This window comes from Acomys russatus, chromosome 1 (assembly GCF_903995435.1).
Source record: "Acomys russatus chromosome 1, mAcoRus1.1, whole genome shotgun sequence".
NCBI lineage: Eukaryota > Metazoa > Chordata > Mammalia > Rodentia > Muridae > Acomys > Acomys russatus.
Genome location: NC_067137.1, coordinates 28766482 through 28837846, shown reverse-complemented (window position 1 = coordinate 28837846; position 71365 = coordinate 28766482). Strand labels below are relative to the sequence as shown.

The following is a 71365-nucleotide window of genomic DNA, read 5'->3' as shown; positions in this document are numbered from 1 at the left end:
AGTCTTCTGAAAGAGTAATAAACCCTCTCAACTGCTGAACCACCACTCTAGCCCCATCCTACCTTGGTTTTTAGCAGGGTCTCTCAATGAACCTAGAGCTCAGAATTTGGCTAGAGTGCCTGGTCAACAAGATCCTTTTGTTCCTGTCTCCCCAGTGCCTGGGGATCACAGGAGTTTCTGGCCTTTCCCACAATTGTTCTGGGGAACGAACCTGAGTCCTCATGCCTACTCTATAAGCATTTACAGGCTGAGCTATGTTTTTGTGTTCTATTTTTGTTTGCTTATTTATTATGTATTTATGTACTTATTTATTTTGAAGCACTGGTTGTTCTTCCAGAGGACCTGAGTTCAGTCCCCACACTTACATGGCATCTCACAGCTGTTTATAACTCCCAGGGGGTTCTAACACCCTCTTCTGTATTCAGCAGGCAACCAGGCATACATGTGGTGCACAGACATACAAACAAAACACCCATATACAAACCAACCAATCAACAAACAAAACAACAACAACAAAAAAATAAATTAACTAAGAAAATAAAGTTTCAGTCTCCTGCAAAACAGACTGACAGTCTCAATATTCCACCTGTTGTTGTTCTTTCCCACTTTTTCTAGTTTGATGTGTCTCATTTGCCATCTCCTTAGAAAACACACATGTGCCAGGCAGTGGTGGCACACGCCCTTTAATCCCAGCACTTGGTAGGCAACTCAAGCAGGTCAGAAACCTGGAGGCAGGAGCTGATGCAGAGGCCATGGAGGGGTGCTGCTTACTGACTTGTTCATCATGACTTGCTCAGCCTGACCACCTGCTCAGGGACGGCCCCACCCACAGTGGGCTGGGCCCTCCCCTATCAGTCTCTAGCTAAGAAAGTACCCTACAGCTGGTTATTATGGAGGCCTTTTCTCAACTGAGGTGCTTTCCTTTCAAATTAACTCTAGTTTCCATGTCAAGTTGACATAAGACTAGCCAGCAGACTCTCTTTTAGCTGGTAAATCCAAATGCACGTTTGCCTTAAGAGGAGGCAGGGAGAAGATGCCTCTTTGGCCTTTGTGCTAGAGAAAGTGACAGCTCTCCTCAGTCATGGACCTGTTTCTATGTCCTGGGCCTATGGAATATCTGTGTATATAATTTCACTTCCTGCTCCAGATTATCTTGGGTGCATGCCTTTAATTTGCTCGGAATTCTTTGTTGTTGTTAAGGCGTGGTCTGGGGGATAGCCAGGGCTGGCCTTAAACTCACAATCCTCCTTCAGCTTTGTGAGTGCTAAGGATTACAATATGAACCACTATGCCTAGCTCATAAGTCTGTATTTGTGCTTCTTTGTTTCACCGGACGTTTTTTAAAATGACGTCAAGTTATCTTTGGAATGAGGTAGAATATAATGAAAGCATGCTTTAAATGCTCCGGCTTGTTTGTAAAAGCAACAGTTCTTGGCTAGGCGCTCAAATCCCTCCAACATTTCATTCAGTAGAATTCTTTTCTTTTTGAGCCAATGATTATTTCAGTGTGAACTTATTTCTCTATGTCAAATATTACTTAAGAAAAACAAAACAAAGCAAAACCAAAAACCTGGCGGCCGGGTGTAATGGCTCATGCCTTTAATCCTAGCACTTGGGAGGCAGACACAGGCACATCACTGTGAGTTTGAGACCAGCCTGGTCTATAAAGTGAGTTTAGGACAGCCAAGGCTATACAGAGAAACCTTGTCTCAAAAAACCAAAACCAACCAACCAAACAAACAAACACCCCCCCAAACAAAAGACAAACAAACAGAAACCCGTGGAAACTTCATGTTTCTAAATGCACAGGCTTGTAAAAAAAGGGGGGGGGGGGATAAATGCATCAAAATTGAAAACATTTTGGACTGAGACTAAGTGACTATTGAGTGCTTACCCCTAAGCGGGACATCATTATCACCCTCTCCAAGGACTCAAGGACCATTGCAAAAGAAAGGCAGGAAGATTTGAATAGCCAAAAGATGGGAAGGAGTGTTGTGGAATGCTGCCTTCCAGATGTGATGTGGGCATCATACTCAGGGACCAAAATGGCTGTAGTTACCTGCGCAAGACTGAGCCATCAGCATTCATCATGGATGGGGAAGGTCATAAGGTCCAGTCTGGTTTTTTGTTTTTTGGTTTTTTTGTTTGTTTGTTTTTAGGAGATACTACGGACAACTAATGGCTGTTTTGGGGTGGAGAGTAACTTTCTTTGGTGCTAAGTTGCCTTTGCTTAAGTAAGAAAGCCCCACACATGCTAGTGCAAGCAAACTTACTTAAATTTAATGAGACACACATAAACACACACGACACACATAAACACAAAGACACACACGAGACTTAAAAATAGGAGTGGCTACCTGTGGGGAAGAGTAATGAGTTCAGCAGGAGTGGCAGAAGGGTGATGGAAGCCAATTCAGGGTGAAAGTGACTAAAATGTGTTATGCACATGTATGAAGTTGTCAAAGAATAGTGAAAAATTGTGTGTGTGTACCCAAAAATAACAAAAGGCTAAGCCTTTTGGTTTTCAAAAGACATCATGAAGAAAGGGAAAGGATAGCCCACAAAAAGAGAACAAATATTTGCAAATCCTGATCAAGGATTTATATCTAAAATACACAGGGAATGCCACAACTCAACAAATCTTAATCCAATTAAATAAAATGGACAAAAGACCTAGGCAGATATTTTCCTAAAGATGGTGCGTAGGTGTCTAATAACGTCCACACGAGAAGACAGTCAACACCATTAGCTCTTAGGGAGATGTCAACCAAAGCCACTCCAATGATGGTGGCTAAGATCAGAAGACAGCACCAGGAGATAGATAGGAACCTTCAGGCTCCTCTGGTGGGAATATAAAATGGTACACTTCAGAAAAACAGTGTGCTAGGTTCTCCAAACATTCAACATGGAGTATCTCAGGCCCCAGCAATCTGTATTCTGGGTACATGAAAAATGAAAGCACAATTTTGAATGCACACACACACACACACACACACACACACACACACACACACACACACACACACACACAATGAATGCATGCAGAGCCATCAACAGCATTATTTATAACACCCAATAGGTGAAGAATAGATGGACAAAAACGTGCAACATCCTTAGGCAGGGATGATATTTGGTCACAGAAAGGGGTAAGGCATTTACAGACACATGCTGCAAAATGAACGAACCTTGACATTGGTATGCTACCTGAAAGAAGTTGAGATTACCTAAAAGTCATGTACAAACACCATTTTGTTTGCAGACAATGTCCAGAGGCGAATAAGAACAGAAAGGGGGAGGGGGAGTATTTGAAGTGCTAAGTAATGTGGAGTCAACTTCTTTCCCTTTTTCCCTCCCTTCATCTCTCCTTTTCTCTTCCTTCTTGAGACAAGTTCTCTGCATGTAGCAGAGGCTGGCCTCTAGTTCATGTGCCTCGTGCCTCGGCTTCCCAAGTATTGGTATTAGAGGTGTATGTTACCACACCTGGGCTTTCTTTCTGCGATGATGGATATTCTAAAATTGATTGTGGTTGTTCTCTGAATGTAATAAAATCCATTGAACTGTACAGTTCACATGGGTGTGCTGTGTGGTATGCAAATTATACTCTAATAAAGCTATTGAAAAGCATCTGGTAGCCAGGTGTGGTGGTGCACACTTTTTTTTTTTTGGTTTTTTCGAGACAGGGTTTCTCTGTGTAGCCTTGGCCATTCTGGACTCACTTTGTAGACCAGGCTGGCCTTGAACTCACAGCGATCCGCCTGGCTCTGCCTCCCGAGTGCTGGGATTAAAGGCGTGCACCACCACTCCCGGCTCGTGGTGCACACTTTTAATCCCAGCACTCGGGAGGCAGGGAAAGGCAGATGGTTGTGAGTTTGAGGCAAGCCTGGTCTACAAAGTGAGTCTAGGATAGCTAAGGCTACACAGAGAAACCCTGTCTCTGGGGGGAGGGAAGAAGAAGAAGAAGAAGAAGAAGAAGAAGAAGAAGAAGAAGAAGAAGAAGAAGAAGAAGAAGAAGAAGAAGAAGAAGAAAAGAAAAGCACCTGGTAGCTGGGTGTGGTGGCAGAGGTAGGCAAATCTGTGAGTTACAGGCCAGACTGGTCTAAAGAGTGAGTACCAGGACAACCAGGGATACACAGAGAAAGATTTTCCCCCGCCAAAAACAAAAAAACAAAAACAACAAAAAAACCCAACAACAACAAAAGAAAGGAAGGAAGGAAGGAAAGGAAAAGAGAAGAGAAGAAAAGAAAAGAAGAGAAAAGAAGCACATGGTAGTCACTCTACTGGACCCACCTAGAAGGCTGGAGGTGCTGATGGAAATTCAGGTGTGATCCTGAGCTGGTCTGAGCTCCAGCTCAGCCGTCTGTCCAAGTTGCACAAGCCTACAGAGCAACATTCTCAGACAATCACTGCATGTCCTTCCTTGGGAGACAGTGATATCTGAGGCTCGATGTGCAGTGGATCTGGAGGTGTGAGCACGCTGTGTGCTAGAGGGGCTTCTAAGGTTTGGGTGTGTCCCCCAATGGGGCTGGGGAGATGGCACAGTTTGTAAAATGCTTCCAAAGTAACCATAGGGTCGGAGTCCAATCCTTAGGACTTCGAGAAGGGCTCTGGGCATGGAGCTGCATCTTATGATCCCACTGCCGGAGAGGTAGAGACTGTGAGTCCCTGGGGTTGGTTGGCCAGTCAGCAAGTTCCAGGATGGTGACAGACACTATCTCACTGTCTCAAAACCCAACCCAAACCAAAACAACATGAATCACACACACACACACACACACACACACACACACACACACACACACACACACACACACACGATGGAAGGAAATCTAAACCCCCAAATTTGTGTTAACGATATTTGGAACTTGAGCCCCTTTGGGAGCTAGTTAAGACTAGGTGAGGTCATGAGGGCGGGGCCACTGTGATAATCTTACTGGCTTTATGAAGAGAGGAAGGAAACTGGACCGGGCATACTTGCTATCTCACCATGTGATGCCCTCTGTCCTCAAGGCCAGATGCCTAGCAGATGACACACCACATGCTCTTTTACTTCCCAGCCTCCAGACCCATTAGCCAAATAAACACCTTTACTTTATAAACTACTCAGTCTCAAGTACTTTGTTATAGCAACAGAAAACTGGTGAGGCCCCTGTCCTCAGAAGGTGTTAACAAATACTCGGGGCATGGAGATTTCCCTTTATAGGAATGAACTAACACTGGTCTTGCTAATGTTTAAATAACAATGTAGGGGCCTGAGAGATGGCTTAGAGCTTGCTGCCAAGCCTAAACTCAGTTCCCAGAAGCCACATGGTAAGAGAGAGCTAATTCCAGCAAGCTGCCCTCTGGCCTTCATACACACCATTGGCACACATACGCCTCCAACCAATGTTTAAAAATCAAGCAGCAATTCACAAAGTTTGTGGGAGTGAGAGCCTCGGGCAGGGAGGCAAGAGCTTCCTGAGAGCTGTGGGAAGCTACTCTGCCCCGTTTCCACAGGAAGTCTGGGGATGATATGAGAGGTGGCAGTCCACACCTCAGGGACCATAAGTGCCTGGGCCTTAGCTAGAGTGGCAGTACGTTTTGAGTCTACACATTTGTGTCCTACTTTTCTTGGGGGGCCCTGAATCAGCAACTGCATATAAAGCTTGATCAGGAACAGCCCTGTGTTTGGAGGCCTTAGTTATAAAATCAGTGAGTCAATGCCAGGCCCCTGGTGGTTGGCGATTAGAAGGCTGAGGACAGGAGGGCAGAGTGCCTGACCGTGATGGTCTCGAGGAGACTCTAGCCAGGGTGGAAAGCATGGCTCTGGCAGGCCTTCTCCTTCTCCCTCATTCCCTCTGCTTTGCTAAAAACCATTCGATTATATTCCTAAAGCTAGCCGCCAAGGTCTATTCCCTTATTTGGCCCCCTGAGGCTGACTACCAAGGTCCAGATATAAAAGTATTAATGTCCAGCAATCAAAAGACCCCCTTGGCTCATCTAATTAACATGCCCAATTAAAATAAAACACATTATCCTAACTCGGGGGTTTCCCTTTTTACCTTTGTAAACCATCATCTTCCTATGGGCCATGTCTGTCTCCTCTCTCTCCAGAGGCAGTCCTTTGTCCTCCTCTCTAGGACAAAGATCCTTTCAGCTTCCCTTGCTCCCTTCCTTTACTCTCTCATCCTTTATCTTCTGTCTTTGTCTTTCCTTTCCTTCCCTTTGTTCCCTCTGGGGCAAATAAATCTCCTTTGTGCTGAGAACTTGGTCTTGGGGGATGTCCTGAGCTGATATTGATTCTCTAAGGTCTCTCTGGGCCACTCCTTTGGAGGCCCTAGGGAGCTTTTCTCAACTCACTCCAGCAGGCTCAACTCTGTTCATGTTTCCGGGGTGTTCTCCCTCAGAATTCCACTGTTCAACTCCCAAGGGAGATGTTTTCCTTTCCTACACAGAGGCTCCACAATGAATGGCATGCTGGGAATCAAACCAGTTTGTCAAAGCCAGAAGTTTACATGCGCCGGTCCCCTGACCTCCCTCCCCCCCATCCCTGACCCCATCCCTCTCACTTCTGTACCCTAGCACTAGCTTCTCTATAACTCAGACTCCCTAAATGTGATCCCTGTAAATCTGAGACCAGGAGCTTCCGTTTAAAGTCCCACGGGAGAACAGGAGAAAGAAGCCACTGCTGTTCCTACTTTCCAGGCCGAGTCTGTCTCTTAGGATGCCTGTTGTTGCCAAGAGGGATGAAGCAGATGTCTTGGCAGTAGCTTCAAACGCTTCCTGCCAAACCAGGGGAGAGAGAGAGCTTGTCTTCAGTCTAGCTGCAGCCAAGACAGACAAGCCCACATTAGTCACAGGAAGTGCGTGCACACTGGAGAGCATCTCAAACCTGGGAGGCCTGAAGCTCCCTGAGGCAGCCTCTCTTCAGCAGGATTTCAACACTGACTGCAGAAGTTGCTTTAAGTGTCCAGCCTCTACCCGCACCCTGACCTTAGACTTCCCAGGTCATCCCTTCTTTCCCATCATGCTTTACTCCGTGGTGTCCTGGCTTGGCGGGGAAAGAGACCTGGTATGAAAGTGCTCCTGAAGCAATCTAGGTTTATGCTTCTTTCGGGGTTTATGAACTGTACATAACATAACATTTATCATTCTAATAATTTCCAAGTGTCCAATTTAGTGATATTTAGTACATTCGCCATAAGGTGCAACCATCACCATCACCCCCTCCCCTAGCTTATAGCTCTCATCTCTCAGACCCTGGGTTTTCCATGCTTTATGTAATTCATATAAATAGTATTCTATAGCATGCGACCTTTCTGAATGGCTTAATTAATTCATCTTAGAGGTCCCAGGGTCCGTTGTACCTTAGCTATACTTCATGTACGTTATGGCTGAATACTATTCTATTTTTTTTTAATACTATTCTATTGTATGGACATACCATACATTGTCTTTATTCACCCATCAGTTGATGGGCATTTGGGTTGTTACTACTTTTAGTTTATTATGGACAGTGTTATGAATTTTTTTGTATGCTTCATTTATTCAAATGCCCTTTTTCAGTTATCTTGCCTAGATAACTTAGTCATGGGATTGCTTGGTCATAGAATTCTATTTAAAAATCCCGATGAATGTTTTAAGAACCACCAAGCTGAGCTAGGTTTAACCTTAGCACTTAGGAGGCAGAGATGAGATCTCTGAGTTCAAGGCTAGCCTAGTCTACAGAGGAGGTTCCAGGGCGCCAGGGCTACACAGAGAAACCCTGTCTCGGAAAAGAAAGAAAAAAAAAATCACCAAACTGTTTCCTTTCTTTTTCTGGGTTGTTTTTCAAATTCATGACAATGGGCATTGATGAAAAAAAAAAGTTTCTTAATTTGATCAAGTTTTTTTCTCCTTTGAGCTAACTGTGCCTATCATGCATGAGGTCCTGGGTTTAACCCCCAGCATGCATAAACCAGGCATGGTGGTTCACACCTCAGCACTTGGAAGCAAGAGAATGAGACATTTAAGGTCATGCTTGGGTACAAAGCAAGTGTAAGGCCAGCCAGGGCGATATGAGGGCCTGCCTCCAAAAGCCAGAAAAAAAGAATCAAGTTCCATAGACATGCAAGCTTGTATCTAAATTCTCAGTTCCATTCCACACACTGCATGTCTAGCCTTGTGCCGACACCAGACTCTTCTCATTAGCCTAACTTCATAGTAGGTTTTGAAGTCAGGCCATATCAGGTCTTTAACTCTGGTCTTTGTCAAGACTGCTTTGGCTGTTCAGAGTCTCTTGAAAACTTCTTTTTTATTTTATTCCTTTGCAACAGGGTTCCACTCTGTAGCCCAGAGTGGCCTGCAACTCATGGACAATCTCATGTGTCTGCTTCTAAATGCTGGGGTTAGGTGTGGGGCATCACGGACCTGTCTCCATATGCATTGTAAGATGAACTTTTCTGTTTCTGTTTCTGTTTTATTTTATTTTATTTTTAAAGGTCACCGGGATTTAGATATGGATGACATTGTCCTTTACATCAAATTGAAGGTTACTGCCTTCTAACAAAATTAAGCCTTAAAAAAATTAGGTTTATTTGTTTGTTTTGTGTGTATAATGCTTAGCCTGAATGTGTGTACGCACACCATCTGCATGCAGTGCCTTCAGAGGCCAAAAGAGGGCACAGGAGTACTTGGGACTAGAGTTAGAAATGGTTTGAGCAGCCGTATGGGTGCTGGGAATTGAGCCTGAGTCCTCTGAGAGAACAACAGTGCTCCTGATGGCTGAGCCGATCCTCTAGCCCCAGTGTTAATTGAGACTTTCAACTCACGACTACGAGTGTCTTTTTATTCCTTTGGGTCTTTAATTTCTTTTAGCAGGGTTCTTCTTTTATGTGCATGTATATGTGTATATGCTGTACATGCATGTGTTATTGTATGTAGTGTGTGTGTGTGTGTGTGTGTGTGTGTGTGTGTGTGATGTGAAAGCCCAAGGTGCTTATGTTGGGACTCTTCCTCAATTGCTATTTTGTTCTTTTAGAAGCAAAGTCTCACAATAAAGCCCAGAGCTCACCAATAAGGTGATTCTTTCTAGCCAGCTGGCCTAGGGATCCCTTGTCTCTGGCCCCCCCCCCCAAGGCTGGAATCATGGTGGGTCACCACACCCACAGAGCATTTGGGTGCCTGGGATCTTAATTCTGGCTTTAGCTGCTGACTCATCACGTTTCTAGTCTTATCAGTGAAGGTTTGTGGTCTTCAGTGGATAAGTCTTTAACTTTCTTGGTTAAATTCACTTCCGAGTATTTTATTTTGTGGATACTCTACGCATGGAATTGCTTTCTTTACCTTTTCACTTTGTGTATAGGTATATGACTGATTTATATGTCCTTGTTAAATCCTTTGGCTCTGCTGAATGCATAAATTATTAGCTATCATAGTTTTCTCTGTCTGAATGAGTATTATTTTATGAGTGTCTGACTACATGTAAAATCATGTCATCTACAAAAAGAACTCTTTTACTGCTTCTTTAGCCATGTGGATGCCTTTGATCTCTTCTTGCCTGATCGCTCTGGCTAGAACTTCTGGTCTTGTTGCTATCCTGAGTGTGTGCTTGGTGTGTGTGTGTGTGTGTGTGTGTGTGTGTGTGTGTGTGTGTGTGTGTGACCAAAAAGCAAATTGGAGAGGTAAGGGCTGACTTGGCTTATACTTTCAGATCACTGGAGGAAGTCAGGACAGGAACTCAAGCAGGGCTGGAACCTAGAGGCCACGGATGGGTGCTGCTTACTAGCTTATTCTCCATGGCTTGCTCAGCCTGCTTTCTTATAGAACCCAGAACCACCAACCCAGGCATGGCACCACCCACAATGGGATGGGCCCTTCACCATCAATCATAAATTAACAAAATGCCTTGCAGCTGGATCTCATGAAGGCATTTTTCAATTAAGGCTCCATTCTTTCAGATAACTCTAATTTGTGTCTAGTTGACACACAAAAACACCCAGTACAGTGTGTGTGTGTGTGTGTGTGTGTGTGTGTGTGTGTGTGTGTGTGTGTGTCTGGGAATTAACCAAATACTCTCCGGCCTCTTGCTGTCATCCCTCTGTGGCCTTCAGGGTGGCTCCCACCCCTACTCACTGTCCTGCCTTTGCCACACATCTAGTCCCATTTCTGTCCATAACTTCCTCAGAAAATACCCATGTTTACAGCCAAGAATGCTTTGAGAGATCTCTGGGCCTTGGTTCCATCCAGTTAGTTGGCACGAGTTCTCCTGGGCCCTTCCCCACCATCGTGAACATGTAGGCACAGGGCGGTGTCATAAGTGCTAGGGAACATTTTGGGAGCCTTTAGACTTTTTTTTTTAGAGGTCAGGTTTGCTGAGAAAAGCTATGTCTTAATCCACTTGGCAAAGGAAAAAGAAATCCCCAAAGCCCTCCAGGCTGATTTGGCAGAAGAACCGATATGGCAGTCTCAGAATTACAGGTGTTCCAGGGCACCTGACCCATGGCAGGTGGCACCTGCTGACAAGCCACGGAAAGAAAAACAAAAACTGAAATAGTGTCTCTTTCAAGTAAAGGAGGCCAGAAGCCAAGCACCCATGTGAGGGCAACGGCTTCAGACCTTATATGCTGGGTTAGAGCAAAAAGCCAGAAGGAGCCTGAGGCTCGGTACTTCCTGCTTCCTGCTGGAGGCACACGGAAGGCACAACACAGACAAATCTTCACAGAGGTCCCCAGCCCTGTCCTGGGAGGAGGCTAAAGTCTGTCCTGGTGATCTTCAGTTAGAACTGGCACAAAAGGACACCCAGAAGCCCTTGACATGGTCACCACAGTGAGATATATTAATATTACCTCTCAGAAACGATGGGCCAAGTGATCCAGAATAAATAAGAATACAGAACCCTGGGAAATATAACCAATAAATTGGAAACCATATATTCTCTCCAAACAGGATACTATTCAATGAAACTAAATATGAATTACAAAGGCAACACGAAGGGGAGAACCTGGGAAACAGATATAAGCACACAAACGTTACCAGCATTTTAAACAGCTTTTAAAAATGTTTTATAAGAAATAAAACTTCAAATTTATACTTGTAGAAAATCAATAAAAATGAGACTGCGAAATTATAAGATGAATAGGAGGTGGGGCAAACTGCTTTGATGGGCAGAAAGCGCGGGATGCTCAGGAGGTGGCTTCATAGGTAAAGCCAAACATACAAATATAAACAAAAGTGAAAAAAATAGCAATGCACACATTTAAAACCCAAACTCTGTGTTATTTAAATTTTCATTTGTTTGTTTGTTTGTTTTGAGACAGGGTCTTGCTATATAGCACTAGCTGTCCTGAAACTCATTAGGTAGACCATTTTATATTTATATATTTTTGTTGTATTTATTATTTCCAAGACAAGGTTTCTCTGCATAACAGCCCTGTCTGTCTTGGAACTCACTCTGTAGACCAGGCTGGCCTTGATCTCACAATCTGCCTGCCTCTGCCTCCCAATTGCTGGGATTAAAGAAGAGATAAGTGAGCAGTAGAAGGGCTGGGGAGGAGGGTCAGTAGGGAAACTTGTTACTGTGCACTACATAAATTTGGGCACGACAGGGTACACCGCTAACCCCAGTGCTGGGTGGGGTAGAGGGTAGGAACTGAAGAACAGCTGGAGCTCATGGGCTAGCCAGCCTCCTCAAACTGACGAGGCTTTGTGAGGGACCCTGACTCAAAAAGCAAGGGTGGACAATGATAGAGGACAGACATGCAGTGTTGACCTCTGACCTCCCACAAGCATGTACACACACATATGCACACACATATATTAACAAGTCCATATACCACATGCATATTGACACACACACACACACACACACATACACACACACACACACATACACACAGGGTCCTATGCCCCTTTACACACATTTTTAAAAAACGGAATTTCATTTATTTTTGTAAAGATGTATTTATTATTATGAATACAGTGTTCTGTCTGCATGTACCCCCGCAGGCCAGAAGTGGGCATCAGATCACATTCTGGATGGCTGTGAGCCACCATATGGCTGCTGAGAATTGAACTCAGGACCTCTGGAGGAGCAGTCAGTGCCCTTGACCTCTGAGCAATCTCTCCAGCCGCCCCTCCCCCCTCCACATTTAAAACAGAAAGAACAGTGGCATTTGTTTCTCATAGATATAAGTGTTAAGCGAAAGACTAAAACAACAACAAAAAAAAACCCTACATTGAAATCTGGATTGAGCCGAGCGTGATAGCACACGCCTTTAATCCCAGCACTCGAGAGGCAGAGGCAGGCGGATCCCTGTGAGTTCAGAACAGCCAAGGGCAGGTGGACCAGCCTGGACAGCTTGGGCAGGGCCCTTGTCATATCTTGGCATTTCTGCAAAGCTCACTCTGCTATCCCTATCCCTACATGAACCTGGCTGGGGACCCTGTCCTTGAATCCAGGCTTTCAGACGAGTTCCTTAAACTTAGGACTCTTGAGAGTTAGGTCTAAGGGGTGTCCTCAAGGCCAGCTCACATGCCAAGGCGGGGGTGGGGAGGTGGGTCAGGGGGTGGGGGAGTGGGGCAGGGGTGAGGTGGGGCTGGAGGTGATTTCATGCAGGGGCGACAGTGGGAGCCTGCTTCTTATTTATTAGCAACAATCGTCTCAGGCTGAAAGTAGAGGACAGGAAATGACTTGCTTAGCTTGTCCCTTGTAACCATGAGACGACGCAAAAACAAAGTGAAGCACCCACTTCTTTTTGGTCACTGTCAGCAGCAGAGTAACTCCCCCTTGGGAAGGGGAGGCCGGGACTCACCAGGCACCCTCTTCTCTCCCCTTCTCCCCCCCCCCCCCACCCTGGCTACTCTCAAAGCAGGTGAGCAGTCCAGGACGATGCAGTTATCATGCCTAAGCGAAGACCCAACACTGTCAGAACCAAAAGGCCTTCCTGGAGACCATCAGCAAGACTTGGAGCTTCACAGCCTGCTCCAGGGGCTGGGGGTGAGGGGTGGGGGTTGGTGGTGGTTGGGGTGAGGGGTGGGAGTGGGGGTTGGTGGTGGGTGGGTTGGATTGAGGATTTCACCCCCCAGGATGGCCTGTCTTCTCAACAGCCATTTGGGCCAGGCTTTAGGGACTTACTGGGGGCTTCAGGGAGAACCTTGCACATATCCCCCCCCCCACTCCCCACCCTTGCCTGTCCAGGATAACACAGGACAACTCAGGGAGTGACAGAAAACTGGAAGTCACACACAGATAAAGCCAGTTAGTGTCCAGGGCTTCCAAATTAGCTAGGGATTTTGTCCCTGTATTTCTCCAGGGGATTCTGGAGACTTCCACAGAAGCTCCCCTGCGCTGTCCTTCCATGTGCTTATCTGCTGGACAAGGACCTTGACCACCACCAGGAAGATGTTTGCTGAGTCTTTCCCTACATCCCAAACGAGGCTTTGAAAAGTCAGGGGAGAACCTTACATGCATGTTATCAAGGTGAAAGAGACGACCTGAAAGACAGAGCTGAGCCATGCCAACTCATCTGCTGAGCCCAGGGGATAGTCAGGATACAGGGAGGCAGGGCCAACATCCAGGAGTGGCAGGTGTCTTCTGAGTTAAGAGATCTCTGCCCGGTGGTTCCTCTCTAAATTTCTGTTCTCAGATTGAGTGTGTGTGTGCTTTATAGGTGTGTATACATACAGGTGTGTGCACACCCGTTGTAAGTACGTATTTGGATGCCAGAGATCGACGTTGGATGCCCTCCTCAGTCACTCTCCACCTTATTTTTTGAGACAGTGCCGTTGCCTCTCACTAAGCCTAGGGCTCATCACTTAGGCTAAGCTTCCTGGCCTGTGAGCTACAGGGACCTGCCCCTCCAGTGCTTGGGACTACAGGCACATACTGGCACCCTTCCCTTATATATGTGTGCAGGGGATCTGAACTTAAGCCCTTTGCCAACTGAATCATTTCCCCAGGCCTTGTTTTTAGATAGATTTTATATTTTAGAGTGGTTTTAGGTTAGAGAAAAGTAACACAGTATAGAATTCCTATATTCTCCTGCCCCCTCAAATGTGCACTCCCTCCCCCCCCCACTGTGGGCACTCTGCTCCAAAAAATAGCCAGTGTCCTGTACGAAAACCTAGTTTTTATTAGGCTCATTTTTGGTGTGTATTCCACATGTTTGGATAAATGTATGCAGGCATCCACTCCTGGGTCAGCCTGTGCGATTTCCCTGCCCTTGGCCCACTCATCCTTCTCTTCCCTTGAACCTTTGGCAACCAGTGATGTTTTCACCGGGCCGGTGCTGTTGCCCTCTCTGTGCTACTGATTCGGCATGGCCAGCTCGTCCTGTCTTTCAGATCGTCTCTTCACTTTGTAACATGCATGTAAGGCTCTCCCCTAAACTCCCAAGGCCTCCTCAGTGCGTCTCTTTACAGTGCTGAATATGTTTGGCCGGCTGGGTATCAGTCACCATTCAGTGAAGGAAAAGCAGTGTGACTGCTTCCATGTCTGAGCAATCAGGAGTAAAGCTGCTGCTGTAAACAGTAGGCTGGTGTGCGGCCCGAAATCTTTCAACTCCTCTGGGTAAATACCAGGGCGCACGATTGCTGCATCCTCTGGGATAAGGTTGGCTCTTCTGTGAACAGCTTTACAGCAACAGGGTTGAAAAGCAGTAGAAGCTCCCCATTTGAAGTGAGCAGCTTGGAGTCTCTGAGGGAAGGTTTGCAGGCGTGCTCACATTGAGACCATTTCCGCACTCTGAAATGTAAATGTTTCCTCATGGCCGCTGGACGATTCTCTCCCCCACCTCTCGGCCCCCCAACCACTACCATCTGCTTTCTGCCCACACTACAGTTTTTCCCTTTCCAGGATTCCACACAAGCAGGATCCTGCAGTGCCTTATGGGTCTGGCTTCTTAGACTTAACGTGTTTTTGAGGTCCACCCTGCTACAGTTACTGGAAGCTCTTCCTCTCCTTGCTGACTGGTGATGCACCATATATGGATATACGGTAGCTTATTCATCCACTAACCCGTGGGGTATTAGGGTTCTTCTTGTGGACAGGAAACTGCTGGGAAAAACACTGCCATGAAGTATCTGCGTGTGGCGTCTGGATAAAGGGGGATGCTAGCCCTGCTACCCAGTGGCAGCAAGGTGTGGAGGAGAAAAGGGAAGGCTTGGATGCAGCTGCCTCAGTCCACAGCCTCCTTCCAGAGGCACCCAGCCCGCCTGTGGCTCTGAACAAAAGGTCATGAGGGCAGAGAGAGAGAGAGAGAGAGAGAGAGAGAGGAAGATGTGTTTATTTCCTCATCTCCATGGTGCCCGGGAAAACTCCCTTGTCTGCTTTGTAGGGTGAGCTGGGATGAGGTTGCCACCCCCACTGCCCTGCAGTCATTAGTCTCATCAGAATGGCTGGCCTCCAGCATGTTCCATTTACCCTTCTTCCTACACACTCCACAGCCCACACCCAAACCGCGTGGCCCTGGCCTCAGTGGGTCAGATGGTTCTGTGCTGCCATTTCCCAAGGTTTCTGAGCCACAGTAAGGCAAGGGAAACCTGCCACTACCCAACCCTGCAGACCAACTCCAGGAAGCTGAGTGACAGGTATAAAATGACACACCAAATGCGATGTGACTCGCCTCTCATTCACACCTGTGTTCCACAGTACCCCATAGCTTCCCTTTCCACCCAATGTCTGGTCCTTCCTTTTAGTCTAGGAGGCCTGGGTTCAAATCCTGGGCCTCCCTGTAAAGTTCACTGGAGTCATATACTAACCTGGAGCAGGAAGTGAGGCACTGTTAGGTGTCTGCTCAGCCTTGGATGCTGGGAAATAAGTGGACAAATAATCTGTCGTCCCACTTTCTAATCTAAAAATCATGGCCCTCTGGGACCCAGAGCACTTGTCAGGGGAAGTCAGCAAAGCGGCCATTAAGCCAAAAACCAAGCCAGAAGCAAACATGGGGAGAGGTTAGGAGCCTGTGCTTTAGAGGCAGGAAACCAGTGTGGCCCAGCCAGTTCTGAGAGATTAGCACACGGCCCTTTGGCTCTGGAAGCCTTAGGCTCTAGCTCCATGGCTTCCTTAGAGCCTTTTCTTACTTTTGCAGAGGTTGAATGAGAGGATGATGCTCAGGAGCCAGCTGCCCGGGAAGGCTGAGCCATGGCTGAGCCACACAAGGACCATGAGCTGGATGGCAGTGAAGACTCCAGAACCGGTCTTCACTGGCCTGTGCTGCCCTGTAGGAAGGAAGGCAGGCATGTCGCTGTCTCCAGCATTAGCAGAGACAGCTTTAAGAATCACCGAAGCCTCATCTGGGCAGGAGGCACAAAGAAAAGATGCTGAACTCCGGGCTCAGAGCACAGGCCGACACAGAACCGGAACCCAGAGTTACAGAACAAGGAGCCAGGCGTGGTGGCACACGTCTTTAATCCCAGCTCTTGGGAGGCAGAGGCAGGTAGATCTCTGTGAGTTCGCGGCCAGCCTGGTCTACAAAGCGAGTCTAGGACAGCCAAGGCTACACAGAGAAACCCTGTCTCAAACCGCCCCCCCAAAAAACAAACAAACCAACAGGACAAGAGGGAAGGAGGTATGTCTGCCTGGGGCCACTTGTGAATGGCAAATGCTCCGGGCAGGAGATGGATGTAATGGGTTGATGAGGGTCTCCCCAAATTTCAAGTCTATCTAGAAGCTGTGAAGATAGCTTTTGGGGGCGGGGTAGAGGTGATAAATGTGATTAAGACAGAATGAAGTGTACTATATACTAGGCAACATCAGCTTCATGGCTAGAGTTCTTCTAAAAGGGAATTAGGGCACAGAGATGGATGTGGGAGAGACTACTGTGTGACGACAGAGACACGCAGGGCACCTGTCATATGAAGCTGGAGGCAGAGTCCAGAGTGACAAAGCTGTAAGCTGGGGCACACCCGGGGCTGCTTAGCAGTCTGCAGGAGCCAGGGAGAGATAGGAAAGTGATTCTTGGAGACTATAAACACCCAAGCATTATGTATCTGACTTCCAGAACTGTTAAGGGAGGATCTCAGACACCCACGCAGGGACCAAAAACCGCAGCCAGGTTGCACACAACAGACTGTATGTACTGGCAAGTGGCAGAGAGAAGGGGACATTTTCGTGGTGTCTGATGTTTGGGGAGGAGCCTAAAGAACGGAACGGAAGCTAGATGGCTTCTGGGAGGACCAACTTTAAGGACTCATTTTCCATCTATGGGTCTATTTCCGTGCCTGGAGCAGGCCGTGCAGAGAGCAGATCAACAGGAGTGTTCGCTAGTCACACTAACTGTTCTTTCGTGTGTCCTCTGAGACCCAGAACTGTACATGGCACACTCGTGACCCCATCTCTGCTGCTCACACTGTATGCTCTGTGTCCCTTGTCTTGTTCCCGATGGCTTATGTTTGCTTTCCCAGCCTATGGCCACCAGCATGGTGTGGCCCTCCCTTTACAGGACTGACCTATTCTATGGACTTCTATTCGGTTTCCCTAGGACAGCTGATGGCCTGTGGTTGATAGGACACAGTTACACACGCACTAGATACCCACTGAGCACTGTCTGGAGATGGGGAATTGGACACAACTGGCCAGCATGGCTATAGGAATCTAGCTAACCCAGCTTCACTGAAAGAAGTAATTGTAGGCTGTGCTATAATGCTGAGCTGGCAGAGAAGCATCGGGCCCCTGGAAGTCATCATCAGAGGGAAAGCCCACCCACCGAGGCATTTGCTGAGCCCATCATCTCTGTGCTAGGGGCCTCAACTTTTTCCTGATGTGTGATTTGAGGATTGCAATCTCCAGCCCCTCACCAGTGGCCAGAGCCATGGAGATAAGAGCCAGGGGTCAGCAAGCAGGGCAAGGAATGGTGTTGGTACGTCATGTTTACTCACTGCATGATACCTAGCATGGATCCCATGGCCAGTGCTGAGTACAGGGTCACTGAAATGAATCCACAGGCCTCTGACCACCCCACCTGGCCACGGCAGCTCAGCCTGGGCAAGAGTCCCTCTATGGCCAGGCAACGGTGGTACACGCCTTTAATCCCAGCACTCGGGAGGCAGAGGCAGGCAGATCACTGTGAGTTCAAGGCCAGCCTGGTCTACAAAGCAAGTCCAGGACAGTCAAGGCTACACAGAGAACCCCTGTCTCAAAAAACGAGGGAAAAAAAAAAAAAAAAAAAAAAAGAGTTCCTCTGTGATCAGCTCCTGAAACTTCTTTAAGCACAGGTGAGACTCAGCTGTAGTACAACACTTTTTTTTGTTTTTGCCTTTTTGGTTTTTTGTCGGGATTTTTGTTTGTTTGTTTGTTTTAGCTTTTCAATACAGGGTTTCTCTGTGGTAGCCTTGACTGTCCTGGACTTGCTTTGTAGACCAGGCTGGCCTCGAACTCACAGGGATCTCTGTGCCTCTGCCTCCCAAGTGCTGGTATCGAAGGTGTGCGCCACCACACCCAGTTGATAGTCAATCTTCTAAAAATATGTTATTGTGGTTATGATACACGTGCATGGGTACAAATAGGTGTGCACAGAGGCAGGAAGAGGGTGTCAGATCCCTTGGACCTGGAGTTACAGGTGATTGCGAGCAACCCAACCGGTTATGGGTTATAGGTCCTGGACTTTGATGCTTTGGAAGAGCAGCAAGCTTCCATGGCCCCAACCTCCCCGTGGTGCTGTGAGTCATATGAGAATTGCTATCTGTTCATGTCATTCCTCTACCAGTCCCTAGCCACACTTCCCCCCAAAGGTCCCTAGGGTACAGAATGGGGTGGCAGTGGCTCAGAAAAACAGTCCACAGTTCATGGGGCATTTAAGACTGTAATTGAGAGCTCAGTTACTCCGAGGTGCTTGTGCATCACACAGCCCTCAGCCTGTGTAGAAACAGCTACGCTAGGAAGTGCCCACAATCTAGGGGCTATATTGATGGCTTTGTGGTCCTTTTTCTCGGGATGTGTACACCCAGGCAGTGAGTGAACTAGAAAAGTAAATGTAGGCTGATGCTGGGAATTAAATCCACAGCGGTTCGTGGACATGAAGCCCAGGTGGCAGAAGGAGACAAAGAGCTCAGGTCCCAAAGAGCAGCATGACTTGGCTGAGGTTAGCCTCCCCAGCCAGGGCTGTAGCTTCAGGGCAGATCCTTGAGCACACCGGGATGAGCAGAGATGCAGAAACAGTCCCTCCACTCAGCCGGTGGGTACTCTCCAGCAGTGGCCAGGATGCCAGCCAGGCCAGGATTAGCCCTAGAACTGGGACTTTCCAGAACTCTGCCAAGCTCACGGTGTTCTAAGAAGAACAATGATGGGAGAAGGGAGCAGCGGATGCAGCCACTGGCAACACTTCCTGCCCACGGAGCCCATAATAGCCTTCAAAACAAACACACACTGCATGGAGACATTTGAGCTGCAGGCTCCTGAGGAGTCAGGCCTCAGCACAGAAGAGTGGGATGGTTCCTCCTCAGGAACATGGACTCCAGTTCAGTCGTGACTAAGGATCAAAACGAAAGTGCAGAGGGAAGAGAGGCCATGGGGTGTCTCCCACTGCTCTGCGCACAGGCCTGAGAATCCCTAGGAAGCTGTTTGCTCTGCAGTGGATGGCAAGTCTGCAGGACTGTATGCTGCAGAATCTGAGACAAAGCAGCACTTTGGGGTGCTGGGGTTCCAGGCCAGGCTTGTGTACATCCATCAGGCAGGGCACGCCCGAAATCGTGACAATTCCAGCCCCGTGTGCTCCTTAAGATGAGGATCTGGAGGGAAGGGTGCTCCTCCTACACAGGGCTTGGCTGAGGGACTACTGGCTGGAGACTCCAGCTGGGCCTGGACTTCTGGGCCCTCTGCCTCATTTTACACAATGGGAAAGACCTTCCTTTCTCCTGGTCCCCAGCTACGAGACAGCTGGAGGGCTGGGGCAGAGTCAGCAGACATAGAATACCTTCCCTGGAATATCCCAGCCTGAGAGAGGGAGAGAGAGAGAGAGAGAGAGAGAGAGAGAGAGAGAGAGAGAGAGAGAGAGAGAGAGAGAGAGAGAGAGAGAGAAAGCAGACATAAACCACTTTCCTTTGTTACAAAGGACAATCTCCTAGAAACACAAACACTCACACACATTCACCACCACTTTCCTCCCATCAGCACAGGCATGGAAAAAAAAAGGACACAAATTCTGGCTTTGTCACACACAGACTTTACTGGATAGCTAGCTGGGAGATACAGACTGGCTGTGTAGGTCACAGACCTGTGGTCAAAACAAAGCATGATTGGCAACCACCCATGCCAGGGTGTCCCAGAAGCTCCACAGCAGACAAGTCCCCACTAGCGGGCAGAACCACAATAGAGAACAGTAGGTTCTCTAGGGACCCCAGCTGGGGACTGGTTAATGGTCATCCCTACACATGCACAGCTCCTACGTCATCTTACGCCCAAAGCAGGTGCAAAGTGTGCACGTGTAAGAGAGGTAGAGAGCTAGTAGCCAAGGCACAGAGGAACGGATGTAGTGGGGGAAAGGTCCAAAGATGCCAGGGACACAGTTGGGTGGCTCTGTACAAGACTAGGCCATGTGGTCTCTCCCCACCTACTGAACCTTCCTTTGCAATCAATGAGGAAGGGGCTTGGTGAGGGGAGTTTCTGGGCACTGGGCTGGGTACCAGGCACCAAGAGATGTGGTGTGTGTGTGTGTGTGTGTGTGTGTGTGTGTGTGTGTGTGTGTGTGTGTGTGTGTGAAGGCCTGCTGGTGAAAGGGAAATAGAGTTGGGAGTTGGGCTATCCAGGCTCTGAGGAGACCCTCAACCTGGCAAGGCAGAGTACTCTGGCCCTCTACCTAGAACCATCTATGCCCTCTCATTCAGCAGATGGCCTCCTCAGAACTAGGCAGCTGACAAGGGACGTGATAAGATGCCAGATAGGTCAGACCTGATCCTCCTGGCCTGATCCTGTAGCTCTTATTACAAGGGAGGAGCTGGGGACCCTAGACACTGAGAGCAGCGAACAACTGAACTGTGCCACTTGGGCACTCCTGGCAGCGGCTCTCAGACCCAAACGGGCCCTTATGACGGCTCGGTCAAGCACAACTGAGACAAGGAGCAAGATGGGTGCATTTTGTTAAAAACTACACGTTTCATTAAAACATAACCAAACACACCTAGCTCCTGACACAAAGAACGTACTCTAACATTCTTTGTTCCATGAAAGGCCGTCAACTGGAAGACACAGGACTGACTGGTGCACAGTTCCTTCTCCCTTGGCTGGTGGAAGGCTAACAGTCAAGTTCAGATCCTGAGGGCAGACGAAGACTTGCAGAAGAACCCTCCGAACCTCATACCTTATGGGCCAAGCTCCGGGAGATGCTAAGATCCACCTTGTTGACAGCTGCCATCAAAGGTGCCATGGGCTGGCCAGGTCCTTCCTTGGAAAGGAAGTGGAAGCCATGGGGGGTTCTGCAAGCCCTCTATGCTCTCAAAAGGTAAGGCTGGGCCTAAGTTTTCCTCTTAGCATTGGAAGCCAAAGTAGACTCAGAAGGGATCTGGGTCACAGCATCCTGGATAACTGGGCTTTCTGCTCAGAATGTACCCTGGGGCCCCAGCAGTCCTGCCAAGTAGAGATTCCAGAGTGGCCTGTCCCAGGTACCCCTTTAGCCCAGCCTAGGCTCAGGGTTAGTACTCCTTCCTGTGCTGAGCTGCCAGAGCCAGTGGGTACAAGTATGCAGAAGGTGTTTCTTCCCTGAGGGACAATGTCCTCTGATTTCACCCTCCCTCTCTTGAGGTCAGGCCCTTGTTGAGCAAGACACACCCATAAGTACCCTCCTTTTCATAGCTAGCTGGGCGGGGATGATGCGGCTTGGTTCCTGTGGTTTTCCCACTGCTCATTCTACAGAGAGACCTTGTCCATCCCGTAGCCCAGGTGAAAAGGAAAGGATATAGTACCGGGACTGGGAGTCCAAGTTTTCATTTTCATTGGTGGTCCTTGCCTTGCAGGCAGAACCAACACATTCACATCCAGGCCTCCTCGCCAGGCCCAGCATAGGTGCGGGGTGGGGGTGGGGCGTCAAAAGAGGCTGGGGGAGGCTTGGGCAAGTGTGTCATGGTCCCGAATGTACTGCAAGATGTCCATTTCATCCATAGCTTGGATCTGTTGCTGCTTCTGTGGTCCAGCCCCAGTTTCCGACAGGCCCACGGGAGGGGGCACAGTCGGTTTCTTGGGCAATGCTGGCTTAGCAGGGACTGGAGGTTTGGGCTTAGTCTGGGGCTTGGGTTTAGGTTCAGATCCCAGGTTCAGAATCTGGTCCAGGTCCTCTTCAACTCTAGGGAACCAAAGAAAGAAGTCCTGGACATAACTATATCCACAAAAGGAGCAAGGGCCTAGAGCATTGTCACTTCCCACGTGGGCATCAAGCTACCTGCTTGCCTCAAGTCCAGGCCTCACTTTCTGTACCACCCAAAGCACTGAAAAGAAGCCCAAAGGCAGGTCTTTCTGACCCTTCATCTCTGACGCAGCCAGGGTAGAGCCAGTCCCTTGGTGGTGATGCCACTTCAAATCTGCTGGTGTCTTTTGGGGACTTCCCTCCCAGCCCTTTAGAAATAACTGCCTGCTGCCCGGTACCAGATTCCGGACCTTTGCAGGAGCACCTTAGAATCAGCATCTTATCTCTCTTTCAAATGCTGACTTGAGGGAAGGACATATATGTGTCTAACTTGGCAGACAGGAAGCTATAGTGCAGGAGGCTGGGTAGCTCTGTGAGAGGGCACTAGGCCATAGTCCTACCCGAATATTTGATCCAAAAGGCACACCGTGAAGCTAAATCAATTCCACTCAGAGTTGCAGTAAACACGGGATTCTGAGCTGCTGTGGGATGGGGTTTGTTGGCCTCCGCATATCTCTTGAGTCACTTGAGTTCTAGTAAAGGCTGCAGTGGACTCAGTCAGTGCTCATCATGATTGGGTCATGTGAGACTGGAACAATGACTCAGCAGCTAAGAGCACTGGCTGGTCTTCCATAGGACCCAGGTTCAATCCTCAACACCCACAGGGAGGTTCGTGACTACCTATGCCTCCAGTACAAGGGAATCCAATCCTTCTTCTGGCCTCTGAGAGCACTGTACACACACATGATGTACAGATACACACACAGGCAAAATATCCATAGACACAAAGTAATAAATTAAAAAAATGTAAAAAATAACTGGGTGATGGTACAGTCCCTGATTGCCCACTGGCTGATGGGATAACGGACTAAGGCCTTAGTACTGATGGGCAAGGAGGAAAGCATGTCTGGGTACTGTCATGTCCTACCGACAGGCCACTGTCCCCCTGCTCTTAGCCTGGGGGAGCCAGTGTTGTGAGTTCCCAGCCAAGGCTATCTCAGAACCAGATGTGCACTACAAGCCTCAGTTTACCCACTCCATCCATCAACCTACTCAGCACCCTGGCGAATACCTCAGGTCATGTGCTTCCATGTTCTTTACTTTGTTTGATGCTCTCAAAACACTGGGAGCAGATATGGACTCTGGTTCACAGAGGTGAAACTGAACTATAGGGAAGCTAAGGGGGTGGGGGTGGTGGTGGGGGGGGGAGGAGCCCTGCCTTGGGTTTCCATGGCTACGGTAAGAACAAAAAGCAACGGACCCATAGGCTGTCATAGGGTGACCACCTTCCTGCGCACCCCTGCATGGAGGCCCCTTCTCCAAGCTTCAGGGACAGGCAGTCTCTAGTGCTGATAGTTATCTCCACAGACAACCTTCAGCCGTGTCAGATCACGTGAGCACAGCACAGCGACGGAAAGCAGCCGTGGGGTGGGGGTGGGGGCAACCTAGCCTCTCAGTGCTCAGTCTCCAGGAAGGGAGGCGGAGCATTAGCGCTGTACAGCAGTTGTGAACAGGGCTGGCTTCTGCTGCTACTTTCTTTGTTTGATTTTTGTTTTTTGTTTTGTTTTGTTTTGTTTTGAGACAGGGGTTTTGTCTGTGTAGCCCTGGCTGTCTTGGACTTTGTAGACACCAGGCTGGCCTCCAACTGACAGCAATCCTTCTGCCTCTGCCTCCTGAGTGCTAGGATGAAAGGCGTACACTACCACGCCTGGCCAGCTTCTACTTCTTAACTAGTAGGTGGCCTCAGGCCACTCAACCACCTCTCTAGCTCCCTCAGTCTCTGCCCATATATACAGGAGGGGTGGCTTTTGCTCCCCTCACCTCACAGAGATCCTTGTAAGGACCAGCTAAAACAACACACGGGAAGTGCTTCACAAATCTAAGGGAATGCTTCACACATCGACTCTGACAGCCAGCCATTAGCTGTTCTAGAGCCATTGCCTCACTCCTCCCACAAGGCACACATGCAACCCAGCTAGTCAGAGAGGATCTGATAATGATAGAGGCCAAGAAGCAGCCACTGATGGCTGGAGAGGGGTGTGGCCAGAGAAGGCTGGACCGGGTTCCTAAGGAAAGGGAGAAGGAAGATGGTCCTGGCATGGATCAGCAAGATCCTGGAATGACAGAGAGCAAAGGGCAGTGAGCACGGAAAGCAAAAGGACTGAGGCTGATGACACGGAGGCTCTCTGCAGTGGGCAGTGTGTTCTTACAGCAGGACCCTGAGTAGCCCAGCAGGACTGCGGTGGGGGAGGGGGGCAGGCGTGGCCAGAGGAGCATTCGGTCTGTACAACGCTCTGGTCATAGAAGGCCTGAAAGAGGCCTGGGTGAGCACAGAGCATCCCCACTGCAGGGTCCCAGAGAACTGCCCACCAGGAACCGGCTGATTGGGAGCTCTGAATTGTCCTGTCTGCTTTCTGGGATGACCAGGCCTTTTAGAGCCTGCTTGAGTGGGTGAGAGAGAAGTGAGCAAAAAGTTTAGAGGGAATGGTGGGCCAGTTTCTAGAAAGATGAGCCCCTGCAGGGAGATGTTGGGAGGTGTCAACATGCATGGGGCGACTGCTCCTGCCAGTCTCAGCTCCAACGTGTCTCAGCTTTCTCCAGGGAGCATTTGTTTTTTGACTCACTGGGTCAGGGGTTGCCTTCCTTGATGTCCTCTGGAGGACATAACGGGTGCCCATGAAACGGTCAAAGGAACAGAACCATCTTCAGAGTTCTTCAGGAAAGTTGAAACAGCAGCTAAAGGCCTGAGACCGATTTCAAGCACAGCCATGACTCCTTGGAAGGAGTCCCAGCCTTATCTGTTGAGGTTGGGAGGGATGCCCTGGGTGGCCAGCCACATCATGGCCAGTATCGCCATGTACAGCATACGTATAGCATAGTACAGCATAGTATAGCATACGGATGGTTACACATGCTCCTCAGTACAGGTCTAACTAACTTAATGTCTAGCTCTTCTCTTCCAGATCCAGGTAGTATGACGTCAAGCATCCAGGGGTTGAAGTGGATCTCCTGAAGTGTTCTGTGCCCTGAGGCCATAGCTCTCTTCTCCTTCCTAAGCCCTCACAGAGGCCAGAGCTCAGCTACAGAAGACTGACTTCAAGGCTCTGGGACAGAGGCTTCTTGAACTCTGCTTGGTTCATTCAATACCTCCGACATGGCTGCCTCAGGAGAACTGAGGCTGAGGTAAGTGGCTAACAGAGTGAGGGAGGAGTGAAAGCCTGTTACCAAGAGAAGTCCAATGGCTGCCTGAACAGGAAGAGGAAGGCACAAAGAATAATAAATTCTGGCTCCTGCTCTCAAGAAGCCAGCTTTCCACTGCCAGATGCCTTGCTAATGGAGGCAGGGATGCAAAGCCCACATTCTTTAAGGCCTGATTCCCACGGGCTTTGCAAGATGGGGAGGCACAGTGAAAAGGGAGGATCCCAGGGACCAATAAAGCCATGAAATGCTGCATGGCAGTGCTTGCTTGTGCATGACAAGCCTGCTTAAAGCTGGTGTCAGCTGGCCAGGGAACGCTGTGAAAATTGCCTCGACACACCCACAGAACAGCGTTCTGTGGAACGTGGGGTGCAAAATAAGGGGTTTATAATATGCAAGGCAGGGGAGGCACCATGTTATCCATCCCAGGGGCATATACCTTCTGTCAGACTTCTCTGTCTGTGCCTCAGTTTCCTCCCCTAAAGGAATAACAATGGCCCTGGCTCCTCCCAGCCAGCAGGATGTCAGGAGTGAGGACACATGATGAGAGAGTGAACAGATGCCAGGGGCCTCTGGGAGATGTAAATACAAGACGCCATCGGGGTGACTCAGGCTTGGCGGGCACTTAGAGGGCTGTGTAATAGCCTGGGGCTGCTAACGAGGGGTGCCGATGACAGCCTCCAAGGACCATGGGCCTCAGTGCTATATAAACTGTTCCTGGAGAGAGGCAGTGCTGCTTCCTGGGTATCACCAAACACGTGCTGCATCCTAGTGGCATGGACAGGGAGGTAGTGACAACACGGTGGAAGCAACTGGAAAGCAGGCTATTGCACAAAAAGTCAGGGAGAACCCACAGCTCGCGGCAGGAAGGCAGGTCTCTTAGCTTCCTCTCCAGGGGCTCAGGGCTTCCATTGGAGCAGAGAGGTGGTGACAGAGGCTGAAAGGAGTGGTGGCCTTGGGCAAGTGATCTTTCCTATACTATTTTCTGTAATTGCAGAGAACAGCACCCATCTTAGAGGCTGTGTGAAGGGTAAACAAGATTATCTGTGGTGAAGCAATCTTGCTGGATGCATAGCAAGCTCTAAGGAAAGAGCCAGCACCCCACCCCCCACCCCCCAGATACACACAACATCTGACTTCAACCTTCATGTAACAGATTAGTCCTGGCTTTCCCTACTCTGATAGGACCCTCTTGGTGGACCGGCCATCGCTCTGTAGCACATTTGTGCTTTGTTCTCTCTAAGCGTGTCGTAGTATAGCAAGGGTCCGTTTTATTTGTTCCCACTTGTGCCAATTATACGTGCTCGTGAATTATATAAGTTAGTTATTCCTTTAACGACACTATTAAAATAGAAGTGTGAAAAGGAGTGTAGCTCTCTGTGGAACCCGAGGGGCTGCCCTGGTTGCTGACAAGCCTTCCCTAAGCAAATCCTCACCCCCTTTTAGCCATGGGTAGCCACTCATGGCTGCAGGACTTGGCCAGGCCTGGGTCTCTCCTCTCTTGTGGGCTGACGCTGGTTAAAAAAAAAAAAAAAAACACTCTTGCACTTGGGTAAGAGCTAATAAATTCTTCCTGGAGACCACACAGTACCTGAACAGCTCCTTGGAAGCATCCCGGTGTTCTGCGCTGGCTGTGGGCCCTCCGCATTCGTGGGCAGCCGGCAGCAGTAAAGGGTCACCCAGGGTGACAGCCCCACCAAGATCAGGGTCATCGAACAGCCTCAGGGCTGGGGGAAGAAGTAACAGATGGTAAAAGAAGTGCTGGCCTTGGCCTGGTTCTGTTCCAGTCCTCAGGGACAACTTCTCAGGACACTGCGCCAGGCCCCCGAAGTTCTGGCAGTACTGGGCCCTTGAGCTTGCCCACAGGTACTAATGAGCAGGTAGGTACTGAGGGGCACTCACCAGCTGCAGATCTTGTCAAGGCTGTGAATAGGGAGCAGGGATGCCAGCCGTGAGTTGCCCATAGGACCCATCTTCAGTAAGCCCAAGCATTCCCAACCTCTCCCCTTCCCCCACCCCGTGAGCCTCTCACAGCTGCCCTTTGGGAGTATCAGTGTTGTCTCTCCTTGAAGCATCTTTCCCCAGTGGAGCTGGCTAGGCCTCCTGGCCTTTTGAGATCTGCCCCTGCACTCCCCCCAAGGATGCCTGCTCTCTCCTATGGGAACCTGTGTTTCCGCTCAGTCCTGAAAGGGACTTGCGTTGTGCTAAATTTTCAGGCTATGCTATCTGTCTTCATCTCCTCACGGGCTCTGAGATTCTATGGCTGGAGATGTGAGCTGGACCTGCCCTTGCTGGATGCTCACCAAGCATTGGAGGAATCAGTAAGTTATCATCAATTCTCTCCCCTGGGGAGGACCTGGGCAGGCATGAGGAAAGGTCAGAGGCATCTATGGAGACGTGCCAAAGCTGCTGAGCATTCCCTCTGAATCCTGCAGCATGCCTTGCAGGAGAGTCCATGTGGGTGGCATACCGTCATTAAGATAAAAAATGCATGCACAGAGTCCCATGCGTGCCCAAGGTAGGCCAGCATCCTCTTCTATTAAACAGTTCCAGGGAACTCCAGTGCCCATGTGGCTGCAGATGTAATTAAGGAACTAGGTCTCTAAGCAGCTAAGAAAACGGTCACTTGCTTCCTCTATAGGGCATTCAGAGTTAAGTGTGCAATCCACAAATGTTCCAGCCTGTGGGGACACCAGGTGTGAGGGACACCAGCCACAAACCTCTGCATTCCATCTAAACAGAGCAAGGATGAGACACCAACAGCCACCAAGCTTTAGGCCAACACCAGGAGCAAACACCAGGGACACCACTGGTACTTACAGTCCTGTGTGGTCTCCAGCGGTCTCTGAGGGGACACCTTCTTGCCCGGGCTGAAGAGCTCTGCATCCGGGTCTACCTCCTCATCAAAGATTGTGAGCCTAGGGGTAGGTTTGGGTCTCGTGGCCACTTCTGGATGTTTCTTGGGCTTCTTGGAGCTGGAGGGAAAACACAAGGATTCCCATGAGTACATAGTTGGCTTACTGGTCACTCCCAGGCTCATGGTGCAGCTGTGGCCTTGCAGATGCTAAGGGCCATAGAAACAGTTCAGGAGAGGACCATAGAAAGGCCTGGGGGAGGGGGGGCAATCCAATCATAGCAATCCCAGCAGGTGAAGCAACCTTAGCAGTCCCCAAATCTCCAATTGATAGGTCCTCCTGGCCTAAGGGAGTTGAAGAGACTAGAGGAGGGAGGCGAGAGGGGCCAGTGTTGAGCATGTGCCAGGAATGAGCTTTCCTATGACCTGACGCCTGGACTGAAGGATTCGCGTACTGTGCTCAGGTGTGATGGACACTGGGAAGAGCAAGAAGAAGCACGGGGCTATCTGGACCAGATGCTGATAGCCAGACAGCTCCTAACCCAGATGATCTACTCAGGTGTCCATGGGTCTGACAACACGCTTTTCTTCTGAAGGTGGGGGTACCTAACAGAGACCTCAGAAAGCTGCTCTCCACAGCCACGTGGACATGGGGTAGATGTGCTCTGGGGCTCAAAGGTCAAGGAACAGGAGAGCAGGAAGAAGCTGGTATTAGTGACTTTTCTCTGTGACAAAACACTTAACAACAACAACAACAAATCAACTTGAGGAAGGCAGGGATTACTTGGGTCACGGTTTGAAGGTACAGTCCACCATGGCGGGTGGGAGTGAAGGCGACAGGCCAGAATGACACAGCCGGTCACAATGCAGCCATTGACAAGAAGCCAAGAGAGACAAATGTGCTTGGCTTGCTTTACCCCTTTTATGAAGCCCAGGACACCACAGCATGCCATGGTGCCGCTCAGGGTTAGGGTTGGTTTCCCAACTTCAGCTAATCCAATCCAGAAAACCTGTTACAGACCTGACTAGAGGCTCGTCTTCTGGCTAATTCCAGATCTTGTCACACTGACAGTATTAACCATGACACAGCCCAAGTCTTGGTTCCACTGTGCATGCCCATCTTTTCTCAGTAGTGGGCCTGTGGCCCTGCTATCGATCGCTGTGGGCCCCCAGGATAGCCTACTTCTTTGTCGAGTTCTTCTGGAAGCAGCCGGCTTGGCTTTGCCACACCTGTTCGCTGATTGCTGAGCTCTTGCCCTGGGATGCTTGCAATAGGAAATTGGGGTTGGGGTTGGGGGTCCAGGGAGGCTTCTGGTGTGTGCTACAGTTTTACAGGAAACCTTCATGTTGCTAGATCACATGATCTGGGCTGCCTCTGTGACAGTGCTTACAGATCACAAGCTTGGTTTTATTTTAACAAATTGACCTCATGCTGGGGTCGGGGTGGGGCATGGGGGTGGTGGTGGGGTCTGCCACTCACATTAGACATTTTAAGATTCCTACAAACAGCAAGGTTTTTTTCTTTTTTACTGGAAACTGGGATTGCTTTTGCCTGAATGCCTGGCAGCCAGTTCCACTGGACTGAGATCATCTCTGAGCTCATGTTGGCAACACTGTGGCAAACTGCACAGAGGCTGGCCTTTGCCAAAAACTGTAACACAGACTATGCAGTGGCAGATAAAAATAGCAGTTTCCCTGGGACTGCAAGGTTGAGGACTTTAAGATGACTATTCCCACGGTTTGGATGTAGATGGATATGCTGGCTAGATTTTATGTCAACTGGACACAAGGTAAGGTCATCTGGGAAGAAGGAATATATATTTTGTTTTTATTTGGGTTTTTTTTTGTTATTTTGAGACAGGGTTTCTCTGTGAAGCCCTGGCTATCCTGGAACTCACTTTGTAGACCAGGCTGGCCTTGAACTCAGAGATCCACCTGCCTCAGCCTCCCAAGTGCAGGGATTAAAGGCGTGTGACGCTGCTGCCGCCACCACCCAGCTGGAAGAAGGAATCTTAGGTGAGAAAATACCACCATCTAGCCAGTGGGTAGGCAAGTCTGTAGGGCATTTTCTTAATTGAAGACTGACGTGGGGGAGAAGACTGGCACGGTGGGAGTTACTACCCCCGGGGAGGTAGTCACAAGTTGTATAAGAAAGCAGGAGGCACAGGCTACAGAGATCAAGCTTGTAGGCCTGGCAGCAACATTCCTCCATGGCTCCTGCCTTGAGCTCCTGCCCTGGTTTTCCTGGATGATGGATGGACCACAAGTCATAAGACGAAATACACCCTTTCCTCCCCAAGCTGCTGTTGCTCATGGTGTCTCATCACAGCAAGAGAAAGCTTAGCCACGAGCTTAGCTTGCAGCCATAGCCGAGAGCAGAGAAGCCGTGGAAGCCAGGAAGCTGTGGAGAGCCATTCCTTAGACAGTTCCTGGTGCTCCCGGTTATGGCCTTGTGGGGAGACACTGGCCAGATGGGGAAAGGGACCATCGCAAGGACAGCCACAGTCCAGATTCCCTGTGCCAATATGCCCGGAGGGCCCTGGAAGCTGTGTGCGTGTCTCTTTGTGGAACGTAACAATCAATTGTGTTTGGGAGCCCCTGGAGCAGCCCTGGGGGGCAGGAAGAGAACTGTGGGCTCTGTTTCACCACCAGTTTATCCTTTGATCACCTATTATAACATCCTTTGCTTGGCCCCTGGCCCTGGATCCAGTGGGCGCCGCCTGCAGTGACTGGCAGAGAATCCCATTTACACCTGCGCCAGCACCTGGCCCAGCAGCGTCAGGAAGGCAGGCGTGAGACTGCTCCTAACCATTCTGGGAGCTTTGTGTCTTGTACTACATGCACGCTACCCGGTCAAAAGGCCCAGGGGGCAGGGAGCAGAGTTTCCTGTGGATCGAGAAGAGCAGGAGCCAAAAAGCAGGGGGAGCCTGAAGAACAAGAGAAGCGTTTGGAAACAGGCAGGAAGCCAGGAGAATCTTCAACCACTTCCTTACATCTGCTCAGTCTGGTCTTGACAGCACAAATGAGGCTAGACCGCCCTTCTGGGCAAGTTTCCTTCTCAAACTGGACTCATACCTTTGTCCTCCTTGGTGGTATCTGTGATTTTTTTTTTTTTTTTTTGCCAAACTGAAATAAAGCAGCTGTTGAGCTCTGGAGGGCTTAGTCAGGCACTGTCTGTACTCTACCCCACCCTGCCGAGCTGTCCTGCCCTCCAACTCTTCAGACCTCCCAAGGGAAGACAAGGGACATCAGGGGATATGGAGCTTTGGGATCTGGGAGCCCCAGAGTCTTGTCTGATTGGCCCTAAAACTGCAGAAAGGTGTTCAGCAAATACTGGAAGGGAAAAGGCAGGCAGGCATACAGGCATTTGTCCTCTGTGTAACTGGACAGTCATCAGATAGAAGGAAGACAGATTAGCTGACTGGAAGTGGGGAAGGAGAAATAGACATACAGATAGACAGAGTTCTAACACATCTCTAATTCAGACTGTTTCTACTTGTCCCGGGAGGAGCCAGGGAGCGAGGGTCACAGCGTGTGTCTCCCTGCTCATGTTTACAGAGCTCTTTCTCTGTTCCTTCACTGCTCTCCCAACATTAGCCTCTTGCCAGTCTAGTGAGCCGCAAGCAGCCTGTCCAGAGTACCCCTACGACTGGCCGGCGCTCACCAGGCACCTCCCATACAAAGGAGCCTGCAATAGGTGATGCAGACAGACCACCGGCCTGATACAAAGGAGCCTGCAATAGGTGATGCAGACAGACCACCGGCCTGAGACATGCAACTGTTCCCAGAGGCTGTGAGCTGAGCAGTCAGTCTCAGACACCACTCATTCCTGTCCGCCTGTCACAGCTGGAGTCACTGAGGGCTCAGGGAGGGATCCCTGGAGGAGGTAATGGAAGCAGGCAGCTGACCTACTGGGCTGAGGGTAGAAGCGCGTCTTTGGCTCTTTGGCACCAGCTGCCAGTCACCCCGCACGAGCCCGGCTGTGGTGACAGTGAGCAGAGGGAAGGGAAAGCCGTCCCTCATGGAACTTGCTCATTGATCATGGTCTGGCTTGAGCAGCATGAGTGGCAGGTGAGGTCAGGGTAAGTCCTAGAGGAAACAGTATGACACCATTACAAGAACTCTAAGTGATGGACAGATGGGGGTCAAGTCACTTCATCCAGGATTTGAGTCACTGGGACTTGGAGTGTCCTCCTCCTACGCTTCCCTAGGCCAACGCCACCACCCAGCTGTCCACAGACACACAGCTCACCCTCGGCACTGACAGGAGGCAAAGCCACTTACTGACAGAAGATTCATTTTTCTCTCATTGCCAGGGACAGGGCAGGGTTTGCAGCCCCTGATTTGCTGGCGAACCTGTACAGATCTTAAGGGCTCCCTAAAGAGGCATCTTTGCCCAGCACAGGCTGTGGGAGGTAGACAGGGCCCCCCTGGATGGCCACAGGCATGTGTAAGCATGTTCATGCTGGTGTACAGACTGCAGTTCTCCTGCTGCGTGCCTGACAGGAGACAGATGCACAGTTGGGCCATGTTCTGAGGCGGCCGTGCAGCACACACAGGGAGATGCGGCAGCTGCTGCCGACAGCTCCAAGAGCTCTGCCTGGCCAAGAACTGTCTCACTCCCCATGGCTCAGGCACTTCTGGTGACAGTGATTGACACATGAGAGCAGCCTCCACTTTGGCCACCCAGAGGCCTTGTGGAGCCAGTCCAGATTCATCCACTTCCCGCAGCAACCAGCGATGGGCACCAGCTGCCCTGGACCTGAGAGCAAGGGCCTAACAGAGAGGGTCTCCAGACACAGCCAGCCTGCCTGGGTCTGACTGGACAGAAGGCTGGAGGCCACAAGCAAGACACAGACTACCTTCCAAGCCAGGGCGATGCTTCACCAAATACGGCAACAATGATACCACTTTCCTGCTTCTAAAAATAAAGCATTTTTTTTCCCTGTATCTTCACCTTAAATTTGGCTGTTTATTTCAATTGTAGAACATTCCTAGGGTGTCACTAAACAATCTTTTTATATATGTACAGGTGCATGTGTGAGCATGCCTGTGCATGTGTGTGGAAGATAAAATACAACCTCAGCTGTCGTGCCCCTGGCACTGTCCACCTTGATGTTTGTTTGTTTGTTGTTTTTTGAGTCAGGGTCTCTAGCTGGCCTGGAGCTCAGTGAGTAGGGTAGGATAGCCGGCCAGTGCACTCCAGGGCTCTGTCTCCAGCACTCCAGTCTCGGGACTATAAGAATATGCCAGCACTTTGGGATTTTTATATGTGGGTTCTGGGTTTATTTGGGCAATCTCCCTAGTCCATAAAAGTCTTTCTGAACTTTATCCCTGGACAGCTTTACCTGTAGCGCTCCACACACAGCTTCCCTGGAGGAGAAATTGCCAGGAAAGAGAGGGTCATGCTGCCTCGTAGAATACTCTGGAACTTCAGGGAGCAACTGGATGTGCAGAGGTGAGCACAGCTTGGCCACACCCGGGTTGGCCTCACTGCCTCTTGGTGAATTTTCTTAATTTGGCAAGTTCAAATTAGGAGGAAGAGCTACAAAGAAAACACTCTGCAGCCTGTGTGCAGACAGCTCTGGGCAAGGCTAGGGTCTTGACGCTGTTTGATGCTGCCCAGTTTATAATTATGGGCTTAACAAGGAAACAGGCCCAGGTGTGAAGAACCACCTGGACAGACCTAACTGCTGTGGATTCTAGTGGCAGCAACCTAAGCCTCTTCAAACTTCTCCGAGTCAAGCTCTACCCCAGGGACCAGGACCTCTGTAGCCACTCCCTCTTCTTAGATTATAGTGACAACATTTCATTTTCCTTGCCCTCACACCCACCAAATCGTCTCACCTTCAGGGGCAGGTGGTGGTGACCCTTTGGTCTAAGGCAAATACCCAGCTCTGGTTATGCTGTAATTATTTCAAGAGATACAATATACACATGGGACAGGGGAGGGGGGCAGGTTACATAGACACTCTGACCGGAGCCTGCAGCAAACAGCTCAGGAAGGCAAACCATAGCCCTTTGCAGATGCCAGTTCCCAATGGCCAAGCATGATCAATACCTGCCAGGTTGCTTAACTGTCACCTTCACTTCCAATTTAGTGGGACCAATCGGAGACAGCCAGGCAAACACACACCCTTAACGATTCTCTAAGGATTCTCCAAGGCCCGGGACATCCGGCTTTGAGATACTCAAGATGACAGACCCCCAGTGACTGTCCAGCCCTACCTTCTCTTTGTCACCCCACCCCTACCTGCCTGTCTTTTAGTTTCCGGCCAATGAAGGTGCTAGTGGTCAGTTGCACCCCGGCTACTGCTGAGTGAGCAAGAGGCCTTTGTTCGCTCTTACTTGAGTTGTCTTTTCTTCCGTCCCCATCAGCTTCCCACCGTATTCTAGTGGCTGGCATGGCTGAGGAAGTTGACCGCCACTGTTGAAGAGCTGTCTACCACCAACCACGTCATCCAAGCAGAGAGCAAGTGGATAAAAATGGAAACATCGGGGGTGGGGTGGGGTCGGGGAGGGTGGTAGCGCACGCTATTAGTCCCAGTACTCGGGAGGCAGAGGCAGGAAAACCTCTGAGTTCGAGGCCAGCCTAGGCTACAGAGTGAGTTCTAGGACAGCCGGGGAAACACTGAGAAACCCTGGCTCAAAAAGCAAGCAAGCAAACAAACAAAAAGCTAGAGAAGTCCAGACCTGACACAAGTAGTGGTCTCAGCTGGGCAAGAAGGGAAAGTTCCTGAAGCACCCCCCTGGTCACTGAAACGCCTACTGTCCAGATGCTCCTGCTAACTCACAAATGCTCCTCAACTCTATGACCCAGGACATGGAGTCCAACCTCCCATTGAACACAGACTGCTATGGACATTAAGGCAGGAGGATGGTAGACTCGGCCTCCAGTGACTCTGTCCCTGAGGAGCCAGGTAAGTATCAGTTCTATCATGAGCTCTGCCTAACAAACCCTTTCTTGCCACGGGCAGAGCTGTGGGAGGCAAGCCTGCCTCCTCCAGCTGTGGGGTGCACCTGGCAGGAGGTGCAATCCCTGCATGCACATCTTTAAACTGTTCCCTGGTGCTGAGATTTGCATACCGATGGGAGGCAGGCACACTGCCTGCTGGAATTCTTCTGATGCTATGAAGGCCTCAGGAGGAGTACAAACCAGTTACAGCAGTTTACCAAGAGCTTTCCTTTCTTCCTCTTTGACTCTTTGAGCCTATACCCTTTGGAGCTTTGATGGGAATGGTAAAAGTTCCTGGACATCTAGACAACCCTTGCCCTACCCAACTGGAGGCCCCTTTGCGTTTGCGTTTGAAATCCTAACCAGTTCACAAGTGAAGAGGCCACAGCTCTTCAGCAAACTGCCTGTAGCCTGCTTCAGAGCTGGGATGTGAGTGTGGAATCTGACTCTGGGGGTGGTCATACATCTTGGAGTTGCAGCTTTCACACTGGCTTTCAAACTACACTACAAGAGGCCCAGGTTCTTTAAAAGCTATCTAGGGCCACTTTAGAAGACAAAGATCTAGTTCCCATGCCTGTTGGAATGGAGACAATTCTACTTGGGTCTGTTTTTGACATTAAGAGTCTGTGTAAAGCTTCCCTCTTGAAAAGAATCCTTCGCTATTGGGGGGGGAAAAAAAAAGGTAGGAACTACTGTGCTAGCCTTAGTGTAGTCCCTGAGTCCCTTTATTGAGGCTGGGCTGGGAGCACTGAGAGCCTGGGTGGGAAGAGCTATAGCAGGGAATACCTGTGCCCCTTAGTAAGGGTGGCTGAATGTTTTGGCTCTGCCTTCCTCTCTGCTTCCAGGCTAGCCAGGACCTGGGACCATGGAGGTTCTCCTGGGGGGTCCCCACTGGGGTATATGGTCCTTGGAGAACTCTCCAGTGGGAGACAGGCAGCAGAGAGAGTCAAAGGGAGAGGGTGGCTGGGATGCCCTGTCCACTCCTGCCCTCTGAGCTATGACTGCCCTCTGCACTATGGGAGAGCGTGGCTGAGGATGCCCTGTCCACCTCTGCCCTCTGCACTATGGGAGAAGATGGCTGGGGGATGCCCTGTCCACCCCTTCCCTCTGCACTATGGGAGAGCATGGCTGGGGATGCCCTGTCCACCCCTTCCCTCTGCACTATGGGAGAGCATGGCTGGGGATGCCCTGTCCACCCCTTCCCTCTGCACTATGGGAGAGCATGGCTGGGGATGCCCTGTCCACCCCTTCCCTCTGCACTATGGGAGAGCATGGCTGGGGATGCCCTGTCCACCCCTTCCCTCTGCACTATGGGAGAGCGTGGCTGGGGATGCCCTGTTCACTCCTTCCCTCTGCACTATGGGAGAGCGTGGCTGGGGATGCCCTGTCCACCCCTGCCCTCTGCACTATGGGAGAGCGTGGCTGGGGATGCCCTGTCCACCCCTTCCCTCTGCACTATGGGAGAGCGTGGCTGGGGATGCCCTGTCCACCCCTTCCCTCTACACTATGGGAGAGCGTGGCTGGGGATGCCCTGTTCACCCCTTCCCTCTGCACTATGGGAGAGCATGGCTGGGGATGCCCTGTCCACCCCTGGCCTCTGCACTATGGGAGAGCATGGCTGGGGATGCCCTGTTCACCCCTTCCCTCTGCACTATGGGAGAGCATGGCTGGGGATGCCCTGTTCACTCCTGGCCTCTGCACTATGGGAGAGCGTGGCTGGGGATGCCCTGTCCACCCCTTCCCTCTGCACTATGGGAGAGCATGGCTGGGGATGCCCTGTCCACCCCTGGCCTCTGCACTATGGGAGAGCGTGGCTGGGGATGCCCTGTCCACCCCTGGCCTCTGCACTATGGGAGAGCGTGGCTGGGGATGCCCTGTCCACCCCTTCCCTCTGCACTATGGGAGAGCATGGCTGGGGGATGCCCTGTCCACCCCTTCCCTCTGCACTATGGGAGAGCGTGGCTAGGGATGCCCTGTCCACCCCTGGCCTCTGCACTATGGCCACCCCTGGCCTCTGCACTATGTAGGGCATCTCTCAGATGTCTTCATACTCCAGTGCCTGGGCTGCTGCAACATGAATAAGCACGACAGACACAGGGCTCATTAGACAGGGTCTGGGGTTCCACACAGGGTTGAGGGGGACCTGGGAGTCTATATCCCCACCTGGTTCCAGGCTGAAACACAGCCCCAACTGCTCTCTGTTGTAAAAAAGTAGCCAGCAAACGCCTCATCTCCCGGCTCAAAGTCCCCCGAACAGGAGTGATGGCAGTGTTATTTATTTAGCAAGAAGCACCAAGGAAGGCCATTCCGGGGTTGCTTGCAGACAGGAAGCGGGCAAGGCTGAAGCCATCTCCTCCCCAGAGCTCCTGCCATGGATTCTAGATGCTGGGTGTGCAAATCTAGGAGGACCAACAGGGGTTCTATGGACATTCAAAGATCGAAGGATCGTCCCAGAGCAGAAATTTCATCCAAATACAAAACAAAAAACAAAAAACAAAAAACAAAAACAAAAACAAAAACAAACAAAAACAAAAAAGCAATCATTATTATTACACTCAACAAGAGCAGTTATTTCATGGGAAAAAAATGAAGCAAAATCTACATGAAAATAATGATAAAATAGTCTCCAAGGAAAGGTCTTCTCCACTTGAGTCCTGGACCCTCCCCTTGGAGAGTATGAGAGGCCACTTCACAGACATGCAGGGACAGGAGCCAGCTGCGTCCCCTGTCACTAGCAAGCAGGCTAGAGAAGAAGTGGCAGGCAGTGGTGTATTGATGGGCAGGGTGGAAGAGAAGAGGGACCTCAGACAGGGCAAAGGCACACCCCCAAGGAGCCTTTATCAGCCAGAGGCCCCTGCAGAGCCAGCAGGGACCTTGCTCTGGCCTGTAACTTAGGCGAAAAGTTAAGACTGTACCCACGAATTCCATGAGTTCCTGCCTGCAATAGCAGAAGCCTGTGGAAGGCACCACGGTGACCACACGCTGGGACCTGACAGTGCCACTTACATTGCCTGGGTCCGAGGGGCTGGCTCAGAGTCTGGGGCGATACAGCATTGATCTGGAGGGGGACCTAACAAAGATGAGGAAAACACCAGACTGTGGAAATCATAGATATGAGATAATCCCATTGTTAAAGGAGACATGGAGCTTGTAAAATGTCTGTGCTCCTGGGGAAAACACTTCTTCCTGTTTTTTCCAATTGCTCCCAACAACCAACCAGGGTCCCCCTTTTTTTTTTTTTCCTGTCACAGTGAAAAATGTTCCTAGCACAAGGCACAGTTTTCTCAGATCCACAAACATGCTAAAATAGAATTACACAGAGAGTATGTATGACAGAGAAAGGCGCCCGAGACAAAACACTAATTGGAAAAGCAGAGTGTGAAACAGAATGTACGCTATGTCTAGAGCCCAGACCGTACCAGGACAGGGTCAGAGAAAAATCCCAAAACTAAGGAGCGATGCTGTTTGAATGGGCTAGGGTGTAGGCTTTTCTCTGTGCTTTAACAGTCTACCGAGGCTGACTTTTCCCTACTCAGAGGCAGGTTGAAGAGACAAAGAAAAGCCACCAGGCCAGTCAGGCTACAGCTCTGTGCCAACTGCTCCCACCCTTGAAGACAGTTCTGAAATGGAGCCTGAGCGCCTCCCTGTGGCCACAGCAGGGAATGTCTGCGGCTGAGCACAAGAAGGCTGCAGCTCCAGAAAGGTAGGTAGAGGTGTGTGTGTGTGTGTGTGTGTGTGTGTGTGTGTGTGTGTGTGTGTGTGTGTGTAGGGGGAGAAGTAGAGTGAGTGAGTGGGAGCAGGGGTGGGTGGTACTGTGTGTGCAGAGGAGCAGAGAGAGGAATGTAGAATATAAACCTCCCATGGATAACAAGAATACTCCACCAAAGGGTGAGGTGGGCAACCCTCATGTCTGTGAGTGGAAAACCTGACCTCGAGTTTCTGTCACATACCAGGTGCCCTGGTTAATTTTTTTGGTCAACTTGACCCAAGGTAGAGATCCCTATGAGGATCCTCAGCTGAGTAAATGCTTCCATCAGATTGCCTTCATGGAAGTCTGTAGGGCATTTTCTTGATTAATGGCTGAGGTGGGAGAGCCCAGTGCCAGCTTTGGGTAGGTGGGCCTGGGTTGTATAAGACAGCAAACTGAAGGCTGGTGGTAGAGGCAGAGGTAGGTGGATCTCTGAGTTTGAGGCCAGCCTGGTCTACAGAGTGAGTTCCAGTACAACCAAGGTTACATACACAGAGAAACGCTGTCTTGAAAAACCAAAAAAAAAAAAAAAAAAAAAAAAACCAAAAAAAAAAAAAAAAGAAAGAAAGAAAGAAAGAAAGAAAAAAGCAAATGGAGCAAGCCAGGAGATCCAGTCTAGTGAGCAGCATTCCTTGTAGTCTCTGCTTCCATCTTTGTCTCTCTTCCCTCAGTGATGGACTGTGACCTGGAAGTGTAGGTCGAGAAAACCCTTTCTTCCCCAAATTGTTTTTGGCCATGGTCTTTATCACAGCAATAGAAACCCAACTAGAACGCCAGACTTCGACCACATCCCTGCTCCATGAGTATTTGATTTCCTTCCCCTAGCTCTTGCCACATCGCCAAAAGATGACTGCAGGTGACCTCAAGCCCTGGCTCTGCCATTTGGGGCTATATGAATGACCTCAAGCCACCTGATGCTAGACTTCAGTGTCCTACTGCAGAAAACAAGAGCGGTGCCAGTGTCAGCCTCCCAGGGCTGTTTTGCCATGCGGCGCCAGCAACGGTCCCAGAAAGCAGTTTTACATGTTATGAATCTTCTCACAAATGAAGCAGTGTAGGAGCCATCAGTGCCCAGTGCAATTATGGGGTTTCCTATGTTCTTGAACCTTGTCTGGTCTCACATGAAGCCTACACATGTGTGTCCTGACATATAACAACATTTACCGCGGGTCACGGGCAATTTCAGAAGTGCCGTCTCAGAGGTAACATGAGCTCCCACAAGCAAATGCCAATTAGCTCAGTTCCTGGCATTGAAAAAAAAGCTCTCAAAAAAACATTACTTATTATTCCTGACAGAGCCGATAATACCAACTGGTGTCACATGGGTCCTTAAAAGAAAATCTGGCAGGCAGGGGAGACCTCTTGGTGTTGGTTTCCCGGAATCCTGGAGCCAGGGCCCCCCAAGAGCACAAAGCTCACTGCAGGTGGTCCCAGGCTGGCTGTCACGCAGCTAACACCCCACCCCCCAACTCTGCTACTAGAGTAAGAAATCCAAAGCAGCGCTTGCCAATCCCAAGAGCATTTTCCTACCCAAAAAAGGAGCCACTTCGATAACTACGTTGTTCAGCCAAAGGCTGGTGCGGCCTCAAATGTCCATTTCAGTTTGGCACTGCTTGTGGTTGCTGAGAACGACAGATGGCGTGAGTTCAAACAATGCCTTATCCTTAACAAAATAAAGCCCCGGCAGGGCCCTAGGGCTGGGAGAGGTTGATAAGGAGTAGGCACTATAGGATCCTCCCCCATGTCACCCTGGTATCCATACTGCCTGTCCCTGGGGACCTGACCCCTTGTACTGGCTGGAAGCTACTGAGAGGACACTGATTCCCCTGGGCCTGCTGCAGTCTCTGAGCCTGGACACCTTTGTCCATTGTGAGGCCTCGTCTCCTCTGTGGTGGTCTCTCAGCCCTGCAGCCCACGGCTCACGTATCACACTTGGGGAGGAAATCCCACGCTGGGTGAAGCAGCATTTTGGGGACCTCATTCTGTATGTTGTCACAATGAACGTGCCTCCAATCCTTTTGGTGGCTCTAGTTTCAGGCAGGCCTCCCTCGTCTGTATACTGAGGATGGCAGTAAATTCCTCAAGACCTATTTATTTGTCCCAGAGTCGAGAAGGGATGACCTGGCCCATGGTCAGGTTCTGTTTAAAGCAGAGTCTATGATGACAGCTAGTGTTAACGTCTATGCGTCCTAGCTAATCGTCCCCAGAGCCCCAGTCAAGAGCCCATTTACTTGGGGGAAAACTGAAGAAAGAGGCAGCCTGCCAGGGAGCCTTAGCTACTGACGGCTGGAGCTGGGATTCAGGCCCCAGCAGTAAGTCCTCAGACTCCGTGCCAATCCGGCACCATTCTTTACCCTAAGCTGCTGCAAGCAAGGGAAGGAACAGATGAGGCACAGTATGTGAAGTACAGAGTATTATGCCCAGCACAGAAAACATTAGTTGCTCTTTGCTTGAGCCAAGAAGGAAAAAAAAAAAAATTCTGGGATGGCTGAGTAGCAGGTTTCCATTAGGGAAGTGATTAGGTACTCAGCCCACATCCAAGGGAGGGTGTGTGGCGGGAGCTGTCTGGCTCTGCACCTCCTCCTCCGGCCTGTGCACTGTCCCCATGGCCAGCACAGGGTGATCCATGTAGCCGGGGCTCTGGAGCAGCTCACTGATTGGCTGAATGCATCAGAGAGGAGTAAACCTAGCTGGTCTGACTCTTCATCTTCTACTGGGGTATGTGTGAGCATGTGAAGGGACAGTGTCCTGTCACTCCAGTCAGCACCTGCTGGTGCTTACACCCTTATGTTCACGGAGGCCTCCAACAGTCCTGGAGGAGCCGAGGTCAATCCTGCCTTACAGCAGGTGAGGCATGCTCAGGGGCAAACAAGTCACATTGCCACCCACTCTACAAGAAGGAGAACCCAGGTCCAAGTGCCAGCAGATCGGGTCCAGCAGCCTGTACCACTGAGCTTTCGTGGCATTACCTCTGTGGAGTTAGCCACGGATGGGAGAAATGACAAGGGAGAGGTGGGTGAGTCTCAGCCCGGCCAAAAAGAAAGGTGATACTGAGGTGTAGCACACCAGGTTAAAGCCCCATGGCCCAGAATCCTTTGATCAAACGACATGGGAAGAAGTGGAGACCTACCGCATGATGCCCAGGGGATCCAGTACCTCTTCTTCCTCCTCCTCCTCCTCCTCTAAGGATTTCTCCACATCCTTGTTGCTCAGGCCCTGTGTGGGTGGCTGCACTTCATCCTGTTGCTCAAAGAAGTCAAAAGCCTCATCGCTGTCCCCTGGCTGGCTGGCTGTGTCACCCAAGACAGAGGGATCTCTGGTGGCAAGGCTTGTAGCCCCCAGGGATCCAGTGCCTGTGCAAGAAAAAGGAAACAAGAACTTGATGTCCACTTTCTCCCTCCCTCCCCCCAACCCCCCCCCCTCACGCCCCGAGACAGGGTTTCTCTGTGTAGCTTTGGCTGTCCTAGACTCGCTTTGTAGACCACGCTGGCCTCGAACTCACAGCCATCCGCCTGCCTCTGCCTCCCGAGTTCCCGAGTGCTGGGATTAAAGGCGTGCGCCACCACTGCCTGGCTTGATGTCCACTTTCAAGAAGATATTGCCAAGCCAGGTCCTGAGGCTGAGGGCTTCCTGGAACCTCCTGGAACCAAATTCTGCTTCATCCCGAGTGGAGAGTCTGTGCTGTCCCCCTAAGTGATTGGCTGGTGTTGCCCAGCCATGGGGGAATGCCAGGACAAGCCTAAGGCAGGGGTTCCAGAATTTCTGTGGCTCAGTGTTTCATGAACTTTTCTCAGGGAGACATGGACAAATCCCTGCTCATCCTAGCTAGAGCGCCACCTGCAGAGCAAAAGGAGGAGTCCACCCACGTCTGCTTAATGTGCTGAGTTTAACTGGGGCCACATGGAGGAGCATGGGCTGCTTATAAGCACTTCCTCCTTCCTCCTAACAACTTTTTTTTTTCTCCTAACAACTCTTAACTTTTTGTCTGTCTATCAGTCCATCTGTCCGTCTGTCCACCCATCCACCCATCAATCATCTGTCCATCCATCCATTAATCATCTGTCCATCCAAACACTCACCTATCATTTGTCTGCCCATCTGTCCATCTATCAATCTACCATCTGTCTGTCTGTCTACCCATCTGTCCATCCATCCATCTATCCATCAGTCTGTCTGTCCTCCTATCTGCCCTATCTGTGCCTTGGGGAGGGGTGGGGCCTTGGGAGTCCCTCCACCCCCAAGGAGGAAGGTTAATCGACCGAATCTCGTATAGTTCACATCCAGGTAAGTGATCACAGCTGCTAAGATCTCAAGAGAGCAACAGCTGTGTTATGCTCGAGGAGAGCACACCACAACACCCAGGGTTATCTGAATCACAGAAAAGGCCACGCCCATGCCAAGCAGCCTAGTGGTAAAGTACACTTGCCAGGCTTCAACTGGACTATTTCAGAATGTTTTGCAATAGTAAGTCCCCACAAGGGACTCTGCCAGCCTAACCATAAACAGACAACTCCAAGGGCCTATATTATCAGATCACTACCTGGATGAGTGCAATGAGAACGTGGAAGATTCCAGAACAACCTGGGATCGCCCCAGGACAACTGGGCTTACATCAGTGCTTCTCAAAACATGGTCCAGAGACAGGTGTTTGTGATAAGTTAAGTTCAGACAGGGGAAGCAAGCCCCCAGAAATGTCCCTAGAGGCTTGGCATCATCGCAGCCTCGGAGCTCGCAGTATTTGTGAACGTATCTGTCTGTGAGAGGCTGGGAATAAATAGCTCGTGTTCTCCCCCATGGAAAGTTTGAGAAGCGTGGGTTTGGACCATTTGTTCATCTCTTTGCAAGCAGTGGTGACTGGGTGGTTATCCTCTAAAATTGTCACTGAAAAAATAAAAATCACTCAGCTGGGTGTGCTAATGCACACCTTTAATCCCAGCACTTGGGAGGCAGAGGCAGGTGGATCTCTGTGAGTCTGAGGCCAGCATGGTCTATGTATTGAGTTCCAATATAGCCAGGGCTACATAGAGAGTCTTTGCCTCAAATGAATGAATGAATGAATGAATGAGTGAGTGAGTAAATATGACTCAGTAGTTAAGACCTTAAGTGCTCTTCGCCCTTCACCCTCACATTTGGTTTATGAGAATTATGCCCCACCCTGTAGAACTGGGGACCAATGGGATTAGAAAAGAGCAAAGTTAAATGACTGACTGGAAGAGGGGACAGACAGGCACCACCCACAGGGCCAGCCTGGCCCCATCATTCAGGACACGAAGGGCAGATGCTTCCCCCAGGGATTTAGGTAGACAGGAGTGCTAGAGGGGGGTGGTGCTTTCATCGCTGATGACAGGCTCTGTTTGAAACACTTCACATGTGTTAGTTCATACAACCCCCACAATTTTCATCAGTAAACCCCTTTTCTTATAGGGAACCCTGGTGAAAGAGAGAATGGGGTGAGGCTTCCTGACGCTATACAGAAGAGCTTGAGGTCCTAGTGTTGGGTATATGGGTGCCAGGTCACACCCATACTCTGTATGTGGGGGATGGGCTGAACGTGATAGGCCAGCAGTCTGGGTGTGGAAGTACAGTGTTCCCTGAATGTCACAGGCCGCCAGGTCTGGTAGGCAGGAGGCAGGAGGATATGTGTCCACATAAATGTGTAAGTGAAGGGACATATGTAACGACGATGGCCAGGAAGGCCATGGTGAGGTCACCTACTCTGTGACTGCCGACCTGGCATCCAGGTTAGTCCCTTGAGGGCTGGGTCTCCTGCTCACTATACAGCCTAGGAGGTGATTGAGGCCCAACCCCCTCAACAGCCTTGCTCAAACTTGCAGGCCATGTAGGGTGGCGATGCGCCTGCCATTGAGTCACAGTGGCGAGGTCGGGTCTGGGCTGCAGAGACCCCAGGGACATGGGACAATGCCTTCGGTACCTAAGAAGTCTAGCAGCTCTGGGCTGCCTGCCAAGTGGGCATCCTTGGAGACACAGCGCAGAATGTCATCAAACATGGCTCTCCTTTCCCGGATGTCAGACTCCCCGACAAACAGGACCTTCCTAGGCAGCGGGGGCAAGGTGGCTGCTGGGTATCGACTGCACAGTTTCTGGTAAAACTCCTCGATCTCGCTGTATTTTTTGGAGACCTGGAATGACAGGAGCATGTGGTTTCCTGAGAGAAGAGCCAAGGGTAAGAGGCTTCCTAACACCGACCAGGTGGGTGTCTGGAGTAGACCTGCCTGCTAACCCTCTGTGCACCTCCCAGTCTCACTTTCTGGTCCTCAGGGACGTCTCGGAGTCGTAAGGAAGAGTGAACTAACAGAGTGGCCTAAGGTGCTGCTGCAGGTTTGTATAAAGGTCTTTGACACAGGGACCTGAACCTGCCCTGCAAATGACCACCGCCTCCCTCTACTCTGAGCTTTCCAAAGCCTAGCAGAGTGAGTTTGGCACTTGGCAGGTGCCAGGCCATCTTGTGACAGCTCTGTGAGTCACCTTTCCCCAACACAGACATCCTGATCATCCTCTGCCTTGAACAGGCCTTCTGGTGGGGCCTGTCCTGACATGTGGCAAAGGCGAGCCATGTCAGCAGGCGTCATAGAAGTCCCCAGCTGGACCTTGTGCAGTGAACAGCCTTAGGCCTGTGGGTTTGGGGACACCGCTGGGATCTGTACAATGCCTATGAGCTGAGACAGGAGTCAGTTGCCTTAGGCCCCAGCATTCACCAACACCCTGGGTTTATCTCAGTCCTGGACTCCTCGGTGCTTCTCTGGAGCCTAGGCCATCTCCTCAGAGGATGAAGGCTCCCCCAGGCCTGGCTGCACCATTATGTGTATGTGGACTGGCATGAGGCTGAACTGTGGGTGCCCCCATTATTGGGGCTCAGGAAGGCCTGGTGGTTGCTTGTCAGGATGTAGGTTACATCTCGCTGATCAGCACACCACTGTTTTAAGGTCCTAGACACCAGCGGGAGGCTGTGCAGGCGGGATAGGAAGCTGCTGCCCATAGTTTAGTTGAGCACAAGCACCTGGTTCTGGAACATTCCTGGAATGAACTCTAAAGGAAAAGGTGAGGAGGACCCCCCCCCCCCCGCAACTCCCCGGGAGCACCAGTCACTCAGCTTCCATAAGATTAGGCAGCTGCCCAGGGGTCCCGCTCAAACTAAGGCACCAGCCAAGGACAATACAGAAGGTAAACTTTAAACCCCTTCCCAGATCTAGCCAATGGTCAGAATATTCTCCACAGTTGAGTGGAGAGTGTGATACGACTTTCTCACGTACTATGGTGCCTCACATTTGACCATGTCCCCTGGAGGGGGAGACCTGGTGGCACTCAGAGGAAGGACAGCAAGTAGCCAAGAAGAGACTTGATACCCTATGAGAATATATAGGGGGACGTAATCCCCCTCAGGAACAGTCATAGGGGAGGGGAGTAATGGGAAAATGGGGGGGGGGAGGAATGGGAGGATACAAGGGATGGGATAAACATTGAGATGTAACAAGAATAAATTAAAAAAAAAAAGAAGTAAAAAAAAAAAAAAGATTAGGCAGCTGCAGCTAGGCCACAGTGAGGCACGAGCGCCCCCTGCTGGCCTAACTGCTCCATGCAGACTCAGGCCGAAGACCCACAAAGCAGGCAAGGGCAAAGCTTTAAGGCCAGGCAGGCCCCTGCACCATCCAGGCCTCTCATTCATTTGTGTTCTAGCCAGAACAGCAGGCAGCTGCCAGCAAACATGATAAAAGCAACAGGGAGCTGAAGTGGGAACGCAAAAAATACCCGGTGCCTCTGTGTGGCAGGCACTGCGGAGCACTGGGCTGACAGTAATGCTGTCTGCCCTCTGATATGTGTCTGTGCAGTGAGGAGACATGGGTGTCTGCCAGACCTCAGATACAATGCTCCTCCCTGGGGGCTGGCTTTACCTCATGGCTAGCAACTAAATGCTTGCTTTTATTAAAAAGTATATATCCTTAAAAAAAAAAAAAAAGTATATATCCTTTAAAGGGATAGACACAAAATGCTCACTACTTCTTTTAGCTAACTCATAAAATTCGAGGGAGGATTTCGGACTTGGGAGCATTAACTCTGGACTGCACCCCTAGATACCACACTGTGTTGGGGAGCAAATGAGTTTTCCTTTGCCCTTCCAGGTACTTCAAGGCCTGCAAGGCACCATGTATGTGTATGCCTATGTCTGAACACACCGCAGCCTGCTCTCCACAGGGCATGGGTAGCCACAGAATAGCACTAGTGTGGCATGTGGAAGTGTCACAGGTGACCTTTCCTTCACCTTGCTCTGATATCAGCCCTTTGTGTGGGACGGAGCAAGCTGCCCTGGACCCCAAGGGCTCCCTCAGGCTCTCCGTTTTTGTTTGGTTGGTTTCCCCCACCCCCCCTCCCCGTCTCTGAAGATATGGATGCATTGAGCTCAGGTCATCTGAGGGAGGTCGCACTGCCAGGAGCTGCACATGGCCCCTCAGAGCAGATCCACTCTCAGAACACAGCGGACCCAGAGCCATCAGCTGATGTGCCTCCTGCATCCGGCCAAGAGTTGGTCAAAGGGGGCAGTCGGATGAAAAATAGCACTGTTCTGGAATGTCCTGTAGAGAAAGATCTGTCGTATACATTCTCCTTAGAATTTGGTCCCTCACTGTCACAGAGCTATGTATGCATCATTTTCCCTCTGCTTTGGCTGCCCGCAGTCACGGAACCAAGAGGACTCTGGGTCATTTTCTTATCCTAAGATTCCAAAGTCTGTCTTTCCTGCTCACCAGGCCTGGACCCCTTCCGTTAGGGACCAAAGGATAAAATAATGTGTAAACACATCACGCCTCTTTTGAAATTCTGCATTCTTTTAGTTTCGATAGCTTTATCCACCCAGGCTCGCCCTTCTGCCTTGATGATAGACTCAGCTGTTGCTGGCCGGCTGGTGCCTGCAGGATCCCCTCCTGAGCCCGGCTCCCTTCTTTCCACCTCTGCTCTCTGTCTAGGTACCTTCATTAACTCCCAGCTCTTTTTTGTTTTGTTTTGTTTTTCGAGACAGGGTTTTTCTGTGTAGCCTTGGCTGACCTAGACGTACTTTGTAGACCAGGTTGGTCTCAAACTCACCTCGATCCACCTGCCTCTGCCTCCTGAGTGCTGGGATCAAAGGTGTGCGCCACCAAACCTGGCTGCACTCCCAGGTCTTAACATGGCCTCCAAGCCGATGTCTGAACACCCGAGGCTCAGGCTTGGCCCACTCATATGCTGGGCTTCCTGTGTCCACACAGTGGATAAATTCTGCATGCCCACCAGCAGCCTCTAACCTGCCCCTCCCCCAGAGGGGCTGATCTTGGCCAATGGAAGCTGCACACTGTAAGCACCTCACTCTCTCCTTGCCCCGCAGCCCACTTTCCTGCTGGCTCCCAGCCTGGTGGCCCACTGTATTGTCCTCAGAACCAGGCTCCCTCTCTCCTGATCCCAATGCTTTGCTGCCACTAAGACTCTTTGGTTAAAGGCAGATGGGACTGTCACTTCCCTTCTTAAAACTACTTGGCTGCAAGATAAGTCCAGGTACAGCCTTGTCCTCTTTGTCATCTGCCTTTGTCATCTCCCATGCTATCCCAAGACCATATTGAACTGTTCAGAGGCTCCTAATTCCCAGCCCCATGTCCCAGTCCCTCTTTCTGGGACCCTCCTCCCTGCTGCTTAACACCATCTATTCTTTTCTTTGAGATAGGGTCTCTCTGTGTAGCCCTGGCTGTTCTGGAACTCACTGTGTAGACCATGTTGGCCTTGAACTCAGAGATCCACCTGCCTCTGCCTCCTGGTGCTGGGATTAAAGGCATGCGCTACCACCATCCAGCAATACCATCTATTCTTGAAACTGCTGTCACCTCCTCCAAGAAGTTTCCAGAATCTTTGTTTTGTTTTTCCAGACAGGGTTTCTCTGTGTAGCTCTGGCTGACCTGGATTTGCTTTGTGGACCAGGCTGGCCTTGAACTCACAGAGGTTTGCCTGCCTCTGCCTCCCAAGGGCTGGGATTACAGGTGTGTGCCACCACAGCACTCTAGTTTCCAGAATCTTATCTCTAAGGTGTATTAGGTTGTTCTTTCTACAGTCTCAGTCTACCATGTGCTCCTGTAACTACCTGTGCCTCTTTACAAATCTGCCTTCCGGTGGACTCTAAGCACACATCTGTTCTGGTGTTCCAGTCATCCCACACAGTCTAACACTTCACACCCTGGATGCATGTCATACAGAGAAGGGTCAACACTCTGATATTACAGCACCCTGAGAGGCAGACATCTCTGCCTGGACACCCTCAGAGTATCTTGGCTGGGGTCCCCTGCTCACCAAGAACTGGACGACATCTTCAGGCCGGTGCTTGGCTGACTTGAACACAGCCAACCGGGTCACCACCAGGATCTGGTATTCCACATGGCCGGACATCATCTTACCCCGCACCTCCTGGTGCTGCGGCACAGTCAGGTCGAGGCCTGTGTGGACATTTTGAACTTGCCTGGAAGGGGTGAAGGGAGGCAGGTAGAGATCAGTCTCAAGTCAGCACGCTTCCCCCAAGGAGAAGATGTAGACGAGAGGTCAGTGGGGCTCAGTCACTGGGTGCTGGGCTATTCAGCTATGTGTCCTTGTCAGTCTGTCCCTACATTTTGGGGGATGTGTGTGTGTGTGGACTAAGAAAGGAGCCTGAGTTTGTGAAGACAGAGCAGGAAAGAAGCCCTGCAGGGAATGTGGACAGACGTATTTCCTCAGTTCCAAAGAGGGAAAGGGAGTAGCCAATAGAGCTGGCCCAGCTGGGGAACGGGAATGACACCCAAGGTTGCAAGGAAACAGTGTCTTCCGGTTCTGGATACCCTTAGGGGACAGATACCCCTGCCTGGGTACAGTCCAAACATCCTCTCTGGGCTGCAAGTACCAGGATGTGCTTGCTGGCTAACCAACCTATTGCTCTCAGAGTGCTATGAATACCCACCAGAGCTCATTGGGTGTTTTTAATGCAACACACACACACACACACACACACACACACACACACACACATGCATGCCTGGGAACAAGGTCTGGGGCAGCCTACTAAAAGCATGACATATGCTTTTCTGTGTGTGCCCAGTGTCTGTACAGACCTGTACACATGGGGAATACTCTCATCCCATATGAGGCGCATCAGTGAGCATGGATTCCTTTGCAGGCTCCAGCTGACTGCCCCTGGGGAAGCATCACAAGGCACCACAGGGCAGAGATATGTTGCAGGATGAGATACACTAAGCCAGGCCACTTCTTTACCAGTGGCCAAATGACACTGTTCTCTGTCTGACGCTGAATGAAGACCATGTGTCACTGTCACAAGGACAGGAGGGAGGAGGGAAACTAGAGCCTAAGGTATTGGGGGAAGCATCTGGCTCTCCCAGCAGGTGGAATCCATGAAGTTACCGCAACTGTTCAGTCCCACCTAAAAGATAGGAATGAAGGTCCCAACAGGAAGTAGCTTCTCTTCACTGTCAGAGCTCCGGGGAGCAATCCCAGGCAGCCTCTGGCATCTGTGATAGAGAAACCAGGCATCTTTTCCTTAGGATTGTTAAGGCAATGAAGCTGAGGAAGTGGGAAGTGACAACACGGAGACAGCTGTTCACCCTGAACAGCAGGAGACGGGAGAGCATCATCAAGCCTCAGTTGGAACCTCCCATGGACTCTTCTCCCTGGAGGTATCACACAGCCAACCGCACCAGGAACTGAACTCACATATCCTATCCCTGTGCCTCGTGGTATTGACACTAGCAGTCGAGTGTATGCATCGCTCAAGAATCTCTACATCTGAGGCTTGGCTCCCTTGTCTTCATCCCTAGGGCTGAGCTGCCTTAGAAAAGCCCTGTTTGGTGCTTCCTTTGCCTCTGAGCCCAGGCAAATTATACTTCCTTGTTCCTCCCGGATTTTCACAGTTATGCCCTCCTGTCCCTCTCTGAAACTCCTGATCACTGACTTTAGGCAAGAGCAGTAAGCCTGGGAACACTACCTCATCCGGCTATGGAGTTCTCAAGATGTGGCCCCTAGACGGCAGAAGCATCACTCGGGAACGTAAAGATACGCCTGGTTCACTGAATCTGAAGCCCGAGACCTTAAATACCGCAAGCTTTGCATGCTATCTTATTTCACTTACAGCTGTTCAACTCTGCCTTCAGACACAATACAAAAGCAGCTACGGATAACGCCTGTAAGGTCGGGGTGCGTTCTTATACAACTGGAACCTCAAAAGCACGTAGTTGGCAGGCTATGGCTCACAGGCAGCATACACTCACCTGTGTCCTAAGCCAAGCTGCTCAATTGTGATGTGGCCACAGGCGCCTTAAGGATCCTATTAGCTCTGTTCTCACAGCTTACCCTCATGTGGCTCCTGCTGCCCTGCAGAGGCCTCATCCAGACTCAAGGCCATAGTACCCCGGGTCAAGGGCGTCCCAGTTCCTACCTACAATCCAGACTCTTCCCTCCAAAACCACCCCACCTCTTAGTTACCTAGCATCTCCATGTGACTGTCAATCATGTGTTTTTAAATTGAAGTGCAACTTCTTTTAAAAAAAGTTTTATTTATTATATATACGGTGCACAGTAGATCACATTATAGATGGTTGTGAATCACCATGTGGTTGCTAGGAATTGAACTCAGGACCTCTGGAAGAGCAGTCAGTGCTCTTAACCACTGAGCCAGCTCTCCTGCCCCTCAATCATATTTTTCAATGAACAGGCCTGATTCCTCAGTTCCACCTGCTCCCTGTCCCAGGAAGCAGTAAGCTCAGGCAGAATAGCCCTAGAGCTGATCTCTACACCTTCCCCTCCCCCCACAACCTCGCCACTTGCAGACCTCAAATCTCAACATTCAGAAAACACAGAGAGCCCACATAAGCCTCAGCCCCTCCTCCCCTCACCGGGGCCACTCCACTACTGCCTCACGTGGAGTCCAGCCAGTGCCTGCGGAACATGGGCACATCAGCCATAGGGTCTCTGTATGCCTACACACACACACACACACACACACACACACACACACACACGGCCACGCAGCCTATGCTTTCTTCCCGTCACACTCAGAATGAAGCCTCATGACCTTTCTCCACTGCGGGCCTCTCCAGGCCGCCTCACACTCTCCATGCTCCCTCTGCGTCAGCACACTGGCCTTTGGACTGTGGCTCTTTCTGTCGTCTCTGCTGAGCACATATTTCAGGATTTCCTTTCTGTAGTTCTTTCCCTTGGGGGGGCAGGTGGATCTCTGTGAGTTCGAGGCCAGCCTGGTCTACAAACAGAGTCCAGGACAGCTATAGCTACAAAGAGAAACCCTGTCTCAAAAAAAAAAAAAAAAAAAGTATCTGGCACAGAAGAGATTCCCAACCTGCTGCACCCCTCCCAAAACACAGGCTGGCTGGATACATGAGTAAAGCTTGGGAAATGCCTAGCAGGAAGAGGCTGGAAACACCAGTTGATCCTGGGTGCAGGGCCACCTCAGTGATTGCTAAGGTGGCAGCACTCCTTGAAGGCAAGCTCCCTGAGTTTGCTGTGACTATCAGAATGATGGGCATGGCATGGCTCCTCTGCCCTCATCAGCAGCACGCTGTTACCACCCGTGGGCGTGCCAGCACTGAAGGAAGCCACTGCTTCCCTTCCTAGGTACCAGCACTAAATTCACAGTCGGGGTCTGCTTGGTGTGGCCTACAGGGACACTTACTGCTTAGTGTGCTCATATCTGCCTGTATGGACCCTCCATCTACAGAAAGGGAAACTGAGGCTCAGTGGAAGGAGACAACTCGCGGGGTGGTAGGGACATCTCTTCTACTGCAGATGTGACCTGCAACCACACCAAGGAGGAGAGCAAGTAGCTCCCAACACCAGACAGGAAGCTGGGAGTACAACTGAATTTATGGGTAATGCATCCATTTACACAATAAACTGGCATCTGGGTTAGAGTTCCTGTTGCGGGGACAAAGTGGTGTTTGCGAATATCCTTGAAGCTCATCACTTTAGAGTTACTTAAACAGCGGGGTGGAGGTGGGATGGGGGGAAAGAGTAGGACCACACCCCTACCAGATTTTCCAGTCTCTTTTCCAGGCTCCACCCCAGCTGTGTTCCTCTGGTGTGGCCTTGGGGGGACGCTGACTGCCGCTGACCCTTTTGCTGAAGCTCCTGAGCTGCCTTCAGCGACAACTGCCAGGGTCTGGGCTCTGCCTGGTTTGCGGTCAACAGCAGCAGTGTGTTCCCGTGGCAACTGGAACTTACTGCCCCCTCCCTGCCGTAGTACAAGTCACTCTGGTATGGGTATCCCCTACAGGGCCAGCTTGTTTGATTCACCTCGTCCTTAGTGCTTAGCAGCTTAGCATCTGGTACACACAGAGCTAGTGGTTTCGGGGAACGAAAGAAATGATCCCCATGTACAGACCCTGTCCCAGCCAGCGCTAGCTATCTCGCCAGTCCCAGGCCTTCCTGGAGTTCTGGTAGAGTGCTCGGTCCTCTAGGGGGCCTCAGTTTCCTCGTCTGTAAAACAGGGACTCTTGATGGCGCGCCACCACGTCCGCAGGGTAGTGGGGTTGCAGCGGATAAACCGCCAGGCAGCTGAGATATCTGGGACACACAGGTCGGGGATCTGGCTCACCTGGAGGTGACGAGCACCGCCGGGGACTGCATGTCGGCTGCGGGAGGGAGGGTGGTCACGCGATCCGGCGTCTTGGGCGTCGCTGAGTCCCCGCCCCGCCCAGATCGGCCGCTGCAGCACCTCCCTGGTCCTGGCCCGCCCCCTGGTGGCAACGGCCGTGCACATCGCAGCCTCCGTGGCTTCAGAATAGTGAGGGGCTTGAGTTGCTCAGTCTCTTTAGGTCCCCCATAGCTATAAGCCTGACACCGATGCCTTTTAATCTCAGTACCTGCTTAGCCACGGAGCAATTCCAGGCAGTTGCTAGTCCTCAAACCTCTCTCTTACGGCTAGCTGCAAAGGCACCCTCTCCTTTCCCTTGAGCCCATATTCACTTAATGCTAATCACACCGTTATCAAGAGTCTTTCTCTCTGAGGCTCTGTCCCTTCATGCTTTGGGGCTGTGCAGTGAAACAGCAGCCCCCAGTATCAGATGTTCAGACCTACTGACTCTTTCTGGCTCTCTCCCTAAGGTTTCCTGTCCCTTTCTCCATCGGCTCTCTCTTCTCACGGCATGCACTCTGGTGGAAGGTAGAACCTTGGTGAAGGCTGTGGTCTGGCTTGCTTGTGATGGCACTGAGGAGGAGGTCCTGAGCGTTTCCCTCTGTATGTTGCTGCCTGAATGGACCCACTGGGAATAGATGCACCTCTCTACCCCGTTGTCTGTCTCCTGCCAGTGGCCCAGGAGACTGGAACCAGGGCCAGGTGACAGGTACAAACTGCTGTCCTGAGTCCCTTGCTCTCCCCAGTGACAAATAGCTACAGATGCTGGGCCACACCAGAAGTACTAAAGTACCAAAGGGACATATCATGCTCTCTCCTTTGTGTGTGTGTGTGTGTGTGTGTGTTTGTGTGTGTGTGTGTGTGTGTGTGCGCGCGCGCGCGCGCTCGCGTGTATGGCGGTCAGAGAACAACTTTGTGGAGTCCGTTCTCTCCTTCCACCTTTACAGGGGTTGTGAGGATTGAAATCAAGTCTTTGGGTTTGCATGAAGCTGGTTTGACTGTTGAGTCACCTTGCGGGCTCACTGGCCATGCCATCTAGGTACCATCTCAGGCCACTCAAGTCATTGTTCTCTGTGCTTCAGTGAAGTAATCCCATGGCTAATCTTAGAAGTTTGACAAACGACTTTGCAAGCCTTGCCTTGTGAAATGCACTGATTTATGTACTTTGTTGGCAGTGTTTTGGATTTGTCTAGAGACAAGGTGACAATAATAGAGATTTTAAAATGGTAAACTTTATTGTTGCTGCTGTTGGGGTGTGTGTGTGTGTGTGTGTGTGTGTGTGTGTGTGTGTGTGTGTGTGCAAAAGCATGTGCAGTTAATATATTGCACTTGTGAGATCAAGGACAACTCTCAGGAATTGGTTTTTCTCCTCCACTCTGGATTCTGGGCTGGGGACAGACATAGATGTTCAGGCTTTCATGGAATGTGCTTTAATGAGCCTGATCACAGGCTTTAACCCAGAGAGATGGATCTCCCCTCCTGCCCCATCCTAAGCCACCCTCGCCTTTCCCCACCCTTCCCTTCCATCCCCTTTCTTCTTTTTCCTGCCCATTGCAGAAAGAAATGGAGTCCGAGAGGGCTTTGTAAAGGAGCAGGGTCCTGGAGAAATGAGAAGAGGTGAACTGGGACAGGAGGAATGTCAGGTAGAAGCCTGGGGACCAGGAAGGACTGAGGAGCGCCTGAGCAGAGGAGGCCTGACCTGGACACCGAAGCTGACCACCAGAGGACATCCTGGACAGCTAAGCTGTGGGCAGATGTTCAGAACTGCAGAGGACTCCAGAATGCGGAACAGGGTGAAGGCTGCTGAGGGGCAGGTGTGAGAACCCCGGAGCAGAGGAGTCAAGATGCTGTGTATGGCTGAGCTCTGCTCTCAGGCTGCTTGCCTGCCGTACACAAGGGCCTGAGGCTCATGCCCAGCCCTGTGTAAATCATCCATGGTTGGAAGCCCTGCGCTCAAGAGGTCTGAAGGAAGGAGAACAAAAAGTTCAAGGCCATTCGTTCCACAGCGAGTTGGAGGCCAAGTTAGCTTGGAGTACACGAGATCTTACCCCTCAAATAAATAAATAAGCAATAAAATTTGAAAAGCCAGGTGCAGTGGCACATGCCTGCAATTCCAGCACTTGGGAGGCAAAGGCAGATGGGTCTCTGTGAGTTCAAGACCAACTTGGTCTACAAAGCAAGTCGAAGACAGCCAAGGCTACGCAGAGAAACTCTGGCAAAACCAAAAAGGAAAGAAAGAAACACACACACACACACACACACACACACACACACACACACAGGTATGCACATGCACATACCAAACACATACAAATAAATAAAATGTTGAGAAGCCAACTATTTCCTTGGAAAAAAGAAAAGACAGACATAAAGCAAAACTTTCATGTTTTACTCTATGTAACTAGGTACTATATAAATCATTTACATTGTGAGTTACCTGTGTAAAATGTAGTCTCTTTGAAAAAGAATCCATACGCGCTCTTGGGTCTAGACAGAGTTGGTTACTGAGTGCTGTCTCCCTTTGGGCGGCTTTATTAGTACATAGCAGAGATCTGCAGCACACCACTGCCGCAATTTCCATAGAGTACAAAGTCAGCACGTGTGTATATGGTATGTGTGTGTTCATGATATGGAGGATGATTTGTGAAGTCTTCAGGATTAGGGTGTGTTGGTGTGAGAAAATGTTGACAGGAAGTTTTTTTTTTTTTTTTTCTCTTCAGAGTGGGATGGTCAAGAATACGTGGATCAGTTGCTAGGAATGAGGAGTTTCTGGCGTGACAACCTCAAAGACAGACCAAAATGTTCTGTTGCAGGGGAAGTTGGTTAACCATCCATGCCCGCCCTATACCTTGGCCTGGGCAACCAACAGCATCGTGGCTGCTGGCTGTGACCGGAGGATTGTGGCCTATGGGAAGGAAGGCCACGTGCTACAGACATTTGGCTATAGCAGAGACCCTCAGGAGTGGGAATTCACCACAGCTGCAGCGAGTCCTGGAGGCCAATCTGTGGTGCTGGGAAGTTATGACAGGTAGGTCCCCCGCCTACTGCATCTTCTGTCTTCTCTTTCTGAGATCTCTCTGTTGTGGCCATGTTGTTCTGAACCACAGCCGGAGCCTGTTGAAAGGGATTCTCAGATTGTCACCCGTTGGCACGCTGGCAGCTTCAAAATGCAGTGTGGTGCTCAACCTGGAAGCCCACAGCAGAATTCACCCCCTTCTCCATGTTCCTGCTGCCTCTTTGAGACTTTGAGATCGTCCTGCTGTACTCTAGTTGTTGCTTCTATTTTGCGGGGTCCTTGAGAGGAAGGCTTTTAATCTCCAGTGCCTACGTTGGCATTTGGTGTGTGATGTATAGCCACTGTTTGGTGAGCCAATAAAGAACGAAATGGCAGGTAAGCAGCCAGGTCTATGTCCCCTCTCTGTCAGTCCTTTGTGTCTCTCTCAGTCCTGTGTGCCTCCTGATGTTCCTTTCTTCTCTGATTCCTGTATTTTCTTCTTTCCTCCTCCTGTGTTCGTGGCAGTTCATTTCTCTTGTTTGTCCTGCTTTCTCTACTTCCATCCTTTTGTGTTGTTTTTGATTTTTGAGATAGGGTCTCACTCTGTATCCCTGACTAGGTAGACCAGGCTGGCCTCAAACTTACAGTGGTCCTCCTGCCTCTGCTCCCGAGTGTGTGATTACAGGTGTGCAGCATCACGCTGGCATCCTTCATCTTCCTGTTTCCTTTTCCACCTTCTTATCCTCTCCAGCTGGTCTCTCTCACTGCTCTGTTGTTTTGCATCTGCTTCCCTTTCGGGCAGAGTAAGACTGGTTTCTTTTAGCTGCTAGCTTATTTTCACTCTTTTGCTCAGCCTCCATCTCTTCTAAAAGCCACATACCTCTCTAGGCTTTGGGTGTTCAACTGGAGTCCCCGAAGAAGCATCTGGGAAGAGGCCAAGCCCAAGGAGATTGTCAACTTATACACCTTCACTGTGTATAGCGGTGGCCTGGAAGCGGGATGGCTCACGACTCTGTGCGGTGTGTTATCAGTGGCCTCTGTCTGTACTGGTGGTTGCCTCCAAACTAGACTAAAATACTAGCTATGCCATGGCACTCTGCTGTGGCACCAGAGAGGTCCAAATTGCCTTGTGACTTCAAATTAAAGTCTGCTGCTAGAGGCAAGAAGGAGAAACGTACAGGCTGTCCAGGCCAGCCTGACTTCTGCTTCTTTGTCCACATGTGGTGCCTGTGAGTCCTAGGGTCTTCATCTATTTTGTTCTGATGGGTCCAAAGCCTGCCCAGCCATTTGCTGGCCACTGGTCTGTAGACTGGGACACCAGGGATTGAGGTCTTGAGGGTATCTGATACCTACGCCCCAGTGACCTATGGGTTGCCTCTCATGCTGTCCCTTCCCCCTAGGGCACGCTTTGTGGTGGGGTGGAACAGTTTGATTGCTGCCTCCAAAGGAGTATTTACAAGAACAAGTTTGATGTATGTGGGTCCTAGGCAGGTAAGCAGCTGATCCCCCTCATGCTGGGACCAGTCACTCATGGCTCATTCATCTTTGTAACATTTCCCCACCCACTGGCTACAACCATAGTCTCAAATGTGATGTCATTGCCTACCTGCAGTGGGGGTGTGGCCCTGCCCAGTATATAAAAGGACAAACCTACCTTGCCCCTCCCTTTTTTACTCTTTTACCCCTCTACTCTCTTCCCCTCTCTCTACTCCCTTTCTTACCCCCTTATTCCCTTTCCCCTCTCTTCCTCTCTTTTACCACCCATCTCTCTCTTTCTCTCTCTCTCTCTCTCTCTCTCTCTCTCTCTCTCTCTGCGCACCTCTCCCCCTTTCCTTCTCTCCATCCCATGCTCATTTAATAAACCTCATATAATCTAACATCTGGCACTGTCTTATTCGCATACATAAAATTGGTGCACATGGCTCAGATATGAAACCCAGAGGACCATTCCATTGTCTTCACAGTAGAATCCCATCTCCCTTTACTGTCCATAACTGGCTGGAACTCAGACTAACCTAGCCACGCTTGGCCCAGGTCACCTGTGAGGAAGCCTTCCCACCCAGCTTTTCAAGACTGCCACTGAGGTAAATGGATGCTCTCTTTGTCTTGGTTACCCACCCCTCGGGAGCCTAACCTTGGCCCCCAGAGCACTCAGGCATGGGGCTTCCTGTCCCTATTGCCTGTGCACTGGCATGGTCTGGGAGCTGAGCCTAGCTGTTGCACTGCTACATGACATGGTTCATTAGAGGCAGGTGGGAACAGATTGCTCTCCATGGGGCTGCTCAGGGTGGGCAGCCAGGTTGCCTTCTGCATGCTGCACCTGCTACATGGCCAGCTTGTGCATCTGCGCTGTTCCAAAGAGGCCTGGACCATATCTGGGGTGTTTCAGGACTCTGTTGGTTCTCTGTTGCCAGTTTAAATTTAACACTAAATTCCTTCTAAAATGTTCTTACACATGGCCTGGCCACATGACTGATAGCTTCCTGATGCTGCCCTGGCCCCTTCCCCTTTCCCACCAAAGGTCTATCAGAGATTCACTAGACCTTCACGTGTGCAGTCTCTCTACTCCTTAGGTCCTGTCTGCCTGAAGGCTGAACAGGGGAAGCCCAGGGGTGGACTCAATCTCCTACATACAGTGACTGGCTCCAGGCCCCTGACCAGGACTCACAGCTGTCCTAACTTGGCTAATTGTGTGCTGAGAGAGTCAAATATGCCTGGCTCTCAGCTAAAGAAACCCCAGCTTTCTTTCTCTAAAACTATATTTTTGAACTCTTAAAAGTAAAATTGTCTCTGATTTCCTTTTTTTACTCTGAAAAAAAAAAAATCACACAATCATTTATTTGGTGTAATGTTTGGGCTTTATTTAAAACTTAACCTCTGTTTATCTCCTTTTAGATAAAGAAACCAACAAGTGTCATTTTATTGTACCTGGTTCAAAATGTTTCTTATTTCAAGGTTATAACGGTCTATTCAAATTAACAAGATAAATGTGGTTTTTCCCACTGGGACACGTACAGCTTCCTGGTCAAGCTGATATTGTATAATGTTCTACTGTATTAACATTCATTTGTTTACAATGTTAAAATTTAAATGATTGCCTTAAAACATGTCTAGCCTAAAATTCTAAATGTGATGTTATTGATCATACAAGAAACTGTTCTGTTCTCTTTTTATGGACTGTGGTTATGGTTTTGTGTGTGTGTGTGTGTGTGTGTGTGTGTGTGTGTGTGTGTGTGTGTGTTTATGTTTTTAATGCTCCAACTTAACAGAGATAAAACCTAAACTCCTAGCTTTAATTATTAATGTCTTATAAATGATCAAGTCCCTTAACATATTCAAAAATGTATTTTTAGCCATGCTAAGAACCAATGTGATTAATTATATTTCAAGATCAAACATAAAATGAGATCATAACATTCTATTTTATGTTTATAAAGTATAATTTAGAGCAGATAACTAGAAACAAAGATCACTTAACTCAAATATGCTAACCCTTAAACTTGTCAGAGATCTGCTGAATATGGCTTTTTTGTTTTGTTTTGTTTTGTTTTGAGGTTTTTTTGTGTGTGGCATTTTTATATGTGTAAATTTATTATAAAACAGAGAGTCCCAGATCATAACAGTAGTTACCCAAGGTCTCAAAAGATTTTGGCACAATGGCAGGTAGCTTCAACCTTGGATTGTGGTTTCTGGCCTCTGAGCAAAACAGCTCACAATGTCTTGCTCTCTGCTATGGCTTAGCCTGACTGTGGACAAATTGGATACTTGGAGAGTCATTGTCTCATGTTGGTGGATACAAGGTAAGGTCAATCTCTTCTATGTTCACCTTCCACAGAAACAGCCTCTTGTCCTCTGTACCTGATGCCAGATTGTCTCTGCCCGTGCTGCCATGCTGCCAGAGGACACAATTGGGACAAATGTCTATTTATTGGGATATGACTAACTAGTCATCTCTGCCATTTTTATTAATACATAGATTCTTTTAGGTTACAATTTATCCTTCTCAGGTCTCTGATCACATTGATGGCTAAGCTGATGTTAACTTGATAACTAGAAAAAAACAATTAGCTCCTTAGCCCAAAGTAATCTACCATGTTAGTTCATTGGTCAATTCATTAGCTAGTTAAAACTACTAAATACTAGATCTCTTACTTTAAAAGGACAAACAGGTTTGTCTTACTCACAGACCTCAGGTTAAAGATAAACAGGCTTTAGATACCTTCCCAGTCCTCTTCATATGCAGAAGACCAAGCTTTAAACCTTATTCTTAGAGCTACTGTCAAGTCTAGATTATAGTCTACTTTGTTACCATTCTTTTAGCTAAAGGACTGTGACTACTTACAGCAATTTCATCCATATCTTAAAGCTTCCAAAAAGACATTTTATGTTAAAAGGTCTAAAAAGGTGTTTTACAAGTATTGGAGGGTGCAAGAAGGTGTTTTAAGGTTTATACATGCAAGTTATAAATTTTAAAAGGCCTACGAAGGTGTTTTTTATGAATGCTAGAAGGTCTAGGAAAGTGTTTCAAGTTGGTAAAGGCAAGTTATGTTAAAAGGTCTAAAATGTGTTTTAAGTTGATAAATACAAGTTGTGAAGTTTAAAATATATAAATGATGTTTCATTCATCCTGTTACTATGCTGTTGTTGTATTAACTGTTCAGAATGTTGACCCTGATCAATGGAGCTCTATTTATTAATCTAAAACATTCCACTACACAAGATTTTAAATTTCCTTTGTTTTTTTTAAATGTCTCTCATTGTGCTTAAATTATATATTTCCAGTCTTCTGAGTAGAGAGAAAAAGCCTCTCTTTTATGATGTGTCCTGATACTAAAGTAAGCTTTTGCCATCCTGCTTTACAAGAGATGTCTCTCCTCCCCATGTTAACTGTTTTACTGGTGTCAGAAAGTTCCATAAGGCTTCTACCTTTCCTAAGCTCACAGTACTTTAAACACAAAGTTCTTTTCCCGAGCCTCTACTATGCTGCCTTTTCCTACAATGTGTACATGTCTAACAATGTATTTCACTGTAGATTTCAAACAATGAGGATGCTAGCATGTCTAAAATTCATCTCCCTTTATGAACTTAATTCTTGTAAGCTACAGGTAATTCATCTCTCAGGTCACATGGAATCCAGATAAGTACTGTCAATCAACAGTCTAAGTTTCTCACCTATCTCTGAAGGTGAGATTCCTTCCCGCTTTCACTGATTTTGTAATTCCATTCTTCCTAACTACCTGATTGCTACCTTTCTGCACCCAACATCAGCTGACACCTCCGGTCTACATGGCTGTGGCTGTTTCTTCTCACTAACATACAACTAGGACTTTTTTCCCCACTGGGTGAAACCATCAACACAGCTCTTTCTCTCACTATTCTTTTTTGGGGGTGCCCTAATGGATTACTGACCTCACAGCCCCATGAAAAAACAGTCCATTCACCGCTTCTCCAGGCTCCTCTGGGATGCCTTCTGAGAATTTCAAATTTCTATGCCTACATTAAGGGCTTCTAAACTTACATGCCTCTGCAACCAAACTTGGACAGATCCAAATTTAACTGTTTTAATTATTGCCAACAATCGGGTAAAATGGAAGGAAGTTCCCACATTCAAACTTTTTTTTCCTCTCCCCAATTTTTCAAACATTGTCTCTTTCCTTCTTTTATGTTTTGTTTTGTTTCTTGTTTTTCAAGGCAGGGTTTCTCTGTGTAGCCTTGGCTGTCCTGGACTCACATTGTAGACCAGGCTGGCTTCGAACTCACAGGAATCCACCTGCCTCTGCCTCCCGAGTGCTGGGATTAAAGGCATGCACCACCACCTCCTGGTGTCTCTTTCCTTCTTTTCAAGCCTTTTCTCTTTGCTCTCCAAAGAGTTTCAAATGTACACCTACAGGGAAATTTTCTCCCTAAACTAATAACTTTGTCTTCTGCCCACATATATGTTCCAGTGTCCCGCAAGAGTTTCTTACATCCAGGACGTCGTCAAGCAGCTGCCCACACTTGCTCCGGTCTATTCTCACAGACTGTGTCAGCTGGACCTGCATTGCCTCTCCTATCCTAGCTGCAGATGTTCTCAGACCCTGGACAGCAAATGCAACAGCCTGCTCTTCTGGAACCTGGCCAACATTTCAGCTTTTTAACATTTCAGCTTTTTAACCCCTATTGCCATCCTACTGTCAGCAGGAAGTAGTTAAGACAATTACTTTGCCCCTTATCCATTTACAAAAGGTTGGAATGGTGTGTTCCAGACCTGGGACAAACAGCTCCAGGTGCTCCCAGCACTCCTTGGTCCCAGGTTTCAGCACCGATGTAATGATTTTAAAAATAAGAAATAAGATGATAGGTATAATAGGATATAATAAGGTATAATATGGTACCAGGAAGCAGATTATATTATAGAGGAGTTTATTAAATGAGCATGGTGGGAGAAGGGGAGGAGGGGTACGAGAGAGAGAGAGAGACAGAGAGAGAGAGACAGAGAGAGAGAGAGAGAGAGAGAGAGAGAGAGAATGTAAAAGAGGGGTAAAAAGAGGGAGGGGCAAGGGTTTGTACTTTTATATAGCCCTGGGCAAGGACACGCCTCCATGGCAGGTAGGCAATGACATCATAGGTAGGCAGACTGAAGCAGAATCCCAACATTGTGTCCTCTCACCTTGAAGAGACTTTGATGGGAGGGACTGTGATGATTCCTGTCAGAGAGACTTCTGAGGGTTCTGTCAGAGGGACTGCTTTGCTTTGTCTGAGAAGCACTGTAATGGTTGTAATGTCTCCTCTCAGAAACATTTCGATGAGTTCTCTCAGAGAGGCTGCAATGGGTTCTTTCAGGCTTATTATGCAGGGCTCTCTCCCTGAAGAAGCCATGATGTTCCCCTTCCTGTGTGTGCTTCTCTTTAAGGTGACTCTGAGGGTTCTCTTCAAGAAGGAGTCAGGCACTACTCTCTCTTGGGCCTGAAATTTGGTCCCTACATTAGAACAGCTCCTAGACTCTGGGCTGGAGATGTCATCACTGTAGTTTTTCTTTGCTCTGCTATCAACATTAGCCTGGATAGAGACATCTCTTTCAGAGACTGCGGCCTTCTGCAACTGCAGAGGTCTGGGTTGGAGAGCTCTCACTTATTCTGCCTGTTGAGCTTGTGTGCATTGGTCACGTGTTCCCTGCAATTTGTCTTCTTGCTTAGGGGTTGAATCTGTTGTCCCATGATTGACAACTGGTTTGCTGGCTCCTCTTAGGCAGTAATCCTTGGCTTTTTGTTTGGGATGCAAATTTTTGCTTGAGCACAAATTGTGTGGCTTCTGTCCAGAAATAGTCACAATTCTATGTGTTGGTAAAACTGCTAAGGATGTCACACCATTTGACTGAGACTTCAAAGTATATATGGGGTGTGCAGCTTGCTGCCATGACCCAAGTGGGTTTAACAAAAATGGGTTCTCTTAAAACTTTGCCTCTATCACTAAGTTAGATGATTTCACATCTTTAAAAGGTGTTCCAAAGTTCAACAGAACAGATTTCGTACATGGAGCTGCTGAGCCAGGGGTCAACTCAAAGGACTCCCTGCTTTACAACTGCAGCCCTGAACTGGGCTTCCCAGACTTTACACACTGAAGTTTTAACTCAGGATTGAACTCAGAAGAATTCATAACTTGAAATTGTAGACCACAGTTAATATCTTGAACATTTGTTCCTGGAGTCAATTTAAAAGACTTTATACCCTGCAAATGTGGCCCAAGTGTACCTTTCACCAAATTTGTACATTGCAATTTTAATTCTGGACTCAATTCAGAAAAAAAAAAAAATCACACATTGTACCTGTGGCCCAGGGTTGTATCCTAAAGGTGCTACACCCAGATTGTTTGACCTTGGAGTTAATTCAGACTTCAAATCTTGCAAGCGATGTCCTTGAAGTTTTGGAGCTTGTAAATGTGGCCCAGGATTGTATGTAGTAGAATTTACAGACTGAGATTCTCGCTTTAGAGCATGTGCAGAATTATTCATATCTTGCAAATGTGTTTTAGTACTGCACCAAACAAGGTTTACACACAGAATTTGTGACTCTGGAAAGGTTGCACCTTGAAAAAGTGGCCCAAGATTATACCTATTAGAGTTTACACCTCGAGGGTTGTGTTTGTCCTGGAGTGCAGGCAGAAGAGGTCACACCTTGCACGTGGATTTAGGGTTGTCCCCAGTAGAATTTACACATTGAATTTGTGGTTCAAGAATTTATGTCCAACGATTTTGCACTTTGCAAATGTGCTTCAGGATTGCACTCAGCAAGATTTGCACACTGAGGACTTGGCCGTGGGGATAGGCAAAAGAATTCACACACTGAGGACTTGACCCTGGGGTGCATGCATAAGAATTTACATCTTGGAAATGTGGCTCAGAGTTTCACCCAGTAGAATCTATACAATGCAATTTTGATCCTGAAACACATGTGGAAGAATTCATTCCATGCAAATGTGATGCAGGGGTGCACACCGAATTCATACACTGAGGGTTTGGCTCTGGAACGAATGCAGAAGAGTTTATAGCTAGCAAATATGACCCAGGTATACACCCAATCAAATTTATATATTGAGAATTTGTACTGGGATATATGCAGAGTTCACATTTTCCAAGTGTGGCCTAAGGCAGAACACCTTAGATTTTATACCTTGAAGGTCTGGACCAGATTGCAACTCAGAGGAGTCTGCATCCTCCATCCCAGTGTCAGATGACAGAACATTTTTACAGTGACTCCAGTCACAGGATTTCCTACCTTGCAATCTAGACTAATGCTTGAATTCTAGAGATGACTCATCTAGAAGCGTGGTCTCTGTACACACCTGAGGAGGTTTTATCTCTTGCCACCGTAGCCCAGGGCTGAGCCCTAAAGACTGCATACCTGTTCCCAGGTCCAGCTCAGAGGACGTCACACCTTGCAATGTTTGCTCTGAGTTGAATCGCACCAATTGAAGCTTTGTACATAATTCTGTTGCCTTGATATGTTGCAAATGTAGCTCATCATTGAACACCATTGACTTTATACTCTGAAGCTGTTGCTTTTGACCTAGTGTGTGAGATTTCCCATCTCACTCCTGCTTTCCAGCATTGAGTTCAGAAGGTCCCACACTATAAATTGGTGGGTTCGAGGACAACTCAGAGAATCCCACAATCTGCAATTCTGCACCACGATCTTTCATTGTTTGTTGGTTTGTGGGCTCAGTACTCACACTGTTCAACTCTGATGCAGGGTTGAGTGCCTCTGGGGTCATACCTTGAAGGTGTAGTTCTGGTGTTAACACAGGTGGTATCCAGTCCTGTAACTGAGAGGGTAACTGGAGCTGCAGAGGTTTCCTATCAAATGCCTTATCAATGGCCTATCAAGACCATTAAAAGATTTTACATCTTGCCACAGTGGCTAAAGCACAAAGCCCATGGGTTTCTCTTTTTGAAACGTGTCCCCTGAAGTCACTTGAGAAGGCTTCATACCTGTAAGTGTGGGCCAGGACTGGCCTCTATAGATCTTCCATCTTGAAGTTTCGTCCCCAGAACTGACTTGGAATAGTTCTCATCCTGCAGCTGAGGGCCTGAGTTTAACCTCACAGATCCCCCATTTGGGGGCTTTGGCTCTGGCGTTAACTCCAGTGTCGTACTTTGTAACTTTGGGCCTTGACTAAATGCTACAGATTCCATATCTTGGAGCTTTTCCCCCTTGAACCAACTCAGACGGATTTTTATTTTGTGTCTGTGGTCCAAAACTGAAGTTCGCTAATGTTACACCTTGGGATTTTACCTGTGTTGTTACTTCAGAAGACTTTATACACTTGTAAAGCGATGTCCCATAGCGTCTACACCTTGAAGTTTTGTGCCCATGACTAGCAAATAGGGACGTGAATCCAGCCCTACAGACTTCTTTGGGGTGAATTGGGTTTTCACCTTGTAACTTTGGACTAGGTTCGATTTCTACTGATTTCACCCCATGAACACTCTTCTCTGTAAAGGCTTCAGATGCCAGACCTTGTAAGTGTGGTCTACCCACACATTTGACATCCTGGACCTTCATGCCCATGACCGCCCTCGAAGACTTCAGATCTTGTAACTGTGGGCCTGATCCGCAGTCCTCCACCTGCAGCTCTTGAGGCTTTGTCCTCAGCACAGAATCAGATTTTTATACCCTGAGACTGTGGTCCAACTTTAGAGTCTAGTTTCACACTTTGAATTTTGGTCCCCACAGTTAAGTCAGTAAATGGCTTACCTGTCAATGATGAGCTGTGACTTAGCTTAGCACATTCCATATTTTAGGACTTTGTTTCAGGTGTCAAGTCAGAACATTTTGCACTTTGCCACTGGGTGCCCAGAACTGGTCTAAGGTTTCATACCTCAAGGCTTCGCCTGAAGTGCCAACTCAAAGTGTTTTACACTTTTCAACTCTATGATTTTATTGTTTTGTGATTGTGGCCCTTGGTTAAACACCCCACATTTAACTTCTGGTAAAAATGTCACATCTTGAAGCTGTGCTCCTGAGGGTGACTCTAGGGGTTTTACTTCTTGTGGCTGTATTCCAGGGGTCAATTTAGGAGAATTTCTATCTTCTAAATGAAGCCTGGGTTTGAATGTTGCTGATTTTATATTGCTGATCTTTGACCTTAAGGCTGGGTCACATGTTTTCATACTTCTAAACTGTAACTCAGATTTAAAATCAGTAGTTTTGAACTTGTGAGATGGATATTCCTGGGCTGCCACAGAAGGTTGTTTACCTTGTATCTTGGGCCTTGTAGTCAATCCATCAGATGTCTTCTCATCTCTTAGTTGTACTGAGGGCTTTAACTCTTTTGCTGTGATGCTTTCAGATTGTAACCCAGGATTCAGCATCTGTTTCTTAACTTGGCAGTCTTAACTGGTAATCTCTGAACAGATTTCATATTTTCAATCTGTGGCCCATGCTGTAATGGCACAGTTTTCACACACTGAGACTGTGGCTCTGAGGTTGATAAACAGTTTCCCCCACTTTGTAGCTCTGGTCCTGGGTTAAATTCCATAGATTTTTTTTCCCTTGAAGTTTTGGCTCCAGAGTCACTTCAGGTGTGTTCCCACCTCTGAACAGTATGGATGGTTTCTGGTCTGTACACTTGACACCTTGAGACGGTGAGCCACAATTTAATCCTACAAGCGTTGCACCATGGAACTCAGGTCCGAGTATCCACTGAACAGATCTTACACTTTCAACTTGTGACTCCTCAGTTACCTCCACAGTTTTGAGACCTTGAGGCTGTGGCTCTGAAGTTAAGTTGAAAGTTTTTGGATTCTGAAGCCCTATCGCTAGTGAAGAGGTTTTTACTTGTGGCAACTGTGGCTCAAGATGAAATGCCACAGATTTTTCTCCTCAAACTTTTGGCCTGTCTGTCAATTCAGATGACCTCACATGTTTCCATTGTGTAGATGGCTCCAGTTCTGCAGGTCTGACAGCTTGAGACGGTGACCTCAAGTTTGACCCTCTGCATTTTTCACTTTGAAATTCAGATACTAGTATCCATTGAATAGGCTTGGTGCCTCCAGTCTGTGATTCTGTATTTGGTACCGTGGTTTTCACACCTTGCCTCTGTGGCTGGATCGTTGACTCCAAGGCTTTCACCTGGTGTAGCTGTGATCCTGGAGTCAACTGGCAAGGTTTCACACCTGGCACCTGTGATCCATATTGCAGCTCGCCAGCTTGTACACTATGCACAGCTGGTTCAGGAGCCAGTTCAAATGACGCATCTTTGAATTGCACCTTAGAGTTGATCTCTATGGGTTTTACATATGCAGGCTTGGGTTCTTGATCTGACTTCATAGACAACGTATCTTCTGACTCAAACTGTTCAGTTGGTTGAAAATCCCATCTTTCCACTCAGGTGAGTTTATCGTTATCTGTCCATGCTCAAGCACTAAACCAATGGGTTCTATCCCTTGAAACTGTTGTGTTGAGGCTAGATCTACAAATTCCACTCGTTGGATCCCTTGTATTTTGGCTACAGCCCCTGGTTTTAGACTCTGTTTCAAACATGGGGTTACCACATGTTTCCTATCTGGAATCTGTGGTTGTGAAGTCAGTGCCTTGGGCTTTATGCCTTGCAGTTGCGGCCCTTGAAAGTCCTCCATAGGCTTCACTTGAAACAGCATCCCTGGTATAGAGGTCCCAGGATGCCCCCCTTGCTTCTGTGGTTCAAGTTTCAAGCCCATGGCATTTGCATCTTGAGCCTGTATGTCACTGACCAACCCCACAGTTTTTAAGTCTTGAATTCTTTTTTATTTTTTAAATTTTTATTTTATTTATTGTATATGAGTGCTTTATCTGCAGAAGAGGGTATCAGATCACATTACAGATGGTTGTGAGCCACCATGTGTATTCTTTTTTATTTTTTAAATTTTTATTTTATTTATTGTATATGAGTGCTTTATCTGCAGAAGAGGGTATCAGATCACATTACAGATGGTTGTGAGCCACCATGTGGTTGCTAGGAATTGAACTCAGGACCTCTGAAAGAGCAAGCCACAGTGCTCTTAACCACTGAGCCATCTCTCCAGGCCCAAGTCTTGAATTCTTGAACCTGGAATCAACTTCACAGATTTTATACCTGCTGCCTGGGAACTGCTTGGGGATACCACAGTAGATTTTATCCTCTCTAGTTATTGTCCTAGCATTAAGATCACAGATTCCTTATCTTCTAAGTTTTGCCTTGAGGGTAGAAATTCAGGTTTTACATCTTCTGAGTTGGAGCATGGAGGCAGCTCCTCAAGTTTCTTATCTCCTGCTTGCATCCCTGGGGTTGACAGCATAGACCTGACTTGTCCCAGCTCTGACCTTGACCTTAACTGTATGGATTTCATAGCTCCCAAGTGTGGCCTGATGTTATCTTCACAGCTGTCAGCTCTTCTTGCTTTGAGACCTTCTGCACAGCTTTTATATATCCCAAATGCTGCCCTTGGGTCAATTCAGAAGATCCTATACCTTGTGTCTGTGGTCTTCTGATCAACTTGGAATGATCTGCATGTGCTAAGTGTATTCCAGAAGCCAATCTCATTGATTCTGCATTTGCTATCTGTGGCTCACATGCCACTTTATATGACATATTGTTTTTAAAACTAGGTACTTGATTCCCTGTAACATGTTTTATCCCTTGAAACAGAGGCTCTTGTGCCATCAACTCTGGCTTCATCCTTTGCCTCTCTGGCTATGTGGTCAACTCAAAAAATTTTACACATTCTAATGGTGGCCCTGAGTTTAGCTCTGAAGCTTTCACACCTTGAGGTTGAGTTCTTCGTACATTAAAAAATTTGACATCTTTTAGGCATGGCCCTGAGTTAAAGTTCTCCTGCCTCGTATCTTGTAACCCTGGAGTCATCTTCGCTAGTTTGGGAACAGGAGTCCCTAACTCTGGAGTCTCAGAACTTTTACCATCAAACACCAGTCCTGGGGGTTGCTTCCCAAATTTGACCCCTTGAAGTTTTGGCCTTTAAGCCAAATCAGAAAATTTAGTATCTTGTTGCCGCAGTCCTAGCCTTATGCCCTCAGACATCACACTTGGATACTGCAGTTCAGAGGCTTGTGTCGCAGATTTTGTGCTGCGAAGTTCCAATCCTTCTGTAGGCAGAGCAAGCTTCATGTTGTCCAACAGTGGCTCTTGGCTTAGTGACAAAAATGATTGTGGCATAAATCCCTGAGACCTCCTCTCCTGAAGCTGAACACCTGGGGTGAACTGTATATATTTGAAACCATGGTGCTTGCGCTGTGGGATCAGATCAGAAATTTTCACATCTTGGAAGCGTGGCCCTCGGTTTACCTTCACAGGTGTCATGTGCTGTGGTTTTGCTTCTAGGGCCTTTGGCTCTGGAATAAAGTCTGACAACCTGATTTCTGGCACTGGAGGACATGGTATCACTTCATTAGATTTCACAGCATAATATGAGGGGCCCTAGATTAAATTTACTGGTACTTCCCCTTGAAGGTTTAACCCTTGATATAACTTTGGAAATCTGACACTTTGCTCTGGACCTACATTAAAATCCATGGATTTCACTTTTGGAGGTTGTGTCACCCTTGATCAATTCCTTTGGTGATGAACTCTGTAGCCCTGGCTTTGGTTTTGTCTTTTCAGGATCAACCACTCCTCTAGATGACTATTGTGTTAAACTCACAGACTGCTCATTTGACAACTGTGATTTTGTATCCAGTTGCCCAGATCTTAACTTCGTGGAGCTGTGGCCCTGGGACCACATCTTTAATATGAGGTTTGGATCCTGTAGTTAACTCTGTAGGCTCTCCAACTACTATAGATGGTCCAGAAGTTAATTCTGAAGATTTCAAATTTTGTGCCAATGACACTAATTTCTCATATCATACTCCTGGTTCTAGACTCAACACCAGAGATGGTTTTGACTATGTCATGACTCTGGAGTCTCTTCCATCCATTTTACAGCTTGGGTTTTAAGAGCATCTTGGAGTGATGGAGGGCTCATTTCCATAGATTCTGAGCTTTGGCTCAGTGGTGCTGGAGTCATTCCTAATGACAACTGTGCCAACTCAATGGATTCTTCCACCTGATGACAAGTAGCAGAGGTCACCCTCACTTTTGAGGCTTGCTGCTGTAGGATCAGCCTTTCCGGTTCTGGGAAGTGATGACTTGAGTTGGGGATCACTTCTAAAGATTTTACTG

General features: G+C 49.0%; 1 protein-coding gene across 1 annotated transcript; it reads right to left on the bottom strand.

Annotated features, from left to right (window-relative positions):
* Positions 1-21661: 21661 nt before the first annotated feature.
* On the bottom strand, positions 21662-53733 carry Hs1bp3 (HCLS1 binding protein 3). Its single transcript, XM_051143373.1, has 7 exons — positions 53662-53733; positions 49365-49530; positions 44974-45181; positions 42172-42394; positions 28305-28459; positions 27076-27211; positions 21662-22226 (listed from the first exon to the last, which is right to left on the bottom strand). The coding sequence occupies exons 1-7, from the start codon at positions 53691-53693 to the stop codon at positions 21971-21973; spliced, it is 1176 nt and encodes a 391-aa protein (XP_050999330.1). The 5' UTR covers positions 53694-53733; the 3' UTR covers positions 21662-21970.
* Positions 53734-71365: the final 17632 nt, after the last annotated feature.

Excerpts from the sequence above, each read along its gene's own strand:
- Hs1bp3 (XM_051143373.1), bottom strand. The coding sequence starts at position 53,693 with ATGCAGTCCCCGGCGGTGCTCGTCACCTCCAG. Across the intron at positions 45,182-49,364 it reads AAGATGTCGTCCAGTTCTTG|GTCTCCAAAAAATACAGCGA; the intron begins GTGAGCAGGGGA and ends CTGTCATTCCAG. Across the intron at positions 27,212-28,304 it reads GCTGGAGACCACACAGGACT|CCCTGAGGCTGTTCGATGAC; the intron begins GTAAGTACCAGT and ends TTCTTCCCCCAG.